At 45.4% G+C, this 67,626-nt stretch overlaps 1 protein-coding gene across 1 annotated transcript; it reads right to left on the bottom strand.

The window, feature by feature from the left end:
• Positions 1–10,903: 10,903 nt before the first annotated feature.
• LOC148047182 (uncharacterized) lies at positions 10,904–38,373 on the bottom strand. Its single transcript, XM_087707990.1, has 12 exons — positions 38,005–38,373; positions 37,228–37,473; positions 24,834–25,109; positions 23,559–23,846; positions 22,171–22,233; positions 19,273–19,418; positions 18,593–18,830; positions 17,910–17,959; positions 17,373–17,466; positions 14,493–14,657; positions 11,529–11,675; positions 10,904–11,109 (listed from the first exon to the last, which is right to left on the bottom strand). The coding sequence occupies exons 1-12, from the start codon at positions 38,075–38,077 to the stop codon at positions 10,904–10,906; spliced, it is 1,992 nt and encodes a 663-aa protein (XP_087564116.1). The 5' UTR covers positions 38,078–38,373.
• Positions 38,374–67,626: the final 29,253 nt, after the last annotated feature.

Here is a 67,626-nt window from a genome sequence, read left to right as displayed (position 1 = left end):
CATTGCATTATAGAGTGTCTCTCTAGGGCTAAAGTATAATTATAATAATTATAATAATTATAATATATATATATATGTATGTATGTATGTATGTATGTGTGTGTGTGTGTGTATATATATATATATATATATATATATGTATGTATGTATGTATGTATGTATGTATGTATATATATATATATATATATATATATATATATATATATATATATATATATATATATATATATATATATATATATAATAATAATAATAATAATAATAATAATAATAATAATAATAATAATAATAATAATAATAATAAAGGTAGAAGCCGGGGGTTATATATAATTTGAGGAAGGGCAATATCAATTTTGGGCAATCCACAAAGCCAAGTCTTATTTGCTAACTATATTGCCCACAATCCCCAAACTCCTACATCATAAGTGTCATCAGAAGATTTGCACTCCTCTTTGTCACAGTCAATGATTTTAGCCTCAGCACCTGTCTTTCTCAGGAGGGGGCAATTCCCGAAGAATGAATACCCAATACAATAAATCACAATAAGGGTAAGCACACTCACTAAAGCAATAGATAGTGCAGTTATGGCTATGAATACTTGACTTTCCATACCTTGACAGGTGCTCGGACTTTCCAATACATCTTATATCTAATAAATGGAACATTGTCCTCCTCCTCCAAATCTTCAGCCATAGGTAGAGGAGTCAGCTTCCCGGGGTGACTCCCAGTAAGGCCTCTTCTTCCCCGTTTGTAGAATGCTCGTTGCAGGTAGGACAGTTACAGGGGGCGCTTCTTCAAGCGTACCACTAGAGGTTGGGTCTCGTCCTGGTCTACCTTCCAATTCTCCTCAGCAGCTGGCTTAACTGGTGTCTAGTGAATCCAAAACTTGGATTCCAACACTCTTACTGCAGGTGGAGAACACATGACCACACTATATGGGTTCTTCCACCTGGGTTTCAAGTTCTTTCCTTTCCAGTGTTTTACCCAAACTCTGTCTCCCACCTGAATATTATGACTAGAGGTGCTCAGAAATGGTGGACTGAGGGACACACAGTATTGCTGGATTTCTTGTATTTGCTTATTTAATTCAACCACCATTTGATTCACCCATGAGGTCCCCATTTGACCTAGGTCCCCTACGTGATTTTTCAAGTTAGCACTTATAACTGGGGGGTCCAAACATCATTTCAAAAGGAGATAGCCTAATTCCCTTTCATGGACTGCATGCACAGACCAAAGTGCCAGCGGCAATGCATTCCCCCATTCAAGGTGAGTTTCAAGACACACTTTGTCCTTGAGTAAGATTCTACTCACTTTAAATCTACAGTTGCCTGGAGTTTCTCTGCTTTAGAATATCTGGGGCTCAGTCCCCTTCGCATTTCCAATGCTGCATAAGCTGTCATGTCAGGGTGGCTCTGATCCTCTCGGGTTTCTGACAGCTTTGCTTCTCTGTCAGCTGCTCTTCCCTTTTCTGCTGGATCCGACCATCCAGCTTGGAGACATAAGCCACGGGCTGCTGCCAACTTCCCTTTTCTGCTGGATCTGAGCATCCAGGTTGGAGATTGTGTAGATCCCCCATATGACAAACTTTAAATCAAATTTAAGTTTTATAGTGGAAATCCAAGTTTTGTTCTCTTGTAACTTATAGGTGCAATTATTCTTTTAATTCCGCGAAGGCTTTTTTATTAAATTGCCATCATAATATGAATGCTCTTACTGTCAACTTAGAGGGATGCAGTGGCTCAGTAGCAAAATGCTAAGCTTTTCCATCAGAAAGGTTAGCAGTTTGGCAGTTCGAATCTCCAGCAACGTGTAACGGAGTGAACTCCGGTTACTTGTCCCAGCTTCTGCCAACCTAGCATTTCCAAAGCACGTAAAAAATGCAAGTACAAAAATAAGGGCTACCTTTGGTGGGAAGGTAACAGTGTTCCGTGCATCTTCAGCATTTATTCATGCCAGCCACATGACCACGGAAATGTCCTCAGACAGCACTGGCTCTTCGGCTTTGAAACAGAGATGACCACCGCCCCCTAGATTCAGGAACGACTGGCACATATGTGCGAGAGGAACCTTTACCTTTACTTTCAACTTTGTCATTTGCTTGTAAAATATCCCCAGTGTTTTGAGAGGTGTCTTACTTTAATTTCATTCAACTCTCACATCAATATTGCCCTTTGAAGAGGAAGATTTCCCAAAAGAGCTCTTTTTCTACTATGAAACAGCCTGCTAGCCCCACCTCCCAGCTAATGACTCATTCCGGTGCTCCAGAAAAAAGGTTTTCAAATGTTTGCAATTTTTGAAAAGTTTATTATAAAAAAAATATTTAAATTCTTTAAAATCCACTTTTAAAATAAAAGTGTTGTTTCCTTTTTAGAATTTTTTTTTTTGCATTTTTTAACATTCAACTAATCTGCCAGCAGATGTTCCATCATGGGGGAAGCCGTATATGCATGGAATCTGGAAAGCACTTTAATCAGAAGGCTGAGCTTAATGGATCCATCCAGGGGATCCTACCAATGCTTCCATTCCCCCACTCCAGTCAGAACTGAAGAAGCTTCTTGGATGAGAAGTAAAATGTCTTCAATAAACAAACAATCAAGAAAGTCCAGTTGCCTCAAGAAAAAAACATTTTTGGGTCAACCAGGACCTGGATGACTGAGAATCTCCATAGAAATATAAGCCCCATCAATGAAGTGTGTGGAAAGAGCTTTCCCAAAAAATACGTATTCCCCAAAAATACGTAGTCAAAAGCATGAAGCAATATCCACGCATGAAATGTGGAAGGAACCTCAGGTGATGGACTTCGTTTTCTTCCCATCAATAGATTCATTCAGCAGAGGGACCCTATAAATGCATGGAATGTAGAAAGAGGTTCTGTCAGCCCTGTAGTCCTAATTCCCATCAAAACACCCCCACAGAAGAGAAACCAAATCAGGGCACAGTGTTTGGAAACATCTTCACTCTGAGCATTTTCCTGGCAGACCATAAAAGAACCCACACAGCTGAGGCTATGCCCTCTCTTTACTCCTCGTTCCCATCTCTTCACCCCTTCTTTCAAGGGGTGCCAATCCCTCACATGCTGTTACAGGTAGTGCTAGTGGTGCTGGATGAGGAGAGAGAAAACCCGGATTCTAATCTTGCTTCAGCCATGGAACCCACGTGGGGGCTGTTCTCTGAGCTTGGTGGTTTTGTTGCAGACCTTTCATTACCAAACTGGGTAACATCATCAGTACCGAAGAGAAACCATGCCTTGTTTTCCCCAGTGCAAGTCCTGAAGAGCAGTACAAGACTCTGTATTCAGAATAAGGCTACCTGTCAGGTGAGCTCATGGATGGGGGTGGGGGGAACGCTAGGACATTTTGTTGCAGCACTGAGGATTTTACTTTTCCCCCCCTTTTCATGAATGATATGTAGACCTACAGTCCTGCATGGCCTACTTACCACTGGAGGCATTTCAGAATCCTGGCTGCTGGCTGTAATAGAGAGGTGAGAAAAAGCAAAATTCAGGATGATGTGGAGTGTCCTCTTTTGCCAAACAATATAAGGCAGGGGTGTCAAAATGGATTTCATTGAGGGCTGCATCAGGGGACCTCGGGGAAGGGGAGAGGACGTGGCTAGGGTGGGGGTGGCCAGCTGGGGGTATCGTCCTGCAGCCCTCTGCCAACAAAAACAGAGCTCACAGTCCTCCTGGGCTCCATTTTTCCTGGCAGAGGCACCGCAAGCTGTTCCTTGGCTGTTTCTCAGCAGGCGAGAGCTAAGCACCCTAAGGGCTGGATTTGGTCCACAGGCCTTAAGTGTGACACTAGTGGTCTAAGGGATCACACCAGGGGTGACATCCAGCAGGTTCTGACAGGTTCTGGAGAACCAGTAGTGGAAATTTTGAGTAGTTCAGAGAATCGGCAAATGCCATCTCTGACTGGCTCCAGAGTGGGGAGGGAATGGGGATATTGCAGTATCCTTCCCTTGCCATGCCCACCAAGCCATGCCCACAGAACCGGTAGGGGGAAAAAATGAATTCCACCACACAAGAAATGCAAAGTTCTGGGCATCTCCCACATGTATTCCCCCTTTTAGAAAAACATCAAAAGAGTTTCCTTTTGCCACCTCATAACAACCATCATCTAAAAAAAGAGTTTTTCAAAATATGTTCCTCAAGAACTGAATGGATATAACTTTTTTACAAAATGCCCTCAAATGCTGTTTTGTCCACTTTGGTCCCATCTTCTGTAGAGTCATTCTGCCCCGGCACTCCTTCCTTCCCATTTCCCAAAACAAGACCTTAGAAAAGGCTGATTGTTAAGCACAGCTGGCACTTAGTTTCATTTATGGCAGCTTTTCTATCTCTATCAAGAGCTTTGCCTCTTGATCCGGGCTGGGGAAAAAATCAATTAATGAAACTGTTGATCAGGGGACCAACTTTTGCTACCATCTGCATACCTTTCAGCTTAATTTTTTTTACTGTGATTTATTGTGAAGCTCCCAGAGAGGTTTGGCTATTGGGCAGCTTAGAAATTCTCATGAATAAATCCATAGCTACACGAATATGTACAAACCTCTTTTTATGCAGCCACGCGGCTTAAGCTCAGTGCGAGTGTTGAGTTCTTTCATCAAGATGTTCCAATCTTCTAAACAGAAGCCAGAGCCTTGGCAGTCCTTGTGGTTGCACTGGATCTTGGGAGTTATTAGAGCCACTGGGGGATCTGCAAAAAAGACAACTCTGCATTCAGTCCCACAAGCCCTGGTCCTCTCACACTTGGGCCACTGCAATGCACTCTACATTTGAAGACTGTCCATAAGCTTCAGCTGGTACAGAACACAGGCAGCTCTTGGGCAGCTCTTGGGGCCCCTAAGTTGAGGGGGGTTCCTACCGGTTGAGTCCGGTTCTGCTGAATAGGTAGTAAAAATCTGGCATACCTTTCCCAACTGGTAGTAATGGCAGCCTGGTCACACCCCTGAACCGGTTCCCCAGTCACCACTCACTTGGCCCACCCCGCCCAGTCTCTGCTCTGCAGGTTGCCTAGTTAAGCACTGCATCCCTGATCTGTCTGCCAGGTAAGCCAGCGAGTCGTGGCTTACCTAGCTGGCCCTCCCCCCTTCCCCGCAGTCCTGCCATGCTTCCCTGACTTCCAGGTGGCCTCACCGGTGGTCCCCCATGCCCGCTTGTCTTCTGAGGTTGGTGTCCAGCCCGGCTTGGCCAGTGGGTGGGCAAGCGGCCCTTGGTGGAAACACAGATGCTGTGCTGGGGCTGAGAGGGGTGGTGGCAGTGATACTGCGGGAGGGCACCCGGGGCTGCTGCACATGCACCCGCTTCATTTCTTCAAAGACAGAGCCCCCCTGCTGCAGGGCAATCCAAAGAGGGGAGGGGATGCTGCAGAAAAGGCTGCCTTCCACCCGAACTGTGTGCCTCTCGTGCCGGCTCTGTGGGGCTTCAGGCTCCAAAGCAGCCCACTGGCTTCCCACCCAACCACCTGCCTGCTCCTTGGCCATGCCGCTGCTTACTGCCAGTGAAGAAGCAGAGCAAGAGGTGGAAACCACTGGGGGTAGGGTGGGGGCACCCGCTCATGTCGGGAGTGGGCCACAGCCAAGTCTCCTCCCCCCTGGAGTGCCGGACTCCACAGGCCAAGTTCCCAGAATAGTGCCAATAATTGGACGGACCAATCTGCAAAGAGAGCAGGCAGCTGGCTGTTTTGGAGCCCGGAGCCCCGCAGAGCCGGTACTCCAGGATGTCAGGGGCTGGACATGAGCAGCAGGCCTGGGACATTTGCCTGGTGCCTGCCCTCCTACACCACTTTCTTCCTCCTCCCATTGCCGAAAGAAAGAATACTCTGCTGTCCCAGAACTGCACTGCCATGGGGGGGTTCTCCTGCATGGATGTAGCCAGTGGCATCAGTGCCAACACCAGCAACAGAGCGTACCCTGCCTTCAGGGGCCCATTTACCTAGCCGAATTAACCGCCTCAGCACCAACAGACAGCGGGATCATCTTTCTTTTGGCGGCGGAAGAAGGAAGAAAGTGCTCCAGGAGGGCAGGTGGTGCACATGAGCATCCATCCCAGGACATCTGCCTGGCGTCTCTCTCAAAGAGAACAAAGCAGCTGCCACCCCTCCCCTAAAGTGGCCCATGTTACACTGCAGTTTCGTGAACTGCACTGGTTTTCAATTTGCTTCTGAGTCCAATCCAAGGTGCTGGTTATCACCTTTAAAGGCACACTTTTCTGCCTCCTTCTCCATCCGGCTCAGTTTTATTTTAACTGCATTTTTAAATTTAAGGCTTTTATTTATTATTTTACTGGGTTTTTTTTCTGCATTTTATTTAATGTCTGTAAGCTCCGCAGAGTAGCCTTCCATGAGATTTGTGGCATACAAGTTTGATAAATGTCCCAAAGGTGCTTTCTCAAGGGGCAACAGGGCTTTCTGGTTTTTCTTCAAGGATGATTTGCTTCTCATCCAAGAAGTTTCTTCTGTTCTGAAGAACTCTCTAAAAGAATGCAAATGTCCAGATCTCAGCAAGAAATATAAATACAGGTAATTCCATTCTCCATCATCCAGTCAAAGCTAAGGAAGCTTCTTGGATGAGAAGCACAGTGTGTCAGGTCCCCAATGGGATTAAAGAGTGAAAATGAGCTTAACACTTTGCAGAGACTTTTCAGATTCCACTTGGCTTCTCTGCAATCACTGTCTCTCAGTAAAAGTTTCCTTATGAACTACCACCATTTCAATGCTTTCCTGAGAAGATAGATGAATGGAAGGAATGAAGGAATGAAACCCAGGAGAGTGCCTTTCGCTCTCCAAACCAAAATTGACTTAGAATTGGACAAGTTAATTGGCCAGGGGATCCTACAGCCGGTAGATCATGCCAGATGGGGACCCCTATAGTGATTCCGGTCAAGCCGGATGGTCAGTCCGCACCTGCGCGGACTATATGTGTACAATAAACAATGTGTTGCAACAGAGGGCTTACCCTATATCCATTGTACAGCATTTACTGCATTCATTGGGGCCCCTGCAAAGTTTTTGTAAAACTAGACATGGTGTAGGCGTACATAGTTGCCTGTAGATGGCGCCACAGTGGAGGCCCAAAATATTGTGATGCCTAGGGATGCCTTTATATGCAACCGTCTACAATTCAGCGTTAGTATTGCCCCTGGACTGTTCCAAAGTGTCATGGAATGACTTTTGCAGGGGATGCCAAGAGTTGTCCCCTATAGTGGGACTATAGGTCCTGTATATTATTGGGTGATTGGAATGGTGTGATAGACACTAAGAGAGATAAGAAGACTTCTCGCCCAAATACTAAGATGCGAGCAAAGCTACCCAAACCTTTTTTTGACATGATGGACGACTTTGAATTGAGAGATATTTGGCAAGAAAGAAACGCAGAGGAATATGATTTCACTTTCTTCTCTGATAGACATCAATCCCTTTCAAGGATTGATTTTATACTAATCACTAATGATTTGCTTTCTAGGGTCAAGAAGACAAAGATTGCGACTAGGGTCCTTTCGGATCATAACCCAGTTTGGGTGGAATTGGGAAGGGTAGTGCAGGCAAGAAGGTCTTGGAGATTGAATGAAAACTTATTTAGATATGAAAAGTATATTAATGATTGTAAAAAAATGTTATCTGAATATTTTGTTTTGAATATGAATAAGGGTACATCTATGGAATTCGTATGGGATGCAAGCAAAGCGTATATGAGAGGAGTGCTGATGAATATAAATAAAACACATAGATATAAACAAGGGCTAAAACGAACAGAATTGGAAGAGGAAATTAAGAGAAAAGAGTTGGAGTTAACAATGAATCCAGGCGATACAAAGGTTAAGGAAGCTATCACCATATTAAAATCTCAATTTGACATGTTGATCTCTGACCAAGTAGCCACTAATTTATTATATGCAAAACACAATACCCTTTGTAACGCAAACAAACCTGGCAGATGGTTAGCTTATCAGATTAGGAAAAAAAGGAAAACTCGAAATATATCTAAACTGATTTACAGAGGGAAGGAGGTCTTTCAACAGGAAGAGATTCAAAAGACATTTCGGGAAATTTTTTACAGAATTGTATAAAGGGGATAAAATTAATGGTCTAGATATAGACAAATATTTAGATAAAGAGAAAATACCCTCAGTTAGAGAAGAGCACAGGCAGAAATTGAATCAGCCAATAACCTCAGGGGAAATTTTGCAGGTAATTAAGCAATTAAAGTTAGGGAAAGCACCAGGTACAGATGGTTTGACAGCGGTTTACTATAAAAATTTACAGTTAGAAATGGTAGAACCTCTTAGAGAATTATTTAATAAGATTCAAACGGAAGGTAAAGTGCCTCCATCTTGGAAGACAGCGTTTATATCTTTGATACCCAAAGAAGATCAAGATATTACCCAACCAAAAAATTATAGACCTATCTCATTACTTAATGTAGATTATAAAATTTTTACTAAAATACTAGCAAATAGGTTAATGCTGGTTATTCAACAATTGATACACACGGACCAAACAGGTTTTATACAGGGGAGTCAGATGAAAAGTAATGTCAGATTAATTATTAATGCATTAGAATATTTGGGAAAGAACAACCAGATCCCTGCTGTGTTTATATTTTTGGATGCTGAGAAGGCCTTTGATCGAGTTAACTGGCAATTTCTGTTGAAGATATTACAAAAAATGCAAATAGGAGATAATTTTTTACAGTCAATTAAAGAAATATACCAACAGCAAACAGCACAAATCATAGTCAACGGAAGTTTAACAGACTCTTTTCAAATTGGAAAAGGTACAAGACAGGGCTGTCCTTTGTCCCCGCTATTGTTTATTATAACTTTGGAAGTATTGTTGAATAAAATACGGGGTTTGGATGGTCTAAAAGGGATTAAGATTAGGCAGCAAGAATATAGAGTGCGCGCTTTTGCGGATGATTTGGTCATAATATTGGAACAACCGCAGGAATCCAGTAGGGTTTTAATGAATACGATTAATCAATATGGTCAAGTGTCTGGTTTTAAAATAAATTTAGGAAAAACCAAAATATTAGCTATAAATATGACTACTAAACAAAAGGAAGAACTAGGAGGGATGCTAGGATGTGAGGTAGTCAAAAAAGTCAAATATCTTGGAGTCAATATTTTAACCTCAAACGGGAAATTATATAAGCATAATTATGAACCACTTTGGCATAGTATACAGATAGAGATGAAAAAATGGGAGAAATTGCACTTATCTTTGCTGGGCAGGATAGCGGCAGTGAAAATGAACATTTTACCAAAAATGTTATTTCTCTTCCAAATGTTACCTATACTTTAAAAAGATGTGAATCTTTTCGAATGGCAGAAGGGTATCAACAAATTTGTATGGGCAGGAAAGAATTCCTAGATATGCAATTGAAAATATGAACATAGCACAAAAACAAGATAGAACTACCTATAGACAGCTTCTCATTTTGGAAAGGGGGGTACTACAACTAAAATCTTTAGAGGTATTAAAAGAGGAGAAGGTAGTTCAAACATGGTTTCAGTATGGGCAATTACAGGCCAGGTGGAAAATAGATCAAAAAATTGGTTTTATCCAAGCTGAAGATAATTTGTTTAAACAAATAAGAGATCAAAGCTTAATGCATATAAAGAGGATATATAATGTATTAATACAGATGGATTCGGAAACAGAATTAGTTAAAGATTGTATGATAAAGTGGGCTCAAAATATTGAAGAACCAATAATGTTGGATACATGGGAAAGAATATGGGTAACAAATGTGAAATTTACACAAGCTCAAAACCTGAGAGAAAATTTTTATAAGATGTTCTATAGATGGCATTTAGAGCCTAAAAAGCTGGCTTCTATGTATCCGAATGTACAGCCTAAATGTTGGAGGTGTGGTTCTCTCGATGCTACATATTTTCATATATGGTGGACCTGCCAAAAGGTTAAGGCATTTTGGATAAAAATATGGTGGATTATGCAAAATATCTTTAAAAGAAGGATAAAGTTTACTCCTCAGTTATTCTTACTAGGTATATGTACTGACTTTACAGTGGTAGAGACTAACTTGGTTCTGCACCTAATAACGGCAGCAAGACTGTTGGTGGCGCAATATTGGAAGAAGGAAGACTTGCCTACAATTCAAAAATGGACATTGAAAGTTACAAACTTAGCCAAGATGGTTAAAATATCAGCATATCTTAAAGATCACTCAAATGAGAGATATAAACGAGACTGGAAAAAATGGATTGACTATATACAAAATAAATACGGGACCAAGAAATTCCAGTTAGCCTATGCTTAAGATCAGAAATGATTTAAATTGTTTAAAGTTAGTTCAGCAAGAAGAAGCTAAGGTCAATGTAGAATGACATTAATTTCTTTATTTCTTTTTTCTCAATAGATTTTAGACTGTGTTTGTTAAAAATCCATACCGTGTACGGGTTCTGGGAAGTTGGGGGGGGGAGGAGGAGGGGGTTGGGGGGAGGGTGGAGGGAGGGAACATTAGGCTAGACAAGAATTTGGTGGTAAACTAGAACTATTTTGACACACAAAAAATTGTACTTCGATGTCTTACTGATTGAGGAATGATGAAATGTTTGTTTTAAAAGAAATAAAACTTTTGAACTGAAAAAAAAAACTCTAACTGAGAAGAGTCAAGTGAGGATAATATTGTGGTTCCCCCACACTTTTTCCATTGAGAGAGATATTAGAAGCTGGAAAGGAGGGTTTTTTTGTTTTTTGTTTTGTTACCAAGGATAGCTACTTTATATTTCAAGAGGCTTGTATATGCAGTTGTTATTTAAACTCAACATTTCAGGTACAAAACTCTATGTGAATTAACTTCAGTAGGAGAATCATCACATACTTGTTCCTGGACTAGGTCTGGTCTCAAGAATCACTATCTCCCGTCAATTCAGAAACTAAGAAAAATGAGTAGTCCTTTTGGCAATTCTAAGGAATGGCATGTGTTTGGGGAAAATATTTAATATATCTAGCTGATATTGGGAGAAATCATAGACAATCCAATATTCTGTCTTTATTTTTTTAATTTTGAACTCACTTGAGATATTCTTGCCAGTTGATTTCATATTGGAGAATTGTTTCCGTATACTGGTAATAAATGAACCTGGTTTAAAAAAAAAAAAGAACTGAATGGATATAACTTTTTTTACAAAATGCACTCAAATGCTGTTTTGTTCACTTTGGTCCCATCTTTTGTAGAATCATCCTCCCCCAGCACTCCTTCCTTCCCGCTTCCCAAAACAAGACCTTATGAAAGGCTGATTGTTAAGGACAGCTGGCACTTAGTTTCATTTATTGCAGCTTTTCTATCTCTATCAAGAGCTTTGCCTCTTGATCCAGGCTGGGGAAAAAATCAATGAATGAAACTGTTGATCAATGGGGACCAACTTTTGCCACCATCTGCATATCTTTCAGCTCATTATTTTTACTGTGATTTATTGTGAAGCGCCCAGAGAGGTTTGGCTATTGGGCAGCTTAGAAATTCTCATGAATAAATCCATAGCTACACGAATATGTACAAACCTCCTTCGATGCAGCCATGCAGCTTAAGCTCAGTGTGAGTTCCGAGTTTTTTCATCGAGAGTCTCCAACCTTCGATACAGTAGCCATGGTCTTGGCAGTCCTTGTGGTTGCACCTGATCCTAGGAGTTACTTCAGCCACTGGGCGATCTGCAAAAAAGACAACTCTGCATTCAGTCCCACAAGCCCTGGTCCTCTCACACTTGGACCACTGTAATTCACTCTACATTTGAAGACTGTCCATAAGCTTCAGCTGGTACAGAACACAGGCAGCTCTTGGGCAGCTCTTGGGGCCCCTAAGTAGAGGTGGGTTCCTACCGGTTCAGTCCGGTTCTGCTGAATAGGTAGTAAAAATCTGGCATACTTTTCCCAACTGGTAGTAATGGCAGCCTGGTCACACCCCTGAACCGGTTCCCCATTCACCACTCACTTGGCCCACCGCGCCCAGTCTCTGCTCTGTAGCTTGCCTAGATAAGCACTGCATCCCTGATCTGTCTGCCAGGTAAGCCAGCGAGTCACGGCTTAGCTAGCTGCCCGTGCCCCCTTCCCCGCAGCTCTGCCATGCAGCATGCTCCCCTGCCTTCCATGCACCCTTACTGGCATTTTCGTGACCAGCTTGCGATGGCAGGCAAATAGAAGGTTGTGTGGAAGGCAGGATATATGGCGGGACTGCTGGGAAGGGAGCAAGCAGCCTACTCCCTTCCCCGTGGCCTTGCCATGCTTCCCTGACTTCCATGTGGCCTCACCGGCAGTCCCCCATGCCCGCTTGTCTTCTGAGGTTGGTGTCCAGCCCGGCTTGGCCAGTGGGTGGGCAAGCGTCCCTTGGTGGAAACACAGATGCTGTGCTGGGGCTGAGAGGGGTGGTGGCAGTGATGCTGCAGGAGGGCATCCGGGGCTGCTGCACATGCACCTGCTTCGTTTCTTCAAAGACAGAGCCCCCCTGCTGCAGGGCAATCCAAAGAGGGGAGGGGATGCTGCAGAAAAGGCTGCTTTCCACCCGGGCTGTGTGCCTCTTGTGCCGGCTCTTTGGGGCTTCAGGCTCCAAAGCAGCCCACTGGCTTCCCACCCAACCAATTACCTCCTGCCAATTACCTCCCTGCGACCAATTAGATCTCACTGATTGGGCCTCCTCCGTATTCCATCGGCCAGCCAATGCCGGCTGGCAACTACAAGGAGGAGGGCCTTCTCAGTAGTAGCCCCGACCCTTTGGAACGAACTCCCCGTGGAGATTCGTACCCTCACCAACGTCCAGGCCTTCCGCACAGCCCTTAAGAACTGGCTAGCCCGTCAGGCCTGGGGACAAGGATAGTTGCCCCTCCCGAATGATGAATGTATGTTGCTTATTATTTTTATTATATATGTCTATGTCATTGTTGTATTTCCCCTCCCTGATTTTATGTGATCCGCCCTGAGTCCCCTCAGGGAAAAGGGCGGCCTACAAATGTTAATAAAATCTCAAATCTCAAACCACCTGCCTGCTCCTTGGCCATGCCACTGCTTACTGCCAGTGAAGAAGCAGAGCAAGAGGTGGAAGCCACTGGGAGTGGGGGTGGGGGCAGCCGCTCATGTCGGGAGTGGGCTGCAGCCAAGTCTCCTCCCCGCCGAGTGCTGGACTCCACAGGCCAAGTTCCCAGAATAGTGCCAATGATTGGACGGGCCAATCTGCAAAGAGAGCAGGAAGGTGGCTGTTTTGGAGCTGGGATCCCCGCAAAGCCGGTACGAGAGGCATATGGGCCGTGGGGGAAGGCAGTCTTTTCTGCACCATCCCCATCCCCTCTTTGAATCACCTGCAGTGGGGGGGGGGGCTCTGCCTTTGCAGAAATGGGACTGGCACATGTGCAGCATCTTCTGGATGTCTGCTTGCCTTCCCAGAGGACTTTCTTCCTTCTCCCTCTGCCAAAAGAAAGAACATCCCACCATCCTGCTGGTCCTGCAGGGCGGAGTTCTGGGATGGTGGGATATTCTTTCTTTCAGCAGCAGGACAAGGAAGAAAGTACTCCAGGAGGTCAGGGGGTGGACATGTGCAGCAGGCCTGGGACATTTGCCTGGTGCCTGCCCTCCTACAGCCCTTTCTTCCTCCTCCCATTGCCGAAAGAAAGAATACTCTGCTGTCCCAGAACTGCACTGCCTTGGGGAGTTCTCCTGCATGGATGTGGCCGGTGGCAGCAGCGCCAATACCAGCAACAGAGCGCACCCTGCCTTCAGAGGCCCATTTACCTAGCCGAATCAACCGCCTCAGCACCAACAGACAGTGGGATCATCTTTCTTTCGGTGACGGAAGAAGGAAGAAAGTGCTCCAGGAGGGCAGGTGGTGCACATGAGCATCCATCCCAGGACATCTGCCTGGTGCCTCTCTCAAAGAGAACAAAGCAGGTGCCTCCCATCCCCTAAAGTGGCCCATGTTACACTGCAGTTTCGTGAACTGCACTGGTTTTCAATTTGCTTCTGAGTTCAATCCAATGTGCTGGCTATCACCTTTAAAGGAACACTTTTCTGCCTCCTTCTCCATCCGGCTCAGTTTTATTTTAACTGCATTTTTAAATTTAAGACTTTTATTTATTATTTTCCTGGGTTTTTTGCTGTTCCTTGGCTGTTTCTCAGCAGGCGAGATCTAAGCACCCTAAGGGCCGGATTCGGCCCGCAGGCCTTGAGTGTGACACTAGTGATCTAAGGGATCACACCAGGGGTGACATCCAGCAGGTTCTGACAGGTTCTGGAGAACCGGTAGTGGAAATTTTGAGTAGTTCGGAGAACTGGCAAATGCCACCTCTGACTGGCCCCAGAGTGGGGAGGGAATGGGGATTTTGCAGTATCCTTCCCTTGCCATGCCCACCAAGCCATGCCCATCAAGCCATGCCCACCAAGCCACACCACGCCCAAAAGCTATGCCATGCCCAATAAGCCATGTCCACAGAACCGGTAGGGGAAAAAAATGCAAAGTCCATAGCTACACGAATATGTACAAACCTCCTTTTATGCAGCCACGCAGCTTAAGCTCAGTGCGAGTCTGATTTTGGATATCTTCCCAATATTTTCTCTTGGTGGCAAAGTTCTCTTTGGAACAGAAACCATAGTCTTGGCAGTCCTTGTGGTTGCACTGGATCTTTGGAGTTACTTCAGCCACTGGGCGATCTGCAAAAAAGACAACTCTGCATTCAGTCCCACAAGCCCTGGTCCTCTCATACTTGGACCACTGCAATGCACTCTACATTTGAAGACTGTCCATAAGCTTCAGCTGGTACAGAACACAGGCAGTTCTTGGGGCCCCTAAGTAGAGGTGGGTTCCTACCGGTTCAGTCCAGTTCTGCTGAATAGGTAGTAAAAATCTGGCATACCTTTCCCAACTGGTAGTAATGGCAGCCTGGTCACACCTCTGAACCAGTTCCCCAGTCACCACTCGCTTGCCCCGCCCTGCCCAGTCTCTGATCTGCAGCTTGCCTAGTTAAGCACTGCATCCCTGATCTGTCTGCCAGGTAAGCCAGCAAGTCGCAGCTTAGCTAGCTGGCCCTGCCCCCTTCCCCGCAGCCCTGCCATGCAACATGCTCCCCTGCCTTCCATGCAGCCTTCCTGGCATTTTCGTGATGAGCTTGCGATGGCAGGCAAGTAGAAGGTAGCGTGGAAGGCAGGGAAGCATGGCAGGACTGCTGGGAAGTGAGCAAGCAGCCTACTCCCTTCCCCGTGGCCTTGCCATGCTTCCCTGATTTCCATGTGGCTCACCGGCGGTCCCCCATGCCCGCTTGTCTTCTGAGGTTGGTGTCCAGCCCGGCTTGGCCAGAGGGTGGGCAAGCGGCCCTTGGTGGAAACACGGAGGCTGTGCTGGGGGGCTGAGAGGGGTGGTCGCAGTGATGCTGTGGGAGGGCATCCAGGGCTGAAGCACATGCACCCATTTCGTTTCTTCAAAGACAGAGCCCCCCTGCTGCAGGGCAATCCAAAGAGGGGAGGGGATGCTGCAGAAAAGGCTGTCTTCCACCGGCGCTGCGTGCCTCTCGTGCTGGCTCTCTGGGGCTTCAGGCTCCAAAGCAGCCCACTGGCTTCCCACCTAACCACCTGCCTGCTCCTTGGCCATGCCGCTGCTTACTGCCAGTGAAGAAGCAGAGCAAGAGGTGGAAGCCACTGGGAGTGGGTGGTGGGGGGCACCCGCTCATGTTGGGAGTGGGCTGCAGCCAAGTCTCCTCCCTGCCGAGTGCTGGACTCCACAGGTCAAGTTCCCAGAGTAGTGCCAATGATTGGATGGGCCAATCTGCAAAGAGAGCAGGCAGGTGGCTGTTTTGGAGCCTGGAGCCCCTCAGAGCCGGTACGAGAGGCATGTGGGCCCTCAGCAGGGACGTGCAGTCACTAGAGGCAAGGGAGGCAGAGCCTCACCACTCTCCTCAGGAAAAGAAAAGAAATTTAAATATTTTTTTTAAATAATTAAAGCCAAGATAGTTGCTACCAGATTCCAGCTCACAGTGGCTTGGTGTCTGCTTAGTGTTAACCAAAGCAGGAGGCGAGAGAACTCGGGGCCTCTTTTCCATAAGGAATTTTTCGCCTTCTAAAAGTTAATAAAGAGTTAAAAGGCAAAGAAGTTCAGATGGAAAAGAGGCACTAATTCTCCCGCCTCCTGATCTGCAAGCAGCCAATCATGTCTTCTTGAGAATGCTTACGTTGGGCGGGGCGTGCTTCAGAGGAGAGAGGAGTGGGAGAGAACGAGGAGGCTCGCTCTTCACCCCTCCCCAACCTTCCCAGGGTCCAGATTCCCTTCGCTGCAAGCCTTGCTGTCTCTTGCATCCCAAAGGTGTGTGGGTGTGGGAGCTTTGGTGGCCCCAATTCTTCTCTGGGGGGTGGGGGGTGTCTCCTGGGGCTGCTGGCTAGATAGACTCCCGAGGAGCGACTCCTTCCCTCCTAGTCCCCCTGTGGGTGGCTGGAAATGTCCGGGCATTTCAGCCAGCCACAAAACGCTTAGCCGGGGGTTTCTGGCTGGCGGCCGAGGGACAAGCTAAAGTGCCGGCATGCACTTTAAAGTGCCAGCGCGCCTGTCCGCCATAGAGTGGGCTTGTTCTCTACTTTAAGGGGGCTTTGCATGGGAAGCGGGGGCTCTCCTTGGCTTTCCTCCCTCTCCTCAGCTGTAGCTGGGGTGAGGGGGGTGGATGGCGCGTGCACGTGCAATATTCCGGTCGCTGGGGGGTGGAGGCAAAATGTCACAAGGAAAATCCTGGTGCGTGAGGGAACGGCTTGGTCCTGCCTAGATTGGAGGGTGGGGGGAGGAGAATATAGAGGTCCTGCCCTATTGCCTCACCGGCCGTGAACTTCACCGCAAATGGGGAGGCCCAAATATTGTGATGCATAGGATGCCTTTATATGCAACCGCCTACAATTCAGCGTTAGTATTGCCCCTGGACTGTTCTAAAGTGTCATGGAATGACATTTGCAGGGGATACCAAGAGATGTCCCCTATTTTGACGACATATTGATATCCGCCGCAAATAAGGAACAACTAATTAAAAGAGTTAGAACTGTTTTGATCAGAATCAGTGAAAAGGGCCTCTGTTTAAAAAAGAAAAAGTGCCAAATTGTGCTGTTGTTAATGAAGCCTGAGTCTGACTCATCCGTTCCTATGATCTAACACTGAGACGAGGGGAGGTGATGAAATTTTACTTTTAATTGGGAAGGGGGCAACCAGCATCAAGTTAGAGCCGGTTTTCCACCAGGAATATGCCAATTTGATATGTCAATAGAAATATTGTTTGAGGAACCTGTCTGCCTGAGAGTTCTTATTGAACAGGTTTTATTACTTGCAGCCCTGACACCTGGCCATGTAAACATTGATGAGCAACAGGTTTTCAAACACTAAAAGTACAAAAACTTCACCTTCTGAGACTTCCGGGGATTGGGATCCTGGACTGTCCATAGGCTGGCTGATCGGTCTCACTCCAGACTCTGTTGCTTCTGCTTCAGCCGGTGTCTGTAAAGAAAGTGAAAATGAAGGAAGTCAGCATTCCAGTTCATATAAGTGATGGGTGTTTTCTGTCCTCCTATCACCACAATCTTAACAGTCCCCCCAATGCTCCTCCAAGCCCCATTTACTTTTCCCCATTCCAATTTTTCCTGGACAGAACCCTGCTCCTCTTTCCTCACCCCACTCCTGTTCCTTCCCTGTCTCCCACTCCTCCCTCTGAGCTGGTGGGTCAGCAGGACTGAGCTGGGCTGGATCTTCCTTGCAGAACAGTTGACCAGAGGGTCCCCAGCAGAAGGGACTCAGCCCCAGAGAAACTCCGGAATCCCATAATTCCTCCATGGCTGTCTTGGGGTTCAATTTCCCACCCCAACAACATTCATGGTCTTGAGTTTCGTGTGTATTCCAAGTCTAGAGTTTTGTGTTGAGACTCCAGCAATAATCAGACTCACCTCTACAGTTCCTTGGGATTGGAGAGGTGTCTGTGATTGAATCTCACCACCTGTACCATAAACAAGGAAGAAAGCAGCCATTTCAGAAAAAATATAATCAGATTTCACTTGTGGGGATATATTTTTCCTAAATCGCCACCACTGGCCTGAGAGATGACAAAAAAGGGAGGACATCTCATTTGTGGCTTAGGTAAAGAGCTTTTGCCTGACCGGGAGAAGGATTTATGTTGAAGACCTTGAAAGGCCCAGATGATACAATTGTCTGGATTTTAACTCAGCATCTGGAAAATAGCAAGAGCACCCGGACATATATACTGCTTCACAGTGCTCTACAGCCCTCTCTGAGCAGTTTACAGAGTCAGCCTATTTCCTCCAACAATCTTGGTCCTAATTTTACCGACCTCGGAATTGGGCTGTATGTTGATTGGACCATGTGACTGAGACTGGGGGGAAGTGATGAAGTTTTACTTTTAATTGGGAAGAGGGGAACCAGTGTCAAGTTAGATCTGGTTTTCCACCAGGAATATGCCAATTTGATATGTCCTACTAAAAATATTGTTTGAGGAACCTGTCTGCCTCAGAGTTCTTATTGAACAGATTTTATTACTTGCAGCCCTGACACCTGGCCATGTAAACGTTGAGGGGCAACAGGTTTTCAAAAACTAAAGGTACAAACACTTCACCTTCTGAGACTTCCGTGCATTGGAATGGGGATCCTGGGCTGTCCATAGTCTTGCTGATTGTTCTCGCTCCAGACTCTGTTGCTCCTGCTTCAGCCGACGTCTGTAAAGATACCCCCAACTCTCCTGCCGACGATTGACACCTTGCAACCCTCTGGTACTTCTGTTTTTGTGTGGACAATTTTGACATAGTGGCTTTGATTGCATTCTGAGGCCCCCATGACTCATAGGATGCTTCGTGCTGCAAAGAGAGAAAATGAAGGAAGTCAGCATCCCAGTTCATATAAGTGATGGGTGTTTTCCATCCTCTTATCACAACAATCTTAACAGTCCCCCGAATGCTCTTCCAAGCCCCATTTCTTTCTCCCCCCTCCAATTCTTCCTGGACAGAACCCTGCTCTCCCTTTCCTCACCCCACTCCTGTTCCTTCCCTGTCTCCCACTCCTCCCTCTCAGCTGGTGGGCCAGCAGGACTGAGCTGGGCTGGATCTTCCTTGCAGAGCAGTTGACCAGAGGGTCCCCAGCAGAAAGGATTCAGCCCCAGAGAAGCTCCGGAAGCCCATAATTCCTCCATGGCTATCTTGGGGATCAATTTCCCACCCCAACAACCTTCATGGTCTTGAGTTTCTGGTGTATTCCAAGTCCAGAGTTTTGTGTTGAGACTCCAACAATAATCAGACTCACCTCTAGAGTTCCTTGGGGTTGGAGAATTGTCTGTGATTGAATCTCCCCTTTTGTACCATCAACAAGGGGGGGAGTAGCTGTTTCAGGAAAAATATAATCAGATTTCACTTGCTGGGATATATTTTTCCTAAATCTCCACCACAGGCCTGATAGATGACAAAAAAGAGGGGACATCTCATTTATTGCTTAGGTAAAGAGCTTTTGCCTGACCTGGAGAAGAATTTATGTTTAAGACCTTGAAAGGCTCAGATGATACAATTGTCTGGATTTTAACTCAGCATCTTGAAAATAGCACTCAGACGTATATACCACTTCACAGTGTTCTACAGCCCTCTCTGAGCAGTTTACAGAGTCATTTTATGACTCTTTTATGACCTCAGAAGGCTGGAAGGCTGAGTCAACCTTGAGCCTGGTGAGAATTGAAGTGCCAAATTTCAGTCAGCCAAAGTAGCCTGCAGTACTGCGTTCTAATCATTACACTACCTCGGCTCTTGCAGAGAAGAAGGAGGGAGAAAGGAATATGTGTTATCCCATTATCTTTATGATGGCTGAAGGGCAAAAATGTTGTTTGAGAAGGTGTGCTGGATTAGAAGAAAATGAAAATTTAAATCGGGATGCTCTGTGCACAGTCACTCATGCCCTTGTCCCTTTTCGCCTGGACTACTGTAATGCTCTCTACATGGGGTTGCCCTTGAAGAGCACCCGGAAACTTCAACTGGTCCAGAATGCGGCTGCGCGGGTTATCATGGGGGCACCTAGGTGCTCCCATGTTACACCCCTTTTAGGCGGCCTGCACTGGTTGCTGGTTGTCTTCCAGGTACGATTCAAGGTACAAATTATGACCTTTTAAGCGCTCCATGGCTTAGGCCTAGGGTACCTGCGAGACCACCTACTGTCGCTGGTAGCCTCCCATCGTCCAGTGAGATCCCACAGAGTTGGTCTCCTCAGGGTACCGTCGGCCAGACAGTGTTGGCTCGGGATCCCCATGGGGAGAGCCTTCTCCGTGGGAGCGCCTTCCCTCTGGAATGAGCTGCCCCCGGAGCTTTGTATAATCCCCGACCTCCGGTCCTTCCGACGCGCCCTAAAAAGTTGGCTTTTCCTGCAAGCAAGCCTGGCCTGAAAAAAACAAAATAACTTATTGACCACTGTTAATTTTAATTTTAATTTTTCTTTAAAAAAATGTATTGTCAATTTTAATTGGGTTTGGGATATTCCATTTAATTTTTTTTAACTTTTGTATTATGTGTTTCTTTTAATTGTTGTACACTGCCCCGAGTCCTTGGGAGAAGGGCGGCATATAAATCTAATAAATCTCAAATCTCAATCTCAAAATCAAAATTAAAACGCCCCAGGTTCCTCTTAGAGATCTCTTGTCTGTTCTAGGGGTGAACATTCTGGAATTACAGGAAATTGAAAAATGGCTGCATAGTTTCTTCTTCCTTTGTGACTCCCATTGAAAATGTTGTTGGTGCGTCAGGGGCTTATGGTGGCTCAGTCTATGACAACCTGCCTCTCCCAACTCACTGTGGGGCAACTCACTACAGCCAACTTGCCATGGAACAACTTGCAACAGGATGTTAAACTAATATCAAAGAAATGCTGCACAAACATCTATGTTACATGTACTGATAACCCCATTAATTTTAGATCTGTATCAATTAATTCTCTGTCCCCACTGTTCAGTTTAAAAGTTTGTCCAGAAAATCTGTGAATTTAATGCCAAGTAACTCAGTCCCTTTCTTGGATGGTGCAAACCATCTCTTTTGTACAGTTTTTCATTGGACCAACTGCAGGCATGATGACTAATCAAATCAAAGCCTTCTCTTTTACACCACCCGCTTGGCCACACATTAAATTCTGTTACACGCTGGCCCTTCCCTTTTTGTTCCTTATATAATGGTAAAACCTCTGAAAAGATAAGCCTACAACCTATACTACTAAGTTCATAGTCCAAGTTCTGGAAATCATTCTGCTGAGAAAGTACAGATGGGAGAGATCATTTGTGCCAAGATGTATAATAGCATCAACATCACAGTCCTTACTGGCATTCCTGACTATTTAAGAATATGCCTCTTGTCTCTGCTGGCAGTAGCACCTGGCAGACACCTCACCTCTTTCAAAACCTCCATATCCTTTCCTAAATTTACATCCTTTACCATTGAATCACCAACCAGAAGGTGACTTCTCTTTTTGGATACCTTGCTCTTCTTGTGTGACTGATGTGTAATATCTGTTTCACACTTTCCCCTTTCAAAAGTAAGTTCTTCATCTTGGACCACGATCCCCTGCTTATTTGAGTTATCATCATCACAGCTATCTTGACCTGTCACTTTAATGTCCCTATTAAGGTCAGCAACGGCACTGTATCTGTTATGCTGGGACAGAGCGAAAGCTTTGTGTTTGTGGTCCACAGCTCTCACCCTGCCAGATCCCACGGTTATCCATCCTGCCCTTCTCTGGCAGGATCTTTGTGATAGAGGGGGCTGATAGCATGGCAGCTCAATAGAGTGGAATGGCTGAATTGGGCACCTAACCTCTGCTTGGAGAGCACAGATTTGAGATTCTAGATAGGTGATCTGTCCATGTAGACTAGTAACTTCTTTACAAAGGGGACAATATCCAAATTTGAAAAGATTACTGCGAAAGACAGCTGCAAAACAAGGATTGCATGAACTAAGCCAGTCATTTTGAAATCAACTCAAATCAAATCACAATATCAAGCACACTAACTCTGAATGTATTATTGCTGTTTTTGCTTTACAGTTATATGATTTGCGCACCATTAGGCATGTGGGCTGCTACCTTTGTCCTCTGTACTCCCTCTCAGTATCCCTCACTCACAGCCAGCAGCTCCTCCCACCAGCCCCCCCCCCTGGAATTTAAAAACTGGGAACTTACATATCAGGAAGAGAATCAAGATCATGGCAATCACAATTCCCGAGGAAATCCACCATATTCTAGCTAAACAAGGACAAGAAACATGGTTCCAATTAGACAGATGCTGAGTTCCCTGAAGTGGAGATGCTGAGCAACAGAAGCATTTCCCAACCTACACTGGCCTCCAGGAAGTGCCCCCACCTACAGCCCCTCCCCTCCAGGCTCTAGATGGCAGAGGGAATGGCCTTGAAGGGCAGAAGGAAGAGCCATCACCAAGACTGATTAGATGAGGGTGGCTTCAGCCTGGGCCAAGAAATCAGATTAAGGAAAAATTACAAACCCTTCTTAGTTCCCCTGAAGAGAAATGTTCAGATTGCAAGATTCTGTAAATTTCATTTTATAATATAGATAGTCCTCGGTTTAGAATCAAATTTGAGCACAACTTTTCTGATGCCGAGTCAGTTGTTAAGTGAATTTTCCTCCATTTTATGATCTTTCTTGCCACAGTTGTTAAATGAATCACTGCAGTTGTTAAGGCAGTGACATGGTTATTAAGTGAATCTGACTTCCCCGTTGATTTTGGTTGCCAGAAGGTCACAAAAGGGGATCAGGTGACCCTGTAACTGTCATAAATATGAGTCAGTTGCCAAGTGTCTGAATTTTGATCACGTGACCATGGGGATGCTGCAAGGGCTGTAACTATGAAACGGGTCACAAGCCACTTTTTAAAGTGCCATTGTAACTGGGAACGGTCACTAAACAAACTATGGTGAGTTGAGGACTTCCTGCAAAAGAAGCACCATGAGATTGGTTTCTTCTGCCAGTCTGTCTTGTTGGATTGACAAAAGATCAGTGGAAAAAGTCATTGAATAACATGGGATAACTTCTTAAGACCAGATAATTCTATCAGGAAGGAAAACTCTTTCAGTTTCATAGCCTCATATCTTTCCAGATTTCCAGATCATCTCATCTCTCCCATTGCTAAATGCAGGAATATATATCTTAGCTCCAGGGGTGGGTTGCTAATCCTGTTCCAACTGGTTTGGTTGGAACGGGGCCGGTGGCATCTTCATGTACGCGCGCAGTTCACACATGCGTCTTAGCCCCTGCGCAATGCTCCAGCTGCTCACGGAGACTTGCGCCGGCACTGTATGTGCCATCCAGCTGCTCGCGGAGAATCGCACAGGTGCTGTATGTGTCATGCGCCTGCGTGGAAGCGCAGAAGCCTTCAAAGACCGGTAAGGAGCGCGGGCGGGCGGGCGGGCGGGCCCTTCGCCGTTCCCGTAAGTTACTTACTTCCGGGTTCTCCGACCAACCGGTTCGTGAACCAGTTAAAACCCACTCCTGCTTAGCTCTATCTGAACAGTTGAGATGACACTGATCCATGTCTTCATCATCCAACCTCTCACCTGTTTCCTCCTTCAAGGCCAAGACCAGGGGCTCCCGCAAGCCCTCGTGCTCCAGGTAACACCGCAAGTGGTCCCTCTCCTTGGGGTCGATCTCAATGCTTAGCAGGACATAATAGGTCCCATCTGAGTTGGGGGCCACGTTCTTATGGAGGGTCTCATTCTGGTAGGTATCTCCATCCCTCCTCCAGGTGGCCTGGATCTCCTTGGGGTAGAAGCCAAAGGCCTGGCAGATGAGGACCTCCAGGCTGTCATCCACCACCTTGTGAGTCACCTTCCCCACCGGAGGCTCTGCAGAAACAGCAACACCTGAGTTCCTGGGATTTCTAGAGTTTCTGGCAAGTTGATTTAAATATCAAGTCCTCATTTGGTCCCCTTCTCCCCCTTCTCCTTCTCCCCCTCTGAACCTCTGGTACCCACAAAGATGGGAACATTGAAGCTCTTCCTTTTTAAAAAAAACAAATACATAGGATTCAGGGTAAAGTTGTCAAACTGATCAACATAAACCCTAATTTGGGAATTGATTCAGCCCCCCCCCCCATTGAATTTGCTCAAGTTCCACAAACGAATCAGGAACTGATCTTTTTCTTCTGACCCAAAGTTGGTTCCTTTTGCTTTCTAAGATTTTCTCACTGCAATTGGACTGCATCTTATTTTCCCACTCAGTTTCTTTGTGTCAGCATCCGCTTTGCCTCTGCTTTGCTACTGCTTCAGCTGCCATTGAAATGGGGGGGGGCATGGTATTTGGGAGGGGAATCATTGTTATGCTGGAGGAAGATTCTAGATTTTGAACTGACCACCTTACTGCGCATGTGGAGGAGAAGTGTTTCCCGCCAAGGCCAACGGTCCAGCATTCCATCCTGGTGATGCCTTTTGATGTTATCTCACACCTGACATTTGGGAGAATTATGATTGGACTGTGCACGGGATGCCAAGGGGAGGGGAAGGAATTATACAATATATTATTAGCTTTCGTGCCTAAATAACCAGACTTAGCTTAGCTTCGCTTCTATTCATTTATAATTAGTAAAAGTACACTTGATTTCAACAAATGGAGTCCTGTGGTTTTCTTTCCTGATTTTTGAATGAAGAAGGGATGACAATTTGTCTTTCAAGTCCTTATTTTGGGGGCATTGAAGATTATTTTCCTTCTGTAATATGATGGGAGATTTCTCCTGAATCTCTGCAATGTGTGTCTTGGCTATGTAGGGTAGAAATAACATGTGGAGGGGGAGCCTACAGAAACATGCTCAGTGGAGACCGTCTTTTGCCACTCACCAATCCTCTGCAGAACCTTCTTCTGGAAGGACAGGTGTCTCTGCAGACACTCAATGCAGGTCTTCTCCAGGAAGATTTTGTTTCCATGGGACCACCTTGGGTCCTCCTCCCACTTCTCCTTCATCTTCTCGGCCAGGGGCTGAGCTGTCACCCATCTAAGGGTCTCCTTGTCGAAGCTGATGAAGTCCATCCCATCATAGCCATAATGCAAAAATCCTCTTTTGTTCCCATCTCCCCTGAGCTCACAGCCCAAATTCACCTGCCAGGTGTGACGCCCTGAAAGAAATCCAGAAAGAATGGATGTGAATGAAAAGGGTCCAGGATTCCTCTCCTAAGACACAATTTTATTCTACCTCCCATCCCTCCCAGGGAGAGAAACCTGATTTCCCCTTCCCCTCTTTATCCCACAAGGAGAAATATCTTTTACTTCAGTTAATTTGCAATTTTTCCAATTTTAATAGATTTGTATGCCGCCCAATCCCGAAGGACTCCGGGCGGCTTACATAAAAACAGTTTAAAAGTATTTTTTAAAAAGTTTAAAATACAAAACAGAAACAAGTTAAAAGAAGGATACAACATACACTCGATCTTTTTTTCCCCCTTTTAAATGTGTTTTATTTTCCATTTCATTTTCGTACAGTCACATATATACTGTGCATAACTGGGGCCATATACCATTAAACAATAAACACAGCCATTCCTCTTGTCGACAATACCCCCCAAAATAGAAACCCAATGTACCTCTTTGACCCTCCATACACCCTTTCTTTCGCCCCCCTCCAACTTCCCTTCTTCCCTCCATCATTCCCCTCTACCCTACTTCCCCTCCCCCTCTACCACTTATCTCTCCCGATACGCTCCCTCCCTTCCTCCTCCCCCTCCCTCCAGTCCTCTCTCCCACCCTCGCTACCCCTCTTTCTTCTATCCCTCTACTCCTCCCTTCGGTGTATTTCTACAATCTATTAATATATTCAGCTTCTCCTATTTTTACAGTGAAATTAAAGAGCAACAGTATACAAGTGCCGTCACGTTACTTTAAAATCTAGCACATACTATATATACCCCCTCCCCCCTCCCCCTAACACCCCACCTCCCTTCCCCTCCCGACTTCCCAGAACCCATAAACGGTATAGATTTTTAACAAACACAGTCTAAAATATATTGAGACAAAGGAAATTAAAAAAAGAGAAGTTAATAACATCTCTGCATTGAACTCAGCTTCTTCCTGTTACACTAACTTTGAGCAGTTTAGATTATTCCTAATCTTAAGCATAGGCTATCTGTAATTTTTTAGTCCCATATTTGTTTTGTATATAGTCAATCCATTTTTTCCAGTCTCGTTTATATCGCTCATTTGAATGGTCTTTAAGATATGCCGATATTTTAGCCATCTCGGCTAGGTTTGTGACTTTCAATGTCCATTCTTGAGTTGTAGGCAAGTCTTCCTTCTTCCAATATTGTGCCACCAACAGTCTTGCTGCCGTTATTAGGTGCAGAACCAAATTAGTCTCTAGCGCTGTAAAGTCAGTACATATACTTAGTAAAAATAACTGAGGAGTAAACTTTATCCTTCTTTTAAAGATATTTTGCATAATCCACCACATTTTTATCCAAAATGCCTTAACCTTTTGACAAGTCCACCATATATGAAAATATGTAGCATCAAGAGAACCACATCTCCAACATTTAGGCTGTACATTCGGATACATAGAAGTCAGCTTTCTAGGAGCTAAGTGCCATCTATAAAACATTTTATAAAAATTTTCTCTCAGGTTTTGTGCTTGTGTGAATTTCACATTTCTTACCCATATTCTTTCCCTTGTGCCCAACATTATTCGTTCTTCAATATTTTGAGCCCACTTTATCATACAATCTTTAACTAATTCTGTTTCCGAATCCATCTGAATTAGTACATTATATATCCTCTTTATATGCATTAAACTTTGATCTCTTATTTGTTTAAACAAATTATCTTCAACTTGGATGAAACCAGTTTTTTGGTCTATTTTCCACCTGGCCATACTGGAACCATGTTTGATTTTAGTTGTAGCACCCCGCTTTCTAAAGTAAGAAGTTGTCTGTAGGTGGTTCTATCCTGTTTTTGTGCTATATTCATATTTTCAATTGCATGTCTAGGAATTGCCCACATGGGTAACTTATCATTTAGTTTATATTGATATTTTTTCCAAACCCACAGTAAAGCATTTCTTAAGATATGACTTTTAAAATTCTTATCCAATTTTTTGTTGAATAACAAGTAAGCATGCCAACCATATACCAGATCGTGTCCCTCGATATTCAGTATTCTATCGTTGGTTAAATGGGTCCAATCGCTAATTGCGGATAGCGCCACTGCATTATAGTATAATTTTAGGTTAGGTAATTTCAAGCCTCCTCTCTCTTGCATTATTTTCATCTTTACCCTCGGCTTCTTTCCGGCCCATACAAATTTGTTGATACCCTTCTGCCATTCTAAAAGATTCGCATCTTTTTAAAGTATAGGTAACATTTGAAAAAGAAATAAAAAATTTGGTAAGATGTTCATTTTCACTGCCGCTATCCTACCCAGCAAAGATAAGTACAATTTCTCCCATTTTTTCATCTCTATCTGTATACTCCACCATAGTGGTTCATAATTGTACTTATATAATTTCCCGTTTGAGGCTAAAATATTAACCCCAAGATATTTGACTTTTTTGACTACCTCACATCCTAGCATCCCTCCTAGTTCTTTCTTTTGTTTAGTATTCATATTAATAGCTAATATTTTTGTTTTTCCTAAATTTATTTTAAACCAGACACTTGACCATATTGATTAATCGTATTCATTAAAACCATACTAGATTCCTGCGGTTGTTCCAATATTATGACCAAATCATCCGCAAAAGCGCGGACTCTGTATTCTTGCTGCCTAATCTTGATCCCTTTTAGACCATCCAAGCCCCGTATTTTATTCAACAATATTTCCAAAGTTATAATGAACAATAGTGGGGACAAAGGACAGCCCTGTCTTGTACCTTTTCCGATTTGAAAAGGATCTGTTAAATGTCCGTTGACTATGATTTGGGCTGTTTGCTGTTGGTATATTGCTTTAATTGATCGTAAAAAGCTATCTTCTATCTGCATTTTTTGCAATATCTTCAACAGAAATTGCCAGTTAACTCGATCAAAGGCCTTCTCAGCATCCAGAAATATAAACACAGCAGGAATTTGGTTATTCTTTCCCAAATATTCTAATGCATTAATAATTAGTCTGACATTACTCTTCATCTGTCTCCCCTGTATAAAACCTGTTTGGTCGGTATGTATCAATTGTTGCATAACCACCATTAACCTATTTGCTAGTATTTTAGTAAAAATTTTATAATCTACATTAACTAATGAGATAGGCCTGTAATTTTTTGGTTGGGTAGTACCTTGATCTTCTTTGGGTATCAAAGATATAAACGCTGTCTTCCAAGATGGGGGCACTTTACCTTCCGTTTGAATCATACTAAATAGTTCTCTAAGAGGTTCTACCATTTCTAACTGTAAATTTTTGTAGTAAACCGCTGTCAAGCCATCTGTGCCTTGCGCTTTCCCTAACTTTAGTTGCTTAATTACCTGCAAGATTTCCCCTGAGGTTATTGGTTGGTTCAACTTTTGCCTGTACTCTTCTCTAACGAGGGGTATTTTCTCTTTATCTAAGTATTTGTCTATATCTAAACCCTTAATTTTATCCCCTTTATACAATTCTGTAAAAAATTCCCGGAATGCCTTTTGAATCTCCTCCTGTTGAAACACCTCCTTCCCTCTATAAATCAATCTGGTTACATTTCGAGTTTTCGTTTTTTTCCTAATCTGATAATCTAACCATCTGCCCGGTTTATTTGCGTTACAAAAAGTATTGTGTTTTGCATATAATAAACTAGTGGCTACCTGATCAGAGATCAACATATCAAATTGGGATTTTAATATAGTAATTGCTTCCTTAACCTTTGTATCGTCTGGATTCAATGTTAACTCAACTCTTTCCCTTTAATTTCCTCTTCCAATTCTTTTTGTTTCAGCCCTTGTTTATGTCTATGTATTTTGTTTATATTCATCAGTACTCCTCTCATATACGCTTTGCTTGCATCCCATACAAATTCCATAGGTGTACCCTTATTCATATTCAGAACAAAGTATTCAGATAACAATTTTTTTCAATCATTAATGTACTTCTCATATCTAAATAAGTTTTCATTCAGGCTCCAAGACCTTCTTGCCTGCACTGCCCTTCCCAGTTCCATCCAAACTGGGTTATGATCCAAAAGGACCCTCACCGCAATCTTTGTCTTCTTCACCCTAGAAAGTAAATCATTAGTGATTAGTATAAAATCAATCCTTGAAAAGGATTGATGTCTATCAGAAAAGAAGGTGAAATCATATTCCTCTGCGTTTCTTTCTCGCCAAATATCTCTCAATTCAAAGTCATCCATCATGTCAAAAAAAAGGTTTGGGTAGCTTAGCTCACATTTTAGTATTAGGGCGAGAGGTCTTCTTATCTCTTTTAGTGTCAATCACGCCGTTCCAGTCACCCAATAGTATACAAGACTTATAGTCCCACTGTACTAATTTAGCGTGAAGATTTCTATAGAATCCGTCTTGCTGTTGATTAGGAGCATAAATTCCCAAAAGTAATGTCTTTTTCCCTTCTAAGACTAGGTCTAGCGCGATATATCTTCCAAAGGGATCTGCTTCAATTAGTTCAGTCTTAATGTCTTTTCTTAAGTATACAACTATACCATTTTTCTTTTCCATAGCAGAGGTCACAAAATGTTGACCAAGTTTGGGGTTAAACAAATATTTTTGATCGGTTGATTTGATATGAGTTTCTTGTAGATAAATTATATCATTCTTGAACTGTTTAAGATAGTGAAATATTTTCTTTCTCTTCTGTGGAGAGTTCAGTCCATTGACATTCCATGTCAAAATCTTAGTTGTCATCTTTGGTTGCCTGAAGCTTTTTTAGAGCCTCCTGCATGGCCTGTTTAACCTTTGGCCTAGCTCCTCCCATGTCTTCTGAGCTTGTTGCTGTAACTCCTTGATCAATGGCCGGTGATTGTTGAGGTTGTTGCATTGTAGCTTGTTTTTCCATTCGTCTGGTGGTCATACGGCTAGGTCTTTGTTCCATGGCAGCTTGCCCTTCCGGGAGGGGACGATGGTGCGTCTTGTCTGGTAGTTGTGTAGTTTGCCATCTATCTTGTCCTTCTTGTGGTCTTTCTCCAGGTCCAGATGGTGCAGGGTGTCCCACCTTCAAAATATTGTGACAGAAATCTCGAGCTTTCCATACAGAGTTGAGACGATATCTTTGCTTGTCAAGTGTAATTATAATTCCAAATGGCATATCCCATCTATACTGTATCTCATGGTTTCTGAGTTCTTCCACAAGAAAAGCATAATCTCTCCTGGCTCTTAGCATTTGAGGTGGTATTTCTTTCAAGACAATCAAATCCTGGCCGCCGATTTGAAGCCTGGTGTTATAGGACTCTTGTAATATCATGTTTCTGAACTCTCTTGTGGCGAAGTATATAACTACATCTCAGGGGAGTTGCTTTTGTTTTGCCACCCATGAATTAACGCCATAAATTTTATCGATCTGCCAGTCAAAGTTGGACCCCGGTCGTCCCACCAGACGGTCAAAAGCCTCTGAAAAAATCTGTTTCAAGTTCTCCTGTTTATCCTCACGCAACCCCCTGACTCTTAATGCGAACTCCATCTGTCTGTACTGTATCATAATAATCTGTTTTTCAGCGTTTTCAACTTTTTGTTGCACCACCTCAGTTTTGGATGTCAAGTTGGTATTAGCTTCATTAAGAACCTCTAAGTTATCTTCAATTCCAGAAACATGTTCTGTCAGTATGGTTACCAATCCCAGCATATCATCATTTATTTTGGCAATCCTAGTATCAAGTTTATCATATAAGTCCGCCTTAAACTCTTTTAATTCGTCCTTTATCTCCTTAATATCCTCTCTGAATTCTTTGAAGGTTTCCAAAAAAAGTTCTTTCGTTAGCACATCTCCAGTAGGGGGCAACTTTGTGCCAGGTATCGGGGATGTGCTTCTAGGAGGAAGTTTCCCCCCAGGGATTAATTTTGATGCCATTATAAGTCTTATCTATGGGCAATTAATCAAGCTCTACTGGCTCACTGTGCAGCTTACGGGGAAAAAAGGGGGTATTAAGTCACCCCTTTGTTAGCTCTTTAGGATTTTTCAAAGGATTTCAAAAGAAAAAAGAAAAAGAAGAAAAAGCATTGTAATGAAGCAGCTCGGCATATTCAGTGCCGTCTTTGACTTCTCTGTATCAGAAATATATATTAACAAAGTTGATAAGAAGAAAGTCTTGTAAACTCTTCAGAAAAGTGAAACTAATTAATAAGAAACTGCTGGCTGGCTGTTCCTCCCTTTGAACTTTTATCACTGCTTTTGCAGAAGAATTAGGAATGTGGCATTGTTATGAAGCACGCACAATCGCCATTTTAGGAGCCAGTTTCTTTTAAGAAAAAAAAGAGCTAAGTACACGAAGGAAGCTGTTGTAAAAAATGAAGCTAGGATTTTTTTAAAAAAACAGATAAGGTTCTCAGATACAGACTCTGCTTGTATTAAATTCAGATAAATAGTTCAAATATTGTCCTAAGTGGAGGTATCTTACTTTGAGCCATGAAGAAGATGGCTAGGAATTTCCGGCATGGAGATAATGATTCAGCCTCAGCTGCCCCCCCTCTCTTCGCAGCCAAAAAGGCTACAAACTTCAAAGGAAAAGCTCTTGCCAGCTGGATCTTCTCTCCCCCTCTTCTTTGCCTGAAGAGTGAGGTACCTGCCAGATATCTAGGCAGATAACGCAACCAGAAACCCGGGGGCAGCTCTCTTAAGCTGCCGCCATCAGCAAGATCCCGCCCAGGAAGTCAACATACACTCGATCTTAATGGGGCTGAAGGTCAATCTAGATCAACAGCCCCAGGCCTGCCAGAACAGCAAGGTCTTAACAGACTTACGAAAGGCCAAGAGAGTGGGAAGGGTCCGGATCGTTCCAAAGGGCCGGGGCAGCTACAGAGAAGGCTCTCCCCCGAGGAGCCGCCAGATGACACTGCGTAGTCGACGGTACTCGGAGAAGGCCTGCCCTGTGTGATCTTATTGGGTGCTGGAAGGTATGTTGCAGGAGGCGGTCATGGAGATATCCAGGTCCTAGGCCATGTAGGGCTTTAAAGGTAATAACCAGCACCTTGAATCGTGTTCGGAGACCAATCGGGAGCCAGTGCAGCTCGCGGAGGATAGGTGTAACGTGGGTATACCTAGGTACACCGAATATTGCTCGCGCACCTGCATTCTGGACCAATTGTACTCTTCAAACACTCTTCAAGGGCACATTACTTCTACTGCTTCACTGAGTTGGCACAGGGCAGACAGATACAGCTGGGTATCGTCTGCATACTGGTGGTATTTAATCCCGTACCGCCGAATGATCTCACCCAGCGGTTTCATGTAGATGTTAAATAGGAGGGGGGACAGGACCGAGCCCTGTGGCACCCCGTATTCCAGGAGCCTAGGGCTCGACCTCTGTCCTCCAACCAACACCGACTGCAACCTGCCAGAGAGGTAAGAGGAGAACCACCATAAAACGGTGCCTCCCACTCCCACCTCTTCCAGCTGCCACAGAAGGATACCATGGTCGATGGTATCGAAGGCTGCTGAGAGGTCAAGAAGCACCAGGATAGAGGAATGCCCTCTATCCCTGGCTTGCCAGAGACATCGGTCAGTGCGACCAAAGCGGTTTTGGTGCAGTAACCAGGCCTGAAACCAGACTGAAAGGGATCTAGATAATCCGCTTCATCCAAGGTCCGCTGGAGTTGGGAGGCCACCACCTTCTCAACAACCTTCCCCAGGAATGGGAGGTTGGAGACTGGATGGTAGTTTTTAAGGACATCTGGGTCCAGAGCAGGCTTCTTAAGGAGCAGTCACACCACCGCTTCCTTCAAAGGTTGCGGGAAAGACCCCTCCTGAAGCGAGGTGTTTATGATCCTCTGGATCCAGCCTTGTGTCACCTCTCTGCTGGTTGAAATTAACCAGGAGGGACAAGGGTCCAGTAGACAGGTGGCGGTACTCATCGCTCCAAAGGCCTTGTCCACTTCCTCAGGAGTGGCAAGCTGGAACTCACTCCACAAAAGGTGATCAAGGCTCTCCCTCGGCATCTCTGCTGGCACTGTCCAAATGGAGTCCAGGTCCATCCGAATCTGAGTGACTTTGTCTGACAGAAACTGAACAAATTCCTCAGCTCTTCCCTGTAAGGGTTCACTCGCATCCCTCCCTTTCAGGCGTGGCACGACAAAACCGCGCTACGCAAAATAGCGGAGATTAAATCGCGTCACTAAAGTCGCGACGTCATCACCGCGCGTCATCACCGCGGGGACAACAGCGCGGTGACAGAAGGGCGTTCTACATGCTTCGTTCTTTGCCTCCAAAGGTAGCCCTCCTCCTCCAGCTGACAGCGGCAGCAGCAGCCTGCGGGAAGGGTCCAGCACAGCCACGGGGGACAGCAGGAAGCCCGCGGGGGGCCCGAGCAGGAGGACGCAGCAGCGGCGGCGGCTGAGGCTCTCCCGGGGCCGGCGAAGCGGGCTTGCCCGGCAGAGGCAGGCCGCCCTCTTCTTCCTCAACAACATCTCCTTGGATGGGCGGCCGCCGCCACCGGGCAACCTGCTTCGCCGGCCCCGGGAGAGCCTCAGCCGCCGCCCGCCCGCCCGCCCGCCCTGCCTCTTCCTCCGGGGGAGGCGCTGGCGGTGGAGGCCGCCCGTCCAAGGAGATGTTGTTGAGGAAGAAGAGGGCAGCCTGCCTCCGCCGGGCAAGCCCGCTTCGCCGGCCCGGGAGAGCCTCAGCCGCCGCCGCTGCCGCGTCCTCCTCCACTTCCTGCTGCCCCCTGCGGCTGAGCTGGACCCTTCCCACGGGCTGCTGTCAGCTGGAGGAGGAGGGCTACCTTTGGAGGCAAAGAACGAAGCATGTAGAACGCCCTTCTGTCACCGCGCTGTTATCGCGGCGGTAGGGTCGTTTTTTTCTTAGCGCTTCAGACGCTGCGGATTTTCCTCCGCACTTATGTCGGCGCGGATAAGGACATCGCGGTTTTGTGGTGGAACCCCTTTCAGGAGGGAGTGAGTTATCCTAAACAGGGCAGCCGGGCGAGATTCTGTGGATGCAATAAGGGCAGAAAAATGGGCGCATTTTGCCGCCCGTATCGCCACTAAATAAGACCTAATAAATGTTCTTAGTAGTGTTCGGTCAGATTCGGAGTTACTAGCCCTCCAGCGTTGCTCTAGGTGTCTCTTCTGGTGCTTTATCTCCTGGAGTTCCTAGGTAAACCAAGGCACTCTCCTGGATCCACTGCCGTGGAGAGGCTGCAAAGGCGCAATCCGATCTAGAGCCCCGGCCGCTGCGGTATTCCAGGAAGCGACCAAGAACTCAGTCAAATTGTGGGGAAGGGAGTCAGGTATCTCCCCAAGCTCTGTCTGAAATCCCAAAGGGTCCATCAGGCGCCTGGGGCGGAACCATTTAATCGGCTCCACCTCCCTGCAGTGGGGGAGTAGCTTCCAGAAATCAAGCCTCAGCAGGAAGTGATCTGTCCATGACAAGGGGCGAGATCTCAATCCCCTTTAATTCCAGATCACGTCTCCACTGCCCCAAGAGAAACACAAGGTCGAGCGTGTGGCCCACCACATGAGTCGGACCCTGAATTTCTTGGGTCAAGTCCATGGTTGCCATGGAAGCCATGATCTCCTGGGCCCCATCGGAGCGTTCGCTGAGAGATGGCAGGTTGAAATCCCCCAGTACTATTAGTCTGGGGAACTCAACCGCCAGTCTGGCTACTGACTCTAGGAGCGCAGGCAGGGCTGTTGTGACACAGCTGGGAGGTAGATATGTCAGCAACAAGCCCACTTGACCCACTAGGTCCAACCTCACAAGGAGGGACTCACATCCAATGTTCTCTGGAGCAGGGATCCTGCGAGGAACTAATGATTCCCGGATTATAACTGCAACTCCTCCACCTTCAATGGTGTCGTGGCTGGTGGAGCACCTGAAACCTTTCTGGGCAAATTTCTGAGACGGGGACTCCTCCCTCGTGGCCCAGCCAGGTTTCAGTAATACATGCCAGGTCTGCCCCCTCGTTCAATAGTAAGTCCTGGATGAAGGGAGCTTTATGAACCACAGACCTGGCATTTAGCAGCAGCAGCCTGAGACCAGGGCCCTGATTTCCCATGTCACCTGGTTCGCGAGTTGAGCTATCAGGGCCGGAACGAGGGATCGCTGTGACGTAGCGAACCCTCCTTCCCCGGTAATGGCTAGTCCTGAAGCTCCCGTTGTACCTGCCCCTCCCAGTCGTGACCATAATGCTCCGGCCCACCCCCAGGCCTGTAGACCCCCCTCTGTCTCTCAAGGCCCCCACTCTACTCGGCAGGCCATTCAAATCATACACTCTGGGATGAGAGACGGATCCGGGCCCCATCCACTTCTCCTTCTGCACTCAGTGGAGGGGGCTCCAGGCCGCGCTCTCAATCCCCTCATACGTACCAACCAAGCATTCTCCACCAACATAACCCACTATAGTTTAAAAAGATACAGTTTAAAAAGATTCAGCAATACAATAAAAATAATTACACTAATTTAAAAGAAGGTGGGTTCATTCACTCACAGGCAAACAAATACACTCTACATACAAAAGAAAAAGAAGGGGGGAGTTGCGCAGATATTAATTTGGTGTTAAAGTTGTGCAAGTAAGGTTATTAGTTCGTGGGGTGGGGACACAAAGGTCAGGTCGATGGCAAGGGGATGCAGAGGAAATAGTTCGTCTTCTCTTCTCTCCCAGTGTGGTAAAGGGAGGCAGAGGTCTAGGTGGTTGAGATGGTGTCTCTAAAGTAGTGATAGGTGGTAGCGGGAAAACAGGATCGTATGTCTGGGAATCCAGGAGTCCAAACTGCAAAGTCCAAAGTTCATAAGCACTCCAACGTTCATAAGCAGGGAGAGCCAGGTGGTAGAAGTAATAGGGCGGAGAGCCACAAAAAGGGCAAAAAAGAGGCCACAACGTGGAAAAAGTCCGATCGAATGTGGTGGGGGTGGGGCACCCGAAGGGTTTGTAACGATAATAAAAAAGATTGACTGTCCACCTCCGTCCAGCGCCGCACAACACAGCAGCCCCACCCCGTGGAGACAGACGACGAGCCAATACAGCTCTGAAGGCGCCAAGGCTTCCAGGGCTCTCCCAATCACAAAGAACAGAGGCAAAGGCCGCTCGGACTGCCGCAAGCCAAGATACGATGAAGACAAGGGAGGGGGGGCTGGGAGGGCTGTGGCGGCGGCAGCAGAGCCAGCCGCCTGATCCCATTTGGCGCCATCTGGACTGGCCACCGGCCACCCTCTTGTTGGCAGGATAGTGTCAGGGGTTTTCCCGAATTTCTCCCGAGTTGCCAAGTCCGAAAGTAAGGCCAAAGGCGCTGGCGATATTAGAAGCCGCCGGGCGCCACCATCTTCGCCCCCAAGACAAGAGGAACCACCAGCAACTACACAGGCTGGCGACCAGCCAGAGAGAGCAACCACCCAGTTGATCATCTCGCCAGGTCCCCCAGGTCATACTCTACCATTCGACCCTTTTTTCGTGGGGCTCACGGATAGAGGCCATGGTGTTTTCCGACGTTCTTTTCGTCTATCCTGCCAGAGCAAAGAAGCTCCTGGCCATTTACAAACTCGCACATGGGCTAGGTGCCTAGAAAATCTTGAGAGTTACTGTTAACCCTGTTTGAGCCATGGTAGCGCAGTGGTTAGAGTGCAGTACTGCAGGCTACTTCTGCTGCCTGCCGGATGACTGCAATTTGGCAGATTGAATCTCAACAGGCTATAGGTTGATTCAGCCATCCATCCTTCTGAGGTCCGTAAAATGAGGACCCAGATTGTTGGGGACAAGATGCTGACTCTCTAAACTGCTTAGAGAGGGCTGTAAAGCAATGTGAAGCGATATATACATTTAAGTGCTGCTATTACTATTGAGGTCAGGCCATGAAGGATATTTAAGTGAGAGAGATAATTGGGGGTGGGATTTGGGGGTCTTCTTTCCTTTTCAGGAGTCATTGCTGTCCCTGGCTCTGCTTAGAGCCGAGGTGGCGCAGTGGTTAGAGTGCAGTACTGCAAGCCACTTCAGCTGACTGCTAACTGCAGTTCGGCGGTTCAAATCTCACCGGCTCAAGGTTGACTCAGCTTTCAATCCTTCCGAAGTGGGTAAAATGGGGACCCAGACTGTGGGGGCGATATGCTGACTCTGTAAACTGCTTAGAGAGGGCTGAAAGCCCTATGAAGCAGTATATAAGTCAAACTGCTATTGCTATTGCTATTGCTTACCTCCAGCATGGTGGTCCAGTTTTGATAACTTGTCCAGGTCATCCCTGAAGACCCACTCAGGGGCCAGAAACCTCTCCTTCTCCGCCTCCTCCACCCAGGGCACCAGAGGCTCCATCTTCCTGGTGAGGCTGTCAAAGCGGATGATGGGCTGGTCATCCAAGTAGCCCCTAATGAAGAACTGGTTCTGCTCCTGGCTGTGCTCTGAGAGTCGGCGGTAGAAGTAGGACAGGGAGTGTGAAGGAGAGGCTGGAGAGGGAAGAGGGAGAAGAGCAGAATTGTGGGGTCTGTACTACAACACCACCCCCTTCAAGAGTTTATTAGAGGGGAATGTCAAGCAGTATCAAGATGTACAGAAATCTAAGTGCTATTGCTATTATCAGAAACAGCCCCTCCCCAACAGGTTCTCTAAACTGGAACAAATGAGCTGCGGATCTTTCCAGTGAGGGCAAAGCTTGATGATAAGGGTGGAGCTGGATGGTGAGGATTCCGCCCATGCAGGAGAAGGAAGGACCAGGAGAAAGACGGCAGGGCTGAAGTCTAAAAACTTCTCTTTTCACTTCTACTCTCTGTTCTCCCAGAAATAAAAATGGGGGCTGATTACAAATCCGTTACTAAAGTTTTTTTAAACCAGGATCGCTGAATCGCGAGAGAAGGATTTTTCCTTCTGGGAAAGGCATTTGGGACTGAGTGGGGAGGATGGGGCAGAATAAGACCCAGCTCAGGACATGAGATCACCTCCCCGTCTGTTTCCTTTCCTCCTCCCTGTCGCAAACTCACCACAAAAAGTCCCAAGCACGAAGGACCCCAGCACAATTTCCAAGAGCAAGAGGGGCGCCCGGTGCAGCAGCATCGCTCTCCAACCAGGTGCCCCCGTGCACCTCCAACCAAAGACGCTGTCTGTTAAGTCACTTAGGTGCTGCCCCCGTTCGGGTCCCGTCCGGATCCGCAAAAAACTCCAACTCTGCCAAAATTCTCCGGGTCCGCGAAGAAGAGAGAAAAAAATGCTGGTCCTTTATTATCTTCCGGGGGTCCTGGAGGGAGGGATCCCAGGGAGAGGTTGTCGAGAACCAGGCAATGGTAGAGCTCAAACGTCCTGGTCACCCCGGTTGTGTGAACGATGCCCTCCTCGCTCATTCTTCTTCTGAGGCTCTCTGATCGGCCTTTGGGGGACCTTTTGGCAGAAGGCAGCTGCAGATGATCCGAAGGTTATCGCTGCATCTTTGGGCAGCGTCCGCATCAGACCCTGCTCCCTTCTGCCACTCCCCTGTTTTATTTGTACCTGCAACCGAAGACAAAGCTCAGCCAATGACATAAGGGTGGAGCTGAAGTTCCCCTGTTCAAAGTCTACGGATCTGTGGCTGAATGGTAATAAAAGTTTATTTTGCATGGTAATAAAAGGCACAATAAATGGAGAGAAGTGGCAGGTGCTTATCATCCGTGCTTCTGAGACTAGCAACAGTGTTCTAACCAGATCTTTGGGAGTGCGGTGCATGTCTGCTGCAGGAATCTAACCTGGAGGATCGTGAGACTGGAGCTGGGACTATCACTCAACAACAGAGGGTCAGGTGGTGTTGCAGCCCAATCTGGGCAAAATGATTCCTAGCCAGGATTTCAACCAGTCCTCCAGTGGGAAGGGGCAGGTTTCAATGGAGAGAAGAGTCTAAACCCCTCCCTCAATTAAAGAGTCTCGCTGGAAATTTTAGTCTTACCTTATTTTTATCTTTTGTTGAAAACCTTTGGAAAGTTATCCCACTCTTGAAACGAAATTCTGGGCAGTTTACACAGAACAAACAGCAGTATATACGCTTAAGGGAAACATCATAAAACCAAAAAAGAATAAAATGGAATAAAAAAGAGATCACACATCCTTCCACTCTGACCTATCCAGTGCTTGGGGGAACAGGCAGGTCGTGTGTGCCCTCAAGAATTTATTTTTTAAAAAACAGGGGAGGCTTCTGCATTTTCAGGGGGGGGAGAGAAGTTCCCCGAGGAGGGGCTCCAGCACCTGGACACAAAATACCAGAAGAAGACTGGAGAGAGGACTGCAGAGTTAGCTCCAGGGATGGCTTGGAGCATGAATTTCATAGAGACTAGAAGAATAGCTCTTCACTCTTTGGGCCTGTCGCTCCCCATAGCCCCTAGAAGGGACCCTCTCTCTGGGAGATGTAAAGGAGGCTCCCCTCCCATAGTCTTCACAGTCTCCCAAAAGATGGTGACCCTCCTTCTCCAAAGATGGAAACTTTGCTCCCAAGGGCCGTGGCAATGGCTGAATAACCCCAGCATCACCCTAGAGCCCATTTATCTTTCAGCTAAGATGCCAGAATGACCCAGATTTGGCATCTGTTGGACTCTATTCACATGACATCCTTAGGCTCAAATGCCCCAGTCGTGAAGTTGGTTCCTTGCCTGGTGAGAAGCTTTTGGTGATTTCGTGCACAATTTGCAGGGATCCCTCATCCCCAAACCTCCCTGTTGGATTTATAAGCAGGGGGTTTGAGGATGTAACAACAGTCATGTAGAGCATTCCAGGCATTGACCACTCTGTTGCTGAAGTCATATTTTCTGCAATCGAGTTTGGAGCGGTTTCCCTTGAGTTTGTATCTATTGTTTGTGTGTGTATTGTTGCAGTTGAAGCTGAAGTAGTCATTGACAGGTAGGACATTGTAGCAGACAATTTTGTGTACTACACTTAGGTCAGACCATAGTTGGCATAGTTCTAGGTTGTCCAAGCCCAGAATTTCGAGCCTGGTTGATGCAGGAGGGGGTGCATAGGTAAACCTACCAGTGGCTGGCCAGGTTAGGTGGTCTTAATAGAATGGACCGTATACATTTATATTAGCATGACATTTCACTCTGGTGGACTGGAGTTCCAACTTTGACTTTTAGCTTCCAACTTTGACTTCTGACTTCCTCATAAGTATTAAAAATAGTTCTGGAACAGTGTGGCAAGGCACAGGAAACCAGGCGTGGGTGTAAGATAGAACAGAGGTGAAACAGCTGATAGCTTAAGACATTATAAGAACTTCTCTTTTTGTATTTTTCCTATGTACTTCTCTGTTTGTAACATTCCAAAATGAACTTCTCCTTTTCGAAATGTCATGTTTGTCTCATGTATGGAAACGCCTTGAGAATGCGGAGTGTGGAACATGGCATAAAAGTAGCATTCTGGGCAGAGCCCAGGCAGTTCAGATTTTGGTGTGTTAGCATGCTGAACTCGATGCATCAATAAACCAGTTTCTCTTGCACCTTCATGGTCTCGAGTCCTGGTCTTTCATAAGTAGATTGCAAACCTCAATCTGCTGCAACATTTCTGTCGAGCCAGCCAGGAGTCGAGGGGTCTTGGGACCCTCTGGAGCGTCCACCCTGATGTCGGGCTCGTCCTGTCAAGGGGAACCTCCCTGGCGCCAACGGACCCTTGATCCGAGGGACTTCCCAGCGACAGAGGGCTCCGGCAGAAGCGGTTGGCGATTCCAAGAACCACCAGAGAAGAACCAGAGACCAGGCATCTGAAGGCTGGCCAGCATCGCAGGAGGGAAGCCAAGTACAGGAGGCAAGTACTGTGGGGACCCCATTAGGCCCGGACTCCTTGTTGAGCCAGAGGCGAGGCCTGATCTCCCTCACTAGGTGGAAGGTTTTGGGAGGATTGTTTAGTGTATGTGTGTTTCTGTGATTGAGGGGGGCTACTGCATTTCCCTACCGTGTCCGGTACCCTGGGTCAGAGCCTGTGTGGGTGACTGCTAAATCTTTGTTGTCTGGGGCAGCGTTCCCTCTAAGGTGCACCCGTGAGCGGCCGCGCAGGTAACAAAAAAACACCGCGCACAAGTTTCAAAGTGCAGCGCAGTGTTTTTTAATGCCTTCAAATGTGACTGAAAATATCCTCCTTCCCTCCCTTCTGAACTCTGATTTCTGATTGGTGAAATCAAGGAAGACTCTGCCCGGAGATCGATGATGCTGCAGAAGGGAGAATTCCCATTGGTCCTCTGGGGCTTCATCAGTTCCTGGGAAAACGGGATTCACTGGTTGTAGCCTGCGTTTCTCTGCACATCCGGGGTTTCTCAGGCATTGCCTCGTCTGAAGCCCCGTTCTGGGCTCAGCGTTTTTTCTGCGATCCCTTCACTTTGGGGAGAGAGAGAAGCAGCGTGGGATTGGAATGCCTGAGCCAAAGGGGTCCACAGGATCTTGAGACTTGATTTTTGAGCAGTACCAATCCTTTCCACTCTTTCCTTTTCCTTTCTGTACTTCTTCTAACTTCTGTTCTTTTTCCTTTCCTTTCTCTTTGCCTTTCCTTCTTTTCCTTTTCTTTCTCCTTTCCTTTCCTTTTTCCTTTCCTTTCTCTTTTCCTTTCCTTTCTTCTTTCCCATTTCCTTTCCTTTTTCCTTTCCTTCTTTTCTATTTCCTTTCTCTTTTCCTTTCCTTTCTCCTTTCCTTTTTCCTTTCCTTCTTTTCCATTTCCTTTTTTTCCTTTCCTTTCTCTTTTCCTTTCCTTTCTTCTTTCCCATTTCCTTTCCTTTTTCCTTTCCTTCTTTTCTATTTCCTTTCTCTTTTCCTTTCCTTTCTCCTTTCCTTTCCTTTTTTCTTTCCTTCTTTTCCATTTCCTTTTCTTTTTCCTTTCCTTCTTTTCTATTTCCTTTCCTTTTTCCTTTCCTTTTCTTGTTTCCCATTTTCTTTCCTTTCCCTCCCCCTCCCCTCCCTCCCTTCCTGGGGGTCTGAGGGAGAGGGAGGGGCCCCTTTTCCTCCTTGCCCCCCTCCCAACATCTGCTCTGATGGCAATTATGGCTAAAAAAGATTCAGGTGCTCAGGCATGAAAATGTGCTGCTCGAACACTATACTTTTCTGCACACACTGAAAAAAATTAGAGGGAACATTGGTCTGGGGCCCTGGGAGGACCATGGGTGATGGCAACAGTGTTCCCCTTACCCCTTTACAATGTATGTTAAATCATTTTAAAGAAAGGTATATGACTCAGGATTATGGCATTGAGTGGAGCAGGCATGAGCTTTAAAAGTTTTGTGAATCTGGGGGAGGAGCCTGTGACTTTCGGGGGAGGAGCCTGTCATCGTCGGGGGCTCAATGGAGCTCCCCCCAGAGTTCTGGTCTGTATATCTAAAAGATCTATAGATATCTCCCCTTTTAGGCAGAAAGGGGCAGGGAGGAGCTCAGTCGTTAGAATCTCTTTGAAATTCACAGCCTTTTGTTTTTCGCTGTGAACGGAGAAGAGGTTCAACACAAAGCTGAGCTTTTTTTTTTTTTAACTCCAGCCAGATCTTCTCAGCTGTTTTTTTCAGCCCAAGGCAGATCATCCTCCCCCCTCAGAACAAATTTAAGCTATTTAAAATCAGTCCGGGCAGTGACCATTCCTGAAATCCTTTTTTGTTTATCACCATTTAAATACCAGCTTCAATCTAACCAAAAACTCCTTTGTTTAACTGTTTTTCAAAATGGCGATTTTATAAAATGGCGATTTGATATATTTAATCAGCCCTGTTTTTCTGAAGACTTTTCTTTACTAATTGCCAAAGTTTACTCAAAGTATTTTATTGCAAATCAGGGTGTACAGAGACTTTGTTTGTTCGCTTTTGTTTTTTTTTATAATGGCTCCCAAGTCAAAAAATTCCAAGCGTTTTCTTAACAATACATCCCAAGTAATCGCGATAAAGCCATAGTCTTTGCCTTCTATGCCCCCTACTGAAGATTTGTTAATGAAAGAATTTCTTTTTGAAACTCTCAGAGAATTTAGAGAGGAAATAATGCAATTTATTTCGGAACTATGTGATCAATTTGATGCTAAGATTGCCCAAACAAGGAACGATACCATCGGAGCGATAACCGTGATGACAGACTACATTGCAGGAATGGAGGATAAATTGGAACTTTTGGAACAAGACAATTTTAATCTGACATCTAAAATCGAAAAGTTGCAACAGAAAATTGAAATGGCAGAGAGACAACTTGTTATGACAAATTATAAAAAGACTGTGTTTGCAATAAGAGTTAGGGGATTGCGTGAAAACGAACAGGAGAATTTGAAGCAGACCTTTTTTGAGGCTTTCAGTCGTGTGGTGGGCAGTCCAGGAGTCAACTTTGATTGGCAGATCCAAAAAATTTACTGCCAGAATTCGTGGACAGCAAAACAGAGACAGCTTCCAAGAGATATGGTTATATATTTTGCTACAAAAGAGTCCAGAAACGCGATACTACAAGAGTTCTACAACAACAGTCTGCGAATTGATGGACAGGATTTGATCGTCTTCAAAGAGGTGCCTCCCCAGATGTTAAAAGCCAGGAGAGACTATGCTTTTTTAACTAAAGAACTTAGAGATAATCAGATACGGTACAGATGGGAAGCGCCATTTGGTATTATAGTCACACTTAACGATCAGAAACATTGCCTCAACTCAGCTTGTGAAGCCCGAGATTTTTATCATAAGATTTTAAAGGCGGGACTTCCTGAATTACCCGGACTTGGACAAATACAAGGAGAAGTACAACAGAAATAACCAATCACACAACTACAAGGCGGGAGCTGTCGTTTTTCCCCTTCGGAAGGGCAGTAGAGCGGAGAACAAGGATTTAGTTATGCTTTCAAAATATTTGCTTAATCTTAACGAACAACACTCTGTGACTATGTCTTGTAGAAAATGGCATAGCGCTATACCGATCAAGAGACATTAAGGTTGTAAGAAATGATGCTGATTACCTCGGAAATTATATTGTATGGGACTTTAAAAAAAAAGACTTGATGGACAATTTGGAACTTTTACATAAACTGCTTATGTTTTATTCTCTAGGGTGGGGAAGGCGGAGATTGTGACGCTTTTGGATTGTGGTTTAGGTTGAATTGAGTTGGGAAGGGTGGTGCAGATGGGAGGGTAGTGAAGGATTAATTAGAGATTATTTTGAGCCAGAAAGTAAGCTGACTTTTATAGTAATTTTTATTTGAACATAAGTTTGGAAGAATATATTCAGGGAGCTTGAAGGAAGGTGGAGCAAATAGGGGAGGTGTACGGATGAGAATAAAATATATATATGGACACGCGTAGAGGCAGATGAGTGGAGTTGGAACAGAAACCGAGAGAAATATTTGAGATGTTTAAGTTGCTTTATAGAGAAAGAAGTAAAAGGGATATATTAAAGGTTTGGAAATGGATACATATTTAGATAAAGAGACAAGGTCCCTAGCTAGAGTAGAATTTTATTTGATTAACTCACTTGGTTTCAACATAGTTTGAAATCCTGCAAGTAATAAATTAATTGAGATTAGGAATGATGTACATTGTTTAAGTGTTAACATTGATGGGAAGCTGAGTTTAAGGTAGAGAGTTTATTGATTTTTTTTCTGGGGGGGGGGGTTCCCCCTGTTATTTTTTAATTATTCTTTTCTTTTTTTCCTTTATTTTTTATTTTTATTATTTTTTAACTTTTAATCTATCTGGTTTCAATATACTCCAGACTTTGCTTGATAAGGAATGATGTCGGGAATGGGATCTGGGAAGTCGGAAGGGGGTCTGGGAGGGGGGTTCATGGGGGGGAGGGGGGAGGGTGGAAATGTAGATTCAATTTTTAAAACAATGAATGCACTTGGATACTGTTGCTTTTTTTTTCTTTTTCTTTCTTTTTTTTCTTTTCCCTAAAAATTTTTTTTTCCTTATAATTTTAGTGTAAATTACAAAATGAATAGACCAATGAATAGTAAAAATACACCGAAGTGAGGAGTAGAGGGAAAGAAGAGGGAGGAATGAAGAGGGAGTGAGAAGGGAATGTAAGGAGGGTGAGATGGTGGGAAGGGGAGAAAGGAATGGTTGAGGGGGAGGGGAAGTAGAAGAGGGGATTGTTGGAGGGGAGAAATGAAAGTTGGAGGGGTAGAAGGAAGGGTGTATGAAGGATAGAAGTGTTATGAGTTGTATTTATTGCTTTTTTCTTTTTAACTGCACAGTATTTAAGTGATTGTATAAAGGAAAATGAAAATGAAATAAAATGTTTGAAGCAGGAATATTTAAAAAATAAAAGTCAGTTGGAAAAAAAAAAGTTTTGTGAATCTGAATGGCCCACTTTTGGTTTTGGGTGGCCCAACAAGGGCACTTTTGATCCCAACATAGCTTTAAATGTCCATAGGTTAGTGTTTGGTCCCGATTTAGGACATCTGGATCAGTCCCAGTATATTGACGTGTGGTACAATTTGTTGAGGAGACAGCTTGGCTAAAAAATGCAAGGACAAACAGTGTATGCTTATGACTGTTCGGGTTATGCACCCCAAATGTCCCAAGCAGAGACCACCAACCCTAGCTAGTGCCCCAGAAGAGTTGCCCCAACCACCCTACATGCCCCCACCAGGGGTGGCAGTAAGAGGAAGAGGATCAGCACCATGACCCTCACCCCGACCATACCCAAGGGGGGGGGGGCTACACCTAGTAGCTCAGGAGACTCGAGGGCATCAACAAGCCATTCATCTGTGGGGTGGATGGAGCGAGGACTGGACGCTGTGACCTCTATGATCTCAAAGGAAAGTCCTGTCAAAGGGACAGGGGATGTGGACCCTCTGAGCTCCCCAGAAACACGGGGGCCAGAATACTAGGAGAAGAAGGAAGAGGAGATAGAGCAGTTGCTGGGAGCTGTGGGAGGAGAGCCAGAACCAAGTGAGGACCAGCCTGTAGCAGCTAGAACCAGAGCCAAAACTGCTCCTATTTTGACAGCCCCACTTCAACAGGTGGATCAGTTTCTGGTGGATCCAAGTGATCCCTCCCGACTTTCCACAGCCTTCCTGTTTCAACATGTCCCTTTTACCACCTCTGACCTGCTCAATTGGAAACTTCACTATGGACCTTATAGTGCTAAGCCAAACAAGGTGACTGATCTGGTTAAAACTATTGTGGACACTCACCACCCTACTTGGCTGGATCTCCAACAGCTAATGGCCACCCTGTTTATTGCTGAAGAGAGGGAGAAGATTAGGATTGCAGTGTCTAACATTCTGAAACCTGATGTCCCTGCTCACACCATTCTGGCTGACTTTACTGAGCAACGCTTCCCTTCAAGGGACCCGGGATGGAGCCCCTATGACCCCCACCAGCTGACTCTGCTATGCAATTATCAACAGCTAGTTGTAAGGGCTGTCCACCTGGGAGGGAAACCAGCTACCAATATGTCTAAACCCAGCCTAATCACTCAAGGAGCTACCGAAAGCCCTGAGGCTTTTTATGCTTGCTTGGTAGAAGCCTACCAAATGTATACTCCTATCGACCCCACCCTTCCTGAAAATGCTTGGATGCTGGCTATGGCCTTTATTTCTCAGTCAGCCCCTGACATCAGACACAAGTTGCAGAAGCTGGAAGTGGCACTGGGGAAGCCCCTCAGTGAGCTTATGGAAGTGGCTAGAAAAACCTTTGTCAATAGGGATCTGTTGGAAGAAAGGAAAAAGGATCAAAAGATGCAGAAAAAAGCAGAACTGCTAGCGGCAGCAATTATGACCATGCCAGGAGGGAGAAGAGGAACTAGGGAGAGGGACAGGGCCCCACGCTTGGGACAAAACAAATGTGCCATCTGTTATGAACATGGACAATGGAAAGGAGAGTGCCCACATCGGGACTGGGCTCCACCCCTTAAGGAAAGGGAAGATGACCACCCTAGGATGCCAAGGGATCCCCCTCCCCTACCAAGCCACCCCAGATGTGAATCTCACAGGAGGCCCTTCAATGGCATGCAGAGGCGAAATGGTTTTCAGTCATTGATTCAAAGGATGCTTTCTTTGCAATCCCCATCCATCAGAAAAGTCATCACTTGTTTGCCTTTGAATGCCCAGTCACAGGCAGGAAGCAACAATATGCTTGGACACGCTTGCCTCAAGGCTTTAAACACTCCCCCACCTTATTTGGAGCTGCATTAGCCATGGATTTGGAACTTTTAGACATTGCCCCACCCCATGTGGTTTTGCAAGATGTAGCTGACTTATTAGTCACAGGCCCAACAGAGGAAGCCTGTCATGCCAATGCAGCAGCCCTACTGCTCCTCCTACAGGAGAAAGGCTACAAGGCCTCTCGGACCAAGGCTCAGTTAGTCCAGTTGGAGGTTAGATATTTGGGTTATGACATCCAGCAGGGACAAAGGACCTTGGGCCATGAAAGGAAGGAGGCCATTTGCCTATTTCCAGCCCCATGAAATAGGAAGGAATTAAGGGGCTTTTGGGGAGCAGCTGGGTTTTGCCGCATTTGGATTCTCAACTTCGCATTGTTAGCAAAGCCACTCTATGAAGCTACCAAGGGGAATGAAAAGGAGCCCTTGAGGTGGGAGGAAGAGGAACAGAACAGCTTTTTGGAATTGAAGCATGCTCTGACTCAGGCTCCTAGTTTCCTGACCTTGACAGGCCTTTCCAGTTGTTTGTGATTTAGTGATTTATTGACATTTGTAGGCCGCCCTTTTCCCTGAGGGGACTCAGGGCGGCTCACATAAATCAGGGAAGGGGAAATGCAGACAATAACAAAGACACATATAATAAAAGCAGTACCAACATGCATTCATCATTCGGGAGGGGCAACTGTCTTCATCCCCAGGCCTGACGGGCTAGCCAGTTCTTCAAGGCTGTGCGGAAGGCCTGGACGGTGGTGAGGGTACGAATCTCCACGGGGAGCTCGTTCCAAAGGGTCGGGGCAACTACTGAGAAGGCCCTCCTCCTTGTAGTTGCCAGCCGACACTGGCTGGCCGATGGAATACGGAGGAGGCCCAATCTGTGTGATCTTATTGGTCGCAGGGAGGTAATTGGCAGGAGGCGGTCTCTCAAGTATCCAGATCCACTACCATGTAGGGCTTTATGGGTGATTAACAGCACCTTGAAGCGCATCCGGAAGTCGACAGGTAGCCAGCGCAGCTCGCGGAGGATAGGTGTAATGTGGGTGAACCGCGGTGCACCCACTATCGCTCGCGCGGCTGCGTTCTGTACCAGCTGAAGACGCCGGACGCTCTTCAAGGGCAGCCCCATGTAGAGTACATTGCAGTATTCCAGCCTAGAGGTCACGAGGGCCCGAGTGACTGTTGTGAGTGCCTCCCGATTCAGGTAGGGCCGCAACTGGCGCACCAGGCGAACCTGGGCGAATGCCCCCCTAGCCACAGCCGTCAAATGATGGTCGAACGATAGCTGTGGATCTAGGAGGACTCCTAAGTTGCGAACCCTCTCTGAGGGGTGTAGAATTTGACCCCCCAGCCTGAGAGATGGAATATTGGTGGAATCCTTGGGAGGGAAACACAACAGCCACTCGGTCTTTTCTGGGTTGAGCACAAGCTTGTTAGCCTTCATCCAGTCCATAACCGCCTCCAGACCCCGGTTCATCACGTCTGCCGCTTCATTGAGTTGGCACGGGGCGGACAGATACAGTTGAGTATCGTCCGCATATTGATGGTATCTGATCCCGTGCCTGCGGATGATCTCTCCCAGCGGTTTCATGTAGATGTTGAATAGTAGGGGGGATAAGACCGAACCCTGAGGCACCCCATATGTTAGGGGCCTAGGGGACGATCTCTGCCCCCCCACTAACACCGACTGCGACCTGTCTGAGAGGTAGGAAGAGAACCACCGTAGCACGGTGCCTCCCACTCCCACCCCCCGCAGTCGTCGCAGAAGGATACCATGGTCGATGGTATCGAAGGCCGCTGAGAGGTCAAGGAGAACCAGGATGGAGGGGAATCCTCCATCTCTGGCTCTCCAGAGATCATCAGTCAATGCGACCAAAGCGGTTTCTGTGCTGTAACCGGGTCTGAAGCCTGACTGGAAGGGGTCGAGATAGTTTGCTTCCTCCAAGGACCGCTGGAGCTGAAAGGCCACCACCTTCTCAACAACCTTCCCAAGGAAGGGAAGGTTGGAGACTGGACGATAGTTATTAAGGACAGCTGGATCCAAAGATGGCTTCTTTAGGAGGGGTCTCACCACCGCCGCTTTCAGTGCGGCGGGGAAGTTCCCCTCCCGAAGAGAGGCGGTCACGACCGCCTGGATCCAGCCTCGTGTCACCTCACTGCTGCTGGTAACCAGCCATGAGGGACACGGGTCCAGTACGCAGGTGGAGGCACTCACAGCCCTCATGGCCTTGTCCACATCCCCGGAGGTAACATCCTGAAACTCAACCCAGAGATGTTCCGTTTGATCCTCTTGTGCCTCGGCTGGAACTGCAGGGGTGGAGTCCAAGTCCGACCGAAACCGAGCAATTTTGTCCGCTAAGAATTGGGCATAGTCCTCAGCTCTGCCCTGCAAGGGCTCCCCTACCTCCCTTTTATTTAATAGGGAGCGGGTTATCTTAAACAGGGCGGCTGGGCGGGATTCAGCGGACGCAACCAAGGTGGCTATGTGGGATCTTTTCGCTGCCCTAAGCGCTCTGGTGTATTCCTTGGTGCAGGTGGTTACCATTGCTCGGTTCGATTCGGACTTATTGGACCTCCATCGGTTTGTGGACACTAAGCAGAATATGGCCTTGGGGTACTGACCCAAAGGTTGGGAAAATGGTATCGCCCGGTTCCATATTTGTCCAAACAGCTGAATCAGGTGGCCAAAGGGTGGCCAGTCTGTCTTAAGGCTGTGGCAGGAATTGCCCTACTTACCCAGGAAGCCAATAAGCTCACCTTTGGACAACAATTAGACATCTACACCCCCCCATGCTCTTAGAGCCGTCCTCGACCAGAAAGGCCATCTGTGGCTTACCAATCCACGAATGCTCAAATACCAGGGGCTTATTACACATAACCCCTCATCAAGCTTGTACAGCTTTGAATCCAGCAACCTTATTGCCTGAACCAGATTCTGAAACAACCCATGATTGCTTACAAACCATTGAAGAGACCTATGCCAGCCACCCAGATTTGAAGGATGAACCCCTCTCCTACCCAGATGCAGCTTTTTTTACGGATGGAACCAGCTTTCTACATGAGGGCGTGCGAAGGGCAGCTTATGCTGTGGCCACCCTCAATGATGTGTGGGAAGCCATGCCCCTACCATCAGGAACCAGTGCCCAATTGGCAGAACTACATACCTTCACGAGGGCTCTAGAATTGGCAGGAGATCTACGAGTCAACATTTACACAGACTCCAAATATGCCTTCCTAACCATCCAAGTCCATGGGGCTTTATATAGGGAAAGAGGCCTCATCACAGCTGGGGGAAAGGACATCAAATATGGCCCCCAGATTATGCATCTGCTGGATAGTGTATGAGCCCCCAAGCAAGTTGCCATTATGCATGTCCGGGGTCATCAAAAAGGGGTCTCAACAGCTGAAAAAGGAAACAACAAAGCTGATTGAGTGGCCAGAGCAGTGGCCTTGGATCCCCCTTCTTTACAGGCCATCTGTCTCACTCTGTGGACCCCGGCCCAGGAAGAACAACCCCCATCGTATAGTCACTCCGAAACCCAGCAAGCCGAAGTGATAGGGGCAGAACTACTAGATGGGTGGTGGGTTCTGCCGGACGAAAGGGTGTTTGTTCCCCAGCAGTTGGCATGGGACGCTGTCTCCTCCCTGCATAAGCAATTGCACTTAGGAAAAATGGCTTAAAAAAAAACAAAAACCTTTGCTCAGGGAGGTCTATATCAACAATTTGTCTAGCCTGGCAGCTGCTGTTTGCTCTCAATGTCAGGTATGTATAACCCACGTCAAGGCCCAGTTCAGGTGGGAGTGTCGAGAGGGCAGATCGCACCATAAAGGATAAGTTGGCCAAAATTTGTCAGGAAACCCATCTCAAATGGCCGGATGCCCTCAGCATGGCGTTGCTGGCAGTGAGGTGCACTCCCACCAAGGAGTTGGACATCTTGCTGTTTGAATTGTTGTATGGGAGGGTTCCTAATTTGCTTGGCCCACAGGTGTTGCCCACCCCCAGATTGCAGACACGGTGAAGCTCAAACAGTTGCAAGCCCTGAATGCTATAGTCCACCAATTGCAACAATATGTTCTGTCTTGTCATCCTCATGTAATTGTAACTCCAGTCCCCAACTTCCACCCAGGACAAGAAGTCTGGGTAAAGGACTGGAAGAAGGAACCATTGGGCCCCAAATGGCGTGGGCCGTATACTGTTGTTGTTTGTTCTCCCCTTGCTATTAAGGTAGCTGAAATTAAGCCTTGGATTCACTGGACCCATCTTAAATTGGCTGCGAAAGCTTACTGGAAGGCCTCCAGTGACCCCGCGGAGCCTCTGTTCCTCACGTTCCGGAAGCACCGGTGGAATGCCACCTCTTCTGCGGGCCACTTGGGCAGAGGACACATGGGAAGCTGTCGCTCTACGAACAGGTGGTGAAGAACCAGCGGCCCCTGCAGGTGTCACTCTGGATGTTGACATCCGTTGCACGGGCAACGTACCGCGCCTACCATGGAAACTCTGCCCCCTCCCGACGCCCAGGCACAACCATGGGGACTGACCGGCGCCTACGCCAAACTGTGTGCATTAGGAGAGGCCTGATGCCAGCAGTTGTGGTTTTTCTCCTATTCATTTCTATTCTCATTAACTCTCTTTATCTCTATCAGGCAATCCTGGCTAGAGCGAAGGGTGGGGCCCCACTGGTGGTGTGGGAGGTTCCAAATGATTACGAGGACATAACCCCCTCTCCTGCTCCATCCTTTCCTAAAGGGGGGAATGAGGGTACTCCCCAACAACCAGAAGCCAGGCCCCTCACCTCTACTAATGACTCCCCTCCACTGGTAACTTCTGAGCCGATGCTAGAGGAAATGGGTTCAGGGCCCTTCCCTCCCCTTGCAAAGACTGCTTTTATCAGGGTGAACGGGGACTGCATTTTGTGTATAATGAATGCTGGTTAATAGATGGGAGGGGCAGCTCACAAGGGAAGGAAAAGGGAGCCCCAAGGGAACCCAGGGCCACAAGGGAGGCCATTACCCCACCCCATTGGAATGCACTGAATGCCTGCTGGGTCCACAAAAAGACACCCTAAAATTTAAAATGGGAAGACCCAAATCCTGCCAACACTTTAACCTCCCGAATTGTACCTTTGGGAGAAAGCAACCCCGCATCTATAGCCAATGCAGTGGATCTGAGGGGGTGGTGTGTTATCTCTCCGCAACACCGGGGGTGGATGAATGTGGCCCATGCCTCACCAAGGCTAAGGTGGGGTCTCGCACAATTGTCACAATGATCTACCACACTCAGGCCCCAGTGGATTGCCCACCTCAAAAACGGACATGTGTATCCAATGGCACCATGTATAATTACTGCATTCAGAAAAACCAGCTTGTCTGTTATCAGCGAACCACCCCAGTCCGTCTCAAAGTCACTGTTGGGGCCAGCCTGGCCCTGCTTGACAATCTCAAGGAATTCCAGCTTTACCACCTCACCACAGTTACTGCTTTGAAACAGGGCCAGCAGCCCATCACCGTAACGTTTGGTGTATGTGCTGCCATGGATAGGGCAGCTTACAGGGGTGGAAGCCAGGGATGGAGACAAACTTATCATAAAAATCATAAGTATCTCTGTCCCCGATCCCATGCTTACTGTCAAGGGTGCCAGGATCCCAGTTGGGATTTGTACCCTCCTTGTACGGATCACATAGACCAAGGAAATAAATGCAAAGGGTGGGATTGTGTCTGTCACCATACGGGAGGAGGTTATCCGACCTCCCCCAATCTGGGGTGTCCATATATTTCAAATTTCCGCAGACTCCCAAATTCAAACTCGGTTACTTTTGAGGTGTCCCGCAACCACTCAGTGGAAGAAAGTTATGGGATAGGCATTGATGGAGATGGGTCTGACCCCCTGGCATACATCACAATACGGGTGGAGACTTTAAAGGAAGAGGAGGTGAAGTCCTTGGGATGGCTGTTTATGATAACCTCCGAAAGTTGGAAGAACCACTCCCCCTTAATCCTAAGGCTGTAAACATGTTTGTAGAAATGGTTGAGGAAGTGGCCAAAGCCTTAACTGTTAAAAATTGCTTTGTTTGTGGAAGAACAAACATGGGGGGGAAATGGCCATGGGAAGCACTGGAGGCAGACTCAGAGGTGTATAACAACATGACCCTCGAGGGCAACCTCACCCAACGGACCCAGCATACAGGTATTGTATGGACCCTCACTACAAATCTGGTGGGGCGAAATTGTGTCTCTCATAATGGATCATATCCTGTGGGCCACCTAATTTGCCTGGGAGAATGGGATGACACCTATTCCAATTGGTCATCACCATCCAATATCCCGCAACCCCCCAAATTCGATCTAACACTCCTATAATACCTGAAAAAGCCACAGACCCCATCTGGCCCTTGGGAAGCCCCAGAGAACATGTATTGGATTGGTGGCACATTTGCCTACGAAGTGCTCCCTGAGGATTGGTCAGGCTCCTGTGTTCTTGGGTGGATAAAACCCTCATTCTTTCTGTTGCCCATTCAATCACGACAGGTGCTAGGGGTCCCAGTGTATGACTCAGTGGGCTCCACACATCAGAGAAGGGAGGCTGACACAGCCTTCTGTAACTTTCCCTGTAAGGAACTGGCTGAATACGAGAAATCTGACATGTGGAGCTCAGAGAGAATCGTATGCACCTATGGGAGGGCCACTTGGGCAGAGGATGAGTCTTGGGGTTACCGCACCCCAATCTACATGATCAACCAGTTCATGTGCCTGCAGGCAGTATTGGACTTGGGTGGGGAGAGGATTGATAAATCTTTGAATATCCTCTCCACTGCCACTGACAAACTCCGTACTGCAGTGTACCAAAATCGATTGGCTCTTGATTACCTCCTTGCAAGAAAGGAGGGGTCTGTGAGAAGTTCAACTTGTCTAACTGCTGCCTTCAAATTGATGAGACTGGAAGTGTCATTAAGCAGCTCACCACAGGAATGAGGCAACTCACTCATTTCCCAGGGCAGGAATGGAAAGGATTGATTTAACCTCCACTTTTAACTCCTGGTTCCCAAAATTGCCAGGGTTGCAGGCCATCGTTGCCTTGATTGGCCTGATCGCAGCAGGCTGTGTAATCATCCCCTGCATTATGCCAATCTTTGTCCACACTATCACAAACTTTTTATCGCTCTTGGTAGAGAAACGGGCTACTGCAAAGGTCCTGGTACTGGTGGGACGCTCAGAAGAAGGACGCTCGGATGAATATGTTGAGCTCGTGCTCAATAGAGAGGAACCTGCCATTTATGAAACTACACAGTAATCTTCGGATTGGGTGCAGTTTCAAAAGGGGGGAATGATGCAGGAGGGGGTGCACAGGTAAACCCACCAGTGGCTGGCCAGGTTAGGTGGTCTTAATAGAATGGACCTTATACATTTATATTAGCGTGACATTTCACTCTGGTGGACTGGAGTTCCAACTTTGATTTTTAGCTTCCAACTTTGACTTCTGACTTCCTCATAAGTATTAAAAATAGTGCTGAAACAGTGGGGCAAGGCACAGGAAACCAGGCGTGGGTGTAAGATAGAACAGAGGTGAAATAGCTGATAACTTAAGACATTATAAGAACTTCTCTTTTTGTATTTTTCCTATGTACTTCTCTGTTTGTAACATTCCAAAATGAACTTCTCCTTTTCGAAATGTCATGTTTGTCTCGTGTATGGAAACGCCTTGAGAATGCACAGTGTGGAACACGGCATAAAAGTAGCATCCTGGGCAGAGCCCAGGCAGTTCAGATTTTGGTGTGTTAGCATGCTGAACTCGATGCATCAATAAACCTGTTTCTCTCGCACCTTCGTGGGCTCGAGTCCTGGTCTTTCGTAAATAGATTGCAAACCTTAATCTGCTGCAACATGGTGGTATAAGGGATTCTATTGTGAGCAGAGGAGTGGAGGACACTTCTTGTGAAATACCTCTGGACTCGCTCAATCGTATTAATGTCTGATACACAGTGTGGAATCCAGGCAGATGAGCTGTATTCAAGAATTGGTCTGGCAAAGGTTTTGTATGCCCTAGTTAGCAGTACAATGTTACTGGAAAAGAAGCTTTGCAAAATTAAGTTAAAAAAATCTTAATATCGTTTTGGAAATGCTGTTACAGTGAGCTCTGGGTCTTAGATCTTTTGAGATGAGTACTCCTAGGTCTTTGACAGAGTGAGGGTCGTCTACAAGGTCGTGTCAGCCCAGCTTGTATTTGATGTTCTTACTTTTATTGCCAATGTGTAAGACGGAGCATTTGTTGGTTGAGATTTGGAGTTGCCATTTGTTTGACCATTCTGACACATAGTCAAGGTCGCTTTATAGGGCAGCAGAATTTTCGGTGGTGTTAAATAGTTTTAAGTCATCAGCAAAGACGTAATATGATCGCCAAGGTCATTTCTGTAGAACAGCAAAAGTGTGGGTCATCAAACACTGCCTTGGGGGACACCACTGTTAACTGGTACAGGATTTGATAGGGCACTCCCTCTTTTGACTACTTGTTGCCAGGTTGACAGGAACGCAGCTATACCCTTGTGTAGGGATCTGGAAATGCCATAAGAGTTTAGTTTTAACAGTAGTGTCAGGCATGCCTCCGTCAATATCCAAGAAAGGAAAACATCAACTCCCTTTTAATAGAGTTAAATACTTTTACTAGATATGAAGTGAAAACAGCAAAAGGAAATCAAGATCTGAGCCAGAAAGGCGGGAACATATACATATCAAATGTTTACCCAGCATCCTCCCCTCAATTCCCCAACCCATTGTCCAATCTGCAATTCCCTAAGGTGTCATGTGGGGTGCATCTTCAAACAGCCTCATCAAGTCGGTATGCGAAACGGTTGGCCTTGACCAAGTCCAAACATCAGCCACCAGCAGAAGATGGTGAGAACAAGACTCCTCCAGTACAATATAATTCCCTTCCCCAATAGTATGCAACCCCCCCCCGTTCCTATGGCAGCCGATAGCAGGCAAGCGTAGCAAGCAAAACAGAGGTTGACAAGTAGTTTATCGTGTACCACTGAATCAAAAGCTTTGCAGAAGTCTATGTAAATTGCATCTATTGCTTTACCCTGGTTGAGATTAGGTTGTTTGTCTCAAAGTGGAGGATAATCGATTGGTTTATAATTGATTCCATGACTTTGCAGTGATGCCACACCGTGAGATTGGGCTGTAATTTTCTACTAGGCTGGGATCTCCCTTTTTGGAGATAGGTTGGATGGTGGCTAATGATTGTAGGTCGGGCAAGGAGTTGGCTTGAAAAGATACCTCATAGCTTGTGCTTAGGGGTCCTGATCAGGCAATGGAAAGCTTTTTCAAGAAGTAGGCACATAATCCATCAATAGAGAGAGATGGCTTTAGGTTGCATAGTGCCTTTTCAACATCATCTTCTCTAACAATCAATATGTAGCAGATTGTTGAAGTTGGTTGTGGTACGACTAGGAAAAGTGGGGCATGAGCTCTTGCTGTTGACAAAGACTGAACTGAAAAACTCTCCTTCTGGTCTTTCTAGTCGTTTCCCTCATGTGTCCTTGAAACTGAGATGTTTCTGGACTTCCTGGGGGCAGAGCCTGTTGCCGAGGAGGGCTCAACTGAGCTCCTCTCAGAGATCTGGTCTGTATATCTAAATAAGATCATAGATATCACCCCTTTTTGGCTAAGAAAGGGGCAGGGAGTAGCTCTGTGTGCTAGGGTCTATTCGTAATCCACAGCCTTTCTCTTTTTTTGGCTGTGGACAGAGATTAGATCCAGCGGGAGCGGAGCTTTTATCTCCAGCCAGTTCTTCTCAGCTGCCTTTTTTTGCAGCCCTAGACAGGCGAGCCCCCCCCCCCCCCCAGGACAAAGCAAAGTTGTTCCAAGCCAGGATTAATACGGGCGGGTCCCACTCCTGTGAGATTTATGCTTTTATTACTATCTTAAATACCAGCACCATTTGTCTTAGAGACTTCTTTGTTTAAATGGACTTCAAAATGGCGATTTCTCTCCGTTGGTGACTGATAGGGGATGTACTTAGCCGGTTTTACCTTCCTGCAGACCGCTCCTTAACAAAATAAACTCTCTTTTTTTTTTTTTGAAACAGAGGGGAGCGAAAGCGCTGTTTATTTGTTTATTTATTATGGCACCCAGGTCAAAATCGAAGCGTCTCTCTACAAATGTGCCTAAAGAATCTAAAGAATTTATACTGGAATCACAGCCCTTGTCTCCTATGCCCTCTACTGGAGAATTTTTAACACAGGAATTTTTCTTTCAAATGCTTAATGATTTTAAACAAGAAATCAAGGAATTTGTATTGGAGCTATATGATGATTTAAAGTTTAAAATTGACCAAATGAAGGTGAATACGTTTGCAGCCGTGTCTGCCCTGTCAGATTACTCTGCTGAAATAGAGAATAAATTGGAAAGCTTGGAGGAGGCTAATTCTAATTTGACTACTAATATTCAAATATTACAACAAAAAATTAGAGACACTGAAGAACAGCTCGTGATGATAAATTTTAATAGGAAGGCATTTGCAATAAGAGTCAGAGGACTCCGCGAAAAGGAGCGAGAGAATTTGAAACAGACCTTTGTTGAAGCCTTCAGCCATGCGGTGGGAAGCCCGGGACTTAACTTTGATTGGCAGATTCGGAAAATCTATCGCCAGAACTCGTTGGTAGCAGAACAGCGACAGCTCCCGAGGGACATAATTATATATTTTTCCACAAAAGAATCCAGAAACGCGATTATGCAAAAGTTTCATAATAACAGTCTGCGAGTTGATGACCAGGACCTGATTGTCTTCAAAGAAATACCTTTCCAGATGTTGAGAGCAAGAAGAGACTATGCCTTTTTAACTAAAGAGCTTAGAAATCAACAGATCCAATACAGATGGGAGGCCCCAGCCGGCATTACGGTCACATTTGAGAATCAAAGATTCCATCTTAACTCTGCTTCGGAGGCTCGAGATTTCTATTACAAGATTTTGAAGGCGGGACTTCCTGATTCACTCGGAAAAGAGGAGAGACAAGCTGAAGGAGAAGGCAAGCGGCAGGCCGCATGGTTGCAAGATGGAGGGGGTAGCCTTTCCTCCCTCGGAGAAGCAGAAAAGCGGAGATCGAGGATTTAGACATTTTAAAATATTTGCCAAAGTTGTGGACCGAATGGGGGTTTGCGACCTTTCTCCGGTAGAAAAAGCGGAACTTATTGGTGGGGTGATATTGATTGTATATATGTAAAATGAATGCGGAATGATTTATGTTGTTTAAATTCTGTTAGAAGGGATTACTTTAAAACAGAAGGTTAACTGATTTTTGTTGAAAGTATTATTTGAATATGTGGAATGATCCATGCTATTTAATTCTTATTAGAAGGGAAAGTTGGATGAAATTACTTTGAACTAGATCCTAAACTAATGTTTGCATAAATTTGATAGTGGTAAATATCAGACAAGCAAGGGATGAGGGTAAAATGCATGCAGAATGATTTACGTTGTTTAAATCCTATTAGAAGAGAAAGCCGGTTGGGATTATCTTAAGATAGAATGTAAACTGATTTTTGTGTAAAGTAATACTTGATCCACGCTGCTTAAACTCTACTAAGAAGGGAAAGTTTGGTTAGATTATTCTGAATTACTGTTTGAAAATGAGGTTAAGAAAGATTATTTATGCTGTTTAAATTTTATTAGAAGGGAAAGTTTGATTATATATGTAAAATGAATGCGGATGATTTATGTTGTTCAAATTCTATTAGAAGGGATTACTTTAAAACAGAAGGTTAACTGACTTTTGTTGAAAGTTTTATTTGAATATGTGGAATGATCCATGCTATTTAATTCTTATTAGAAGGGAAAGTTGGCTGAAATTACTTTGAGCTAGATCTTAAACTAATGTCTGTATAAATTTGATAGTGGTAAATATCAGACAAGCAAGGGATGAGGGTAAAATGCATGCGGAATAATTTACGTTGTTTAAATCCTATTAGAAGAGAAAGCCGGTTGGGATTATTTTAAAATAGATTGTAAACTGATTTTTGTGTAAAGTAATACTTGATCCACGCTGCTTAAACTTTACTAAGAAGGGAAAGTTTGGTTAGATTATTTTGAATTACTGTTTGAAAATGAGGTTAAGAAAGATTATCTACGCTGTTTAAATTCTATTAGAAGGGAAAGTTTGATTATTCCTCTGTAAAGTAATATTTGAATATGTGGCATGATCCACGTTGCTTAAACTTTACCAGAAGGGATTATTTTTGGCTAGACTGTATATTGATGCCTACACAAATCTGTATAAATGTTTATCTGAATACAAGGCTAAGGAAGAGGAACGGGAGAGTCTACAGGAGGTTGGGGTAAATAACAAAGAAGTAAGAGACGAGAATAAAATATAGATAGAATGACTTATACTATTTAGGCGTAGATAAAGTTGGGGGGCTGAGCTCAACACAAAGAGTTCTTTTTCCTTTTTTTTCCTTTTTCTTTTTTCTCTTTTCTCTTTTTTTTCCTTTCTTTTTTCTTGTTTTTCTTTCCTTTAATATATTACTTTTATTTTTTAATCCATACGTATACAAGATACTTTAGACAGAAGGCAGTGCCAGGTGTGGGCCCTGGGAAGTCGGGGGGATTAGGGATGGGGATTCATGGGGGGTGGGTGGGTGGGTGTTAACATAGTCTCAATAAGAACAAGAATGTACTTATATACGGTTGTTTTTTTTTTCCTTTTTTTTTCTTTCTCTTTTCTTTCTTTATATTTTTTTTTCCTTGGTTTATTTTACTTTTTATCAGATTAAACAACACTTGAATAAAGGCATACACCAAGGAGGGAGGTAGAGGGAAAGAAGAGGGAGGAGTAAGGAAGGAGTAAGGGGAATGTAAGGAGGGCGTGTTGGGAGTAAGGGGAGAAGGAAGGTTTGAGGGGAAAGGGAAGTAGGAGGGGAGCGTTAGAGGGAGAAAGGAAAGTTGGAGGGGGTAGATCGGGTGTATGGAGGATGGAAGTGTCAGGTGGGGTTGTGAATGATGAGTTGTGTTTTCCTTTTTTATCTTTTTCTTTTCTTATAGCAAATACCCTGTATATAAGTGATTGCAAAATGGAATGTGAAAATGAATAAAATATATATTGTAAAAAAAAGAAAAAAAAGAAACTGAGATGTTTCTCTCTCTCTTTCCTGCCTTATTTGACTTCTGCTCTTCCAAAGGTCCCTCTCTTCCTTCCCCTTCCCCTCTCCTTTTCCCTTTCCCTTTCCAGCTCCCATTCCCCTCCCCTATCCTTTTCTCTGCCTTCCTTTCCCTCCCCTTCCCAGTTGCTTCTGTTCTTCCCTCCGTTACTGCTTCCCTTTTTAGTTCAGTTTATCCTTTCTTTTCTTGCCCTAAAGTCACATTCGCTCCTTCAGACTGGGAGACATCCCCTCCCCTCTCCTTTCCTCTCCCTTCCCCTCCCCTCTCCTTTCCTCTCCCTTCCCCTCCCCTCTCCTTTCCTCTCCCTTCCCCTTCCCTCTCCTGCTCCTTCCATGAGGGACCCTGAAGAGTATGGAAGGTTTAGCTCCTCTATGGAATAATTTTCCAGGCAGGCAGAGTCATTGCAGGGAGTGAGAGAGAGAACAATGAAGGAACAGCAGCCCAGCATCTACAGAGAAGGAATCTCATAAATCACTGTCTTGTCTCCTCTTGGGGAATCTTGCCTTCTTTGGTGTCATTTCTTGCCTGTTGCACAAGAGAGCCCTCTGAGGCCTCCCTACTGCACAGGATGCCTTGTGCTACACAGAGAGAAAATGGAGGAAGTGAACACTCCTGTTTCTCTGGGGGACACCCTCCACCCTGCCACAAACTGGAGCATCATGAAGGAAGCAATGAAAGAAGACAAAGATTTCTGGCTCTTCCCTGGAGGATCCTGGATCAACCCAAAGATGCTCTCTCAAAAGGTAACTGGATGTTCTTGGTCTTTTCCTTGAAAACATTTTGCTTCTCATCCAAGAAGCTTCTTCAATTCTCCAAAAGATGCTTCTTGGGTGAGAAGGGAAACGTTTTCAAGGACAAAAAACTTAAGAAAGTCCAGTTGCCTTTTGGAAACAAAAACCTTTGAGACCACCCAGACCTGGATGGTTGAGAATCTCCATAGACATCCTGGGTCAACAAGGTCCACAGGGACCCTCAATGGACTCTGGATGTCCTGCGTGTGAAGGAGGCTACAGGGAAGGAAGAGGAGGACTTCCCCAACCCCCTGAGAGAAGCGCCCCATTTGGTGCCCCTCCCCACTGAAATTAACTTCCACGAAGTTGCTAAACACGGCTCTTCTCAGAAGCTCTTTTGATCAACATCTGCACTGTCTCTCCATCCGTTGCCCCGTTCATACAGGGTGTATAAATTTATTAAGGAAGAATTTAAGTCTATCTGCCAGTATAGCTGCAAAGATTTTATAATCCACATTCAAAAGTGAAATGGGCCCATAGTTTTTAATTTGGGTGCGGTCAGCTCCAGCTTTAGGCAAAAGGGTTATATAGGCCTCAGCCCATGATTTCGGTGCGATAGAATCCGTCAAGACAGCATTAAATATTACTATCATCTCTTGTCCTAAAATTTCCAAAAAAGATTTATAGATTTCAACTGGCAAAACATGCCAGGAGTTTTGTTGTTTTCCATTTTTTTGACTGCCTTTTCTAATTCATCTATTGTTATCTTTTGGTTCAGTACCCCACAAATTCTTATAATTACAGACCTCCATACAACTGAAGATGACAAATTCCTTCTCAATGGAACCTGCATATACAGTCAATAGAGTAGAATAGAATAGAATAGAATAGCAGAGTTGAAAGAGACCTTGGAGGTCTTCTAGTCCAACCCCCTGCCTAGGCAGCAAACCCTATACCATTTCAGGCAAATGGCCATCCACCATCTTCTTTAAAACTTCCAGTATTGGAGCATCACAACTTCTGGAGGCAAGTTGTTCCACTGTTTAATTGTCCTCCCTGTCAGGAAATTTCTCCTTAGTTCTAAGTTGCTTCTCTCATTGATTAGTTTCCACCCATTGCTTCTTGTCCTGCCTTAAGGTACTTTGCAGAATAGCTGGACTCCCTCTTTATTTGGGGACAGAGGACTCTGCCCTTGTGAAGAAGTTTCTCCTTGGCAAATTTTCTGGCACCAGGTTCTAATTAGGGATTCTGTGGAATTAAGGTGACCAGATTTTCAGATTGGAAAAGAGGGACGCTCTTGACCGGGGGGGGGGGGGGCTTGATTTAAAAAATTTTTTTTTGTCAAAAGGTCACCCCAGGACACTGAAACCAGCATAAATACGAATCTGTTGCCAAACAAAATTTTGATCACGTGACCATGAGGATGCTGCAACGGTCGCTAAGTGTGAAAAATGGTCGCAACGGTCGCTAAGTGTGAAAAATGGTCATCAGTCACTTTTTTCAATGCCATTGTAACTTTGGTCACTAAATGTTTTTCCCCTCCTCGAGACTCCTCACTTAGCGACCATCAGAAATACGAATCTGTTGCCAAACATCAACATTTTGATCGCGTAACCATGAGGATGCCACAACGGTCGCTAAGTGTGAAAATGGTTGCTAAGTGTGAAAAATGGTCATCAGTCACTTTTTTCAATGCCATTGTATCTTCCTGATTATTAAAAGTGCAAATTCACTCAGTGTCAATCATGACTCCTGAGTCCATTTCAAAGTATTGTGCATAGAAATTTTTAAAATGGCTTGTTTCAATTTATTTTGGATAGAATCTTTTTTTAAATAGTCTAAGACAATTTAAAAAAAGAATCAACACAGAATACCACTATTTTAAAAAATCATATGCGGCCGCGCGAGTGATCATGGGCGCACCACGGTTCGCCCATATAACACCGATCCTCCGTGAGCTGCGCTGGCTACCTGTTGATCGTCGGGTGCACTTCAAGGTCTTACTTACCACCTAGCGCTCCATGGTAGTGGATCTGGCTATCTGAGAGACCGCCTCCTGCCAATTACCTCCCTGCGTCCCATCAGATCGCACAGGGTAGGCCTCCTCCGAATTCCATCCGCCAGTCAGTGCCGACTGGCGACTACGCGGAGGAGAGCCTTCTCAGTTGCAGCTCCGACGCTATGGAACAACCTCCCCGTGGAGATCCGTACCCTCACCACAGTCCAGGCCTTCCGCACAGCCCTCAAGATCTGGCTATCCCGTCAGGCCTGGGGATAGGATTTATTCTCACCCCGCCCGAATGTTGAGTGAATGTTGGGTTTTTATGGTTAATTTCTTTTTTACTCACGTTTTTTTTCCTTTTAGTCTTGTCTTGCACTCCCTTCCCCTCATTGTTGTAAGCCGCCCTGAGTCCCCTCAGGGAAAAGGGCGGCATATAAATGTTCAATAAAATCTAAAATCTAAAATTTACAGTAAATGACTCATCTGGAAACAAGCCAATAGCAGTTTTGTGCTTTAAACTTTACAGATTTTCCAAAATCAGCTTAAAGTCCAAATATTTAAAGACCACCCCCCTCAAAGCTATCTTACCAGAGCTTTAAATATCTTCTGGGGAGGCCCTGCTAGTAATCCCATTCATGACAACGGTAGGGCTTTCTCAGGAGGAAGGTCTCAGCTGGTGCCCATTTTTTGGAAACCTCCTCCAGAGCAGGGAGCCCTAACCTGCTGTCCATTCAGGAAGGCTGTACAAATTATTCTGTCTTCTAGAATCTAGAGCCATTGGGATTTAATATGGTTTTATCACTGGATTTTCTTTTTATTGTTTTTGTGGAATTGTTACAATGATTTTATAATAATATAATTTTATTTGGCATTTTTGTTGCTGTAAACTGCTGAAAGCCCCTGATAGAATACAAATTATTTAATAATAAATTAGGAAATGTGTAGCTGTTTTCTGCACATTGGTTTGTTTGAACAGCTGAAATCAAGCCTGTTCACCCAAGGCAGTTCTAGAGTAACATGTGCTTCAGGACAACCTCCCTCTTAGACTGCTTTTTAAAAATGAATTATGCCTTGCTTTTTCTATATTATCTTCACTGACACTGTTAGTTTTATTGTTTTCTTGAAGAGATATTTTATTATTCTTTTGTAAATCCTTTTGGATTTTTTCATGAAGAATTCCAGTATAAAAATAAAAAAACAACACCATAGAGTAAGCTATCTTTTTCAAATACACTTGCAGTGGCAACCTATTACATATTACCTGGCAAAAGAAATCAGTGTTTCTTAAAATCTCTCCTTGGAGTCCAGAGGGTCAGACCCAATCAAGGGTACTCAAAATTCAAATTTGCCAGCCTATGTTGAAATCCCATCAAACAATTGTGAGAATCCACAGTAGCAGTGAATACTTAGATTTCAATATTTAATGCAATACATATTGATAAATATAACCCATACAAACAAACACCATTTTGGGATCCTGAGAGAAATTTTTTAAAACAAAGACAGTAATATAGATTCAGAAGCCCCGGCGATCGATTCCAATCATGAATGGACGCCGCCCGCAGATAACTTCCACGCAGTTCAGGGGCTTCTGCCGGGCGGCGGGACCCCCGGAAGCGAGAGGCTGCGATCCCGCCGCCTGGCAGAAGCCCCGGCGATCGATCCCAATCACGAACGGACGCCGCCCGCAGATAACTTCCACGCGGTTTAGGGGCTTCTGCCTGGCAGCGGGAGCCCCGGAACCGCTTGGAAGTTGTCTGCGGGCGGCTGGCAGCGCTCCAACCTCTCCTCCTGCCGCGGCGATCCATTTTGATTCACGAACGGACTCCGCGTTCCCCACCTCTCCTCCTGCCTCTTTGTGAATGGGATCGCCGCCTCCGAGAGCGTGGGGGCAGCTGCAGCCCCCCGCAGAGAACTTCCACGTGCTTCAGGGGCTTCTGCCGGGCGGCGGGAGCCCCGGAAGCAAGAGGAACTTCTCTGCGGGCGGCTGCAGCTGCCCCCACCCTCTCCTCCTGCCTCGGCGAGCGGAAAATTCGATTAGAATTAGATTACTCACCAGTCAGCGCAGCTGCAACCTCCTTCGTCTTTTGGCGAAAGGAAATGGAGACTCGCGCAGGCGTGCTGAAAATTTCCCATCCCAGCCAGCTCACTGATTGGCTGGAGTCCAGGCCAATCCAATCAGTGAGCGGCAGGCTGGGCTGGCTTAAATTTGTAGGAGGTAAAAGGCTAAAAGCACGCTTTTTTTTGCGCTCGCCGCTCCCGCCCATTAGCTGCTAGCTTGCTGGGCTGGCTCATCTGGTAGGATAGAGAACAGAACGATGAGCCAGCCCAGCAAGCTAGCAGCTGATGGGCGGGAGCTGCGAGCGCCCAAAAAAGCGTGCCTTTTAAAAAGGCGGGCGGGACGCGGGAAAATGCATTGGAAAGTGGGTGTGTCCCGCGGGTGTGTCTGGTCACCTTATGTGGAATCCAACCAGGACCATCGTTGAGATTCGTACCCTCACCACCATCCAGACCTTCCGCACAGCCCTTAAGACCTGGCTCTCCCAGCAGGCCTGGGGATAAGTTTTTTAAATTACCCGCCCGAGTGTTGCTTGACTGTTGAATGCAAGTTGGTGTTTTATAATTTATCTTGTTTACTCACTGTTTGTTTTGTATTATTGCACCCCCCTCCCGTGATTGTAAGCCGCCCTGAGTCCCCTCAGGGAGAAGGGCGGCCTATAAATCGTAATAAATGTCTAAAAAAAAATATGTCTAAAAAAAAATGACCAAAGGAAAGAATCAAGGCTTAATGCAGTGTTTGTTATGGTGGGACTCTTTCCAGAGAACATTTGAAATTAGAGAGCAAGAGGATGAACAATTTTATAAGATATGGGATTTGTTTTATCGGTGGCTAGGGGGGAAAAAAAACTTTGGAAATGAAAAATGATATACTTATGTCTTAATTGAAAAAAGTAAATGATGATATAATAATGCTGTGAAATAATCTAATAATGACACAATGAAGTATTAATATAAGGTCTGGGGATATAATGTATAAGGTTAAGAACGTATTATAATGATATGTCGCTGCTGATAAAGCAATTCTAATAGGGGAACAAATGAAAACTGGTATATACAGGCAGCGATGCTTTGTTGAACAATGAAGGAATAAGATCTCTGTTTGAAGGTATGAAATGCAAGGTTAACAATAAATAGAAGTATACTCTCTGGGGGAAAATAATGCTAATGTTAATTAAATATATATTGTAGAATGAAAATAAGTCCTTTAGTTATATTAGATGAAATATTTGAGATGGTAAATATTATTTGAAGATGCAGAGGTTAAAACAACTGTAACCAAACGACATGCTGCATGTGATGATGGTTTTTTGTTTTTTTTTTTTTGTTTTTTTTTGTCTTTTTTGTCTTCCCCGTTCCCCCCCCCCCTTTTTTTTAAACCCTAGGTTATTGAGGTGCTTATTAAATATACAACAGAGAGATACGGGATGTATAAACGTAGTAGGGATGCACCTGTGATCAAATGACATATTGTATGTGATGATGGGTTCTCCCCCCCTTTTTTTCTCTCCTTTTCCCATTGTTTTTTTTCCTATTGTTATGTGATGTTGTCTATGTAATAAAAAATAAAAAATTATATAAAAAAAACTTTCCTCAATTTCATCAAGCATGTCCTTTGGTTACAAACTTTTATGCATTAGTTTTTACAATTAAAAATAAGATCATTGGTTAGCCATCAAACATAACTAAATACATCATTATCATTGACCATTATGTGTGTGTGTGTGTGTGTGTGTGTATGTATGTATGTATGTATGTATGTATGTATGTATATGTATATATGTATTACTGTCAACTTAGAGGGACGCGGTGGCTCAGTGGCTAAGATGCTAAGCTTGTCAATCAGAAAGGTCAGCAGTTTGGCAGTTCGAATCTCCAGCAAAGTGTAATGGACTGAACTCTGGTTACTTGTCCCAGCTTCTGCCAACCTAGCATTTCCAAAGCACGTAAAAAATGCAAGTAGAAAAATAAGGACTACCTTTGGTGGGAAGGTAACAGTGTTCTATGTGCCTTCAGCATTTATTCATGCCGGCCACATGACCACAGAGACGTCTTCAGACAGTGCTGGCTCTTCGGCTTTGAAACACAGATGACCACCGCCCCCTAGAGTCAGGAATGACTGGCACATATGTGCGAGAGGAACCTTTACCTTTACTTTCAACTTTGTCATTTGCTTTTAAAACATCCCCAGTGTTTTGAGAGATGTCTTACTTTAATTTCATCCAACTCTCACATCAATAAAGACAAGTGAACAAAATAAAATGATTAAGAAATAGAAGGCATGAATTATTGCCCTTTGAAGAGGAAAATTTCCCAAAAGAGCTCTTTTTCTACTATGAAACAGCCTGCTAGTCCCACCTCCCAGCTAATGACTCACTCGGGTGCTCCAGAAAAAAAGTTTTTAAATGTTTGCAATTTTTGAAAAGTTTATTATAAAACAAATATTTAAATTCTTTAAAATGCACTTTTAAAATAAAAGTGTCATTTAAAAAAAATTTTTTTTAAACATTCAACTAATCTGCCAGCAGATGTTCCATCATGGGGGAAGCTGTATATACATGGAATCTGGAAAGCACTTTAATCAGAAGGCTGACCTTAATGGATCCACCCAGGGAATC

Source organism: Thamnophis sirtalis, unplaced genomic scaffold, assembly GCF_051295495.1.
Source record: "Thamnophis sirtalis isolate CommonGarterSnake01/CBP01778 unplaced genomic scaffold, rThaSir2_p1.2 scaffold_3, whole genome shotgun sequence".
NCBI classification, from domain to species: domain Eukaryota; kingdom Metazoa; phylum Chordata; class Lepidosauria; order Squamata; family Natricidae; genus Thamnophis; species Thamnophis sirtalis.
The sequence above is the reverse complement of the archived record's forward strand: the minus strand, read 5'-3'. Positions and strand labels throughout refer to the sequence as shown.

What these genes read in the sequence shown, in the direction of transcription:
- LOC148047182 (XM_087707990.1), bottom strand. Translation starts at nt 38,077, where the DNA reads ATGCTGCTGCACCGGGCGCCCCTCTTGCTCTTGGAAATTGTGCTGGGG. An exon ending in CGTGCTTGGGACTTTTTGTG is followed by an intron (nt 37,474 to 38,004) that starts GTGAGTTTGCGA and finishes TTCCCTCTCCAG; the next exon opens with CCTCTCCTTCACACTCCCTG. An exon ending in AACCCCAAGGAACTCTAGAG is followed by an intron (nt 18,831 to 19,272) that starts GTGAGTCTGATT and finishes CTCTCTTTGCAG; the next exon opens with CACGAAGCATCCTATGAGTC.